Source organism: Phoenix dactylifera, unplaced genomic scaffold (assembly GCF_009389715.1).
Source record: "Phoenix dactylifera cultivar Barhee BC4 unplaced genomic scaffold, palm_55x_up_171113_PBpolish2nd_filt_p 000026F, whole genome shotgun sequence".
Lineage (NCBI taxonomy): Eukaryota > Viridiplantae > Streptophyta > Magnoliopsida > Arecales > Arecaceae > Phoenix > Phoenix dactylifera.
Window position 1 is genome coordinate 1,247,310 of NW_024067667.1, and position 72,089 is coordinate 1,319,398.

At 37.1% G+C, this 72,089-nt stretch overlaps 4 protein-coding genes across 8 annotated transcripts; 3 read left to right on the top strand and 1 right to left on the bottom strand.

The window, feature by feature from the left end:
* Positions 1-7,140: 7,140 nt before the first annotated feature.
* On the top strand, positions 7,141-33,158 carry LOC103702563 (E3 ubiquitin-protein ligase KEG-like). The gene is made up of 16 exons (XM_008785048.4): positions 7,141-7,987; positions 12,179-12,547; positions 12,627-12,857; positions 13,220-13,345; positions 13,450-13,786; positions 13,879-14,036; positions 17,089-17,246; positions 22,893-23,014; positions 23,141-23,275; positions 24,857-24,981; positions 25,239-25,343; positions 25,516-25,749; positions 30,315-30,648; positions 30,763-30,951; positions 31,047-31,352; positions 31,460-33,158. Exons 1-16 carry the CDS (start codon positions 7,173-7,175, stop codon positions 32,711-32,713), a joined length of 4,998 nt encoding a protein of 1,665 aa, XP_008783270.2. The 5' UTR covers positions 7,141-7,172; the 3' UTR covers positions 32,714-33,158.
* Positions 33,159-42,283: 9,125 nt separating this feature from the next.
* LOC103702564 (EEF1A lysine methyltransferase 4) lies at positions 42,284-51,857 on the top strand. 5 transcript variants are annotated; one of them, XM_026802814.2, is made up of 9 exons: positions 42,299-42,614; positions 44,797-44,845; positions 47,156-47,269; positions 47,357-47,425; positions 47,545-47,564; positions 47,651-47,703; positions 47,800-47,830; positions 47,927-48,008; positions 51,451-51,857. In XM_026802814.2, exons 1-9 carry the CDS (start codon positions 42,609-42,611, stop codon positions 51,657-51,659), a joined length of 633 nt encoding a protein of 210 aa, XP_026658615.2. In that variant the 5' UTR covers positions 42,299-42,608; the 3' UTR covers positions 51,660-51,857. The 5 variants fall into 5 exon arrangements, with proteins under 5 accessions (XP_008783273.2, XP_008783272.2, XP_026658615.2 ...); XM_008785051.4 differs by lacking the exon at positions 44,797-44,845 and having other exon boundaries at positions 42,284-42,614; positions 47,165-47,269; XM_008785050.4 differs by lacking the exon at positions 44,797-44,845 and having other exon boundaries at positions 42,285-42,614.
* A 5,720-nt stretch (positions 51,858-57,577) lies between these two features.
* Positions 57,578-62,795, top strand: LOC103702565 (serine carboxypeptidase II-3-like). Its single transcript, XM_008785054.3, has 8 exons — positions 57,578-58,008; positions 58,114-58,221; positions 58,312-58,574; positions 58,660-58,917; positions 59,042-59,160; positions 60,976-61,068; positions 61,180-61,285; positions 62,497-62,795. Exons 1-8 carry the CDS (start codon positions 57,636-57,638, stop codon positions 62,632-62,634), a joined length of 1,458 nt encoding a protein of 485 aa, XP_008783276.2. The 5' UTR covers positions 57,578-57,635; the 3' UTR covers positions 62,635-62,795.
* A 955-nt stretch (positions 62,796-63,750) lies between these two features.
* On the bottom strand, positions 63,751-64,342 carry LOC120104573 (heparan-alpha-glucosaminide N-acetyltransferase-like). Its single transcript, XM_039115912.1, has 3 exons — positions 64,190-64,342; positions 63,922-64,059; positions 63,751-63,840 (listed from the first exon to the last, which is right to left on the bottom strand). The coding sequence occupies exons 1-3, from the start codon at positions 64,337-64,339 to the stop codon at positions 63,751-63,753; spliced, it is 378 nt and encodes a 125-aa protein (XP_038971840.1). The 5' UTR covers positions 64,340-64,342.
* Positions 64,343-72,089: the final 7,747 nt, after the last annotated feature.

The window sequence follows — 72,089 nt, forward strand, 5'->3', positions numbered from 1 at the left end:
AAAATACACATCATAAGCTTTTAAATAACTTCAAATTTGTTCATACTAATGCTGAATCAAAAGATACTGCATTCTAAATAAACCAAACATTGCATTTAAATAGTCTAATGTTATCAGCTTTATACATCAGAATTCAGAAGCAACAAATCCAGGTGCCAAAGTAACAAAACTATTGCAAAACTTTGTCAATCGCTGCATTTGATGTATATAGAAGCAAAGGCCTTGAACTAACGGCCAACTGACAAGCAAGATCACCAGGATAATAACAAAGAACTCAAAATACTCAAATCGAAGGCCCATGCATTCTAAATCTTTCTCCTCTATGACTCCGGTTAGCAAGCTTTTTAGACATTTTAAATAACATAAGCACCCATGCAGCTATAGAAAAGGATAATAGATGAAATTAACTATGCATAAAAATTACAATATTGTTAACAATGTAAACATAATAATAAAAATGATTGTTACTAGCATAATCTAATCATCAGTATTAATAACTACAACAGTTTCACAATCTTCAACCTTGTATTTTGTATGAGAAGGCGGCCCATCTACAAATGAAAAAATTATGAAATTAAAAATTGAAAAGTTTTAAAGCACTAGTACATGATAAAATTTATGAATATTCTAGAAATTGAACCTGCAAGATGAGGCAAGATGTCTTGAAGTCAATCTAGTGTGCATATCAATACCTCAACCGTATTCGGAGATAAACTACTACAAAAATCATCCAAAATCCTACCAGCAGTGCTGAAGGTAGACTCAGATACAGTGGTAGAAGCAAAAATTCCAAAGTATTACGTATCATCCTAGACAATATTGGATATTTTGATTCATTGAATCTCCAATACTCTACAATGTCAAAACTTTGATCTCCTAATGGATGAATCTGCTCCAAAATTGCATCGCTAGTCATTTTTATGAGTATTATTGAATCATATTTTAATGTATTGCCGCATATTAATAATCTTCTAAATAAGTATGAAAATATAATTTCAAAACTTGTAATTTAAGGACTTACTTTAATTACCATGCATCTTCTCTTCTTGCCCCCAATGATCGCCCTTGTCATCACCTCTCAAGCTTCTTCTCCTCTTGCTTCACCAGTGCTACCATAGACTTGGGGTTGGAGAGGCAAGATCTCTATATCAATGATGAGGATAGAAAGGAGGTGAGGTTAGGGCCACAAGATCGACAGATGGAGTAGATCGTTAGGGAACCGATGCCGAAGATGTGGCGGCCAGCATTGAGGGACCGGCATATGATGTAGGTGACCCGCTAGATGTGGCAGACCACTAGAAAGTTGGCAATCATAGGGCGCAGTCCCAAGCTTATAGAGGAATGCTAAGTATGGATTGTTGTAAACCACCATCTCTCCATCATATAACTTATATGATTGCCATGGCTTCATCTTAATATGCTTATCCAAACCCTAAAAGTAGCTTCCAAAGCCCTAATTTCAATTACTATAACAGTCATGCGGCATCGGCCTTCGGTTCTCCCTCGATGTTGGCTGGATGCCTTTCATTGATCCTAATTCTCATGTTCGAGCTTTGAGCCTCCTGAAATGGCTACCTCATTGTAGGCTGATTTGTATTCTCTTGCCTCGATTTTATACTCTTCGTTATCGAGGATGCCCCCAAACCCCCCCCAGTCTTACAGAGATCGGCGAGCATTGCCACTTCTTCATCAGACTAATGCTTGGGAGTTTGCCACTATCCTCTCTTCCACCTCTTGGCCACTGGTAGATCTATGGAGATTATGATGAGAAAGATAATTTAAAGAACTTATCCTAGTTGGGATAAATTATCCCAAGGATAATTTGTAATCTCAGTTAAATTATTCGAACCTCAGTTTACTTATTAGAAATTTTTAAATAATGGCAAAGTTAAAAGTGTCCTTTATGACAGCATCTTAACAGTATCGGGCGCTAGATAGGGCTCGAGACTATAATGAACTGTTTAACTAACTTCAGAACTAGATTGTAACTTTTTAAACTCAAGGGGTACTCAGTGATCCTAAATTGAGAGGTTGTTCTAGTAATTTTTTTTTTTAGAAAATGTCTCTTATAAACATCCAACTATACATACACTCAATTTTAATCATTAACATTAATACAACTATTCTCTTCAAATTCTTTCAAAATTCTCTTGTATGGTGAGATGTTGCTCAAGACCTATGATAAGATGCTACATTTCCAGAAGTTGATCCTAGTGGGATGTTTATATTATTTGATTAAGGCCTGTGAAGATTAGAGGTAGGATGCTGAAGGTTTAACAGGAAGAGGATGTATAACTATATAAAGATATTTGCATTGTAGATCTCAGGCTCAAAAGCTTCATTCCACAAAATTTTCACCATTTTTTTGCTTTTTATCCTTCTCTTCACAACCTCCCAATTTGTAAGTTATGATAATTTTTGGTATAGTAAAATTTGTAGGAGCACAAGATCCTCCTTTTATAATTAGTTTTATTTAGTATGACCAACTATCATAGAGTACTAGCTAGATGTCAAATATTATACTAATATGTAAGCATAAGGTTATGGTCCTACATAACACAAGAAAAGCATGAAATGACACTTTTAACATGTGGCAATTGTTTAGCATGTAAGAATGTGGTGGCAATTTAATAAAAATGAGGTGTAACTTCAGATATCATAACCCTTTAGTATTTATTGTCCTTGAATTTTTCATACTACATAATGCATTTAAGTTATACCAATTGGCTAGTTATGATGATAAAAAGTGATCAAATCTACTTAAACTTTTATATGAATTAGACACAAATTAAAAGAGAATAAAATTGAAATCTTCATCATCCATCAAATTGATGTATCACTTATATGATGGAATAAAATAAAGAGGTCTACTATATCACTTAATAAAATTAATATGTTCTAAAGTGGCATGCTGATCTTGCACTTTTACATTAACAATAATTAAGCAAAGAAGTATGGGGGAGAATTGAAGTGCAATTAAGCTTCCTTCTCTATTTTTTTCAATATTTCATTTCCCTTTTTTCTGGACGCTCCTCCTTCCTTTTCATTCTAGCCAAGGGTTGTCCATCGTCAGGTTTTATTTTTCCTATCGTAAAGTAAGACAACTAGATTTGAGGCATAACTAAAAAAGAAATTAGGTTTGAGGTTAATATTAGTGTCATTTGATTGCTCTGTTTTGGTAATAAAAAAAGCGTGGATAAACCTAAACCATAGGGACCAAGAGAAGAAACCAAGATGAGAGAGAGGAAAGATCAATCCATAGTGTTGGGGAAAGAGGAGAAATCCAAGAGCCTTGTCATTGGATATTTAACACTTCTCAAGTTGCTATTGGCATGTTATTTGGAATTATTATGCTCAAAAAGTCAAATAGCAGGAGTTTTTAATAGTGTATCAGAAACGATGCTATCTAGAAATATCATTATTACTTTTTTTTTGGTATAGTATTTGATAAATAAAAAACTTAAGTCAAATTATGGAAAACTTGTGTCCATGTGATGGAAAGTGGAAGTCTACATAGGCAGGACATTAGAAAAGTCTTACAAAACTTATGCTATTAACAAGAGAAAAAGAGAGAGAACTGAATATTGATTTGCTTTTAGATTCTACATTCTTTAAAGATACTACTACTTTTGTCTAAATTACATGAGACAGCGGACACCCAAGCCTCAGGACAACCAGCTTCTACCGGCAATTTAGCAATTAAGCGACCATTGGTTTCCGAATGGACATGATAGCTTCTTTTATCGGCTGCTTATGCCGTAGGGAATCTCAAGAATGAACCGAACATTGGTTTCGTAGCCCTTATCGCTCCGTAGTGTTCTCTTTGCTCCTGATTGAGAAATCCCTCTTTTTCATCCCGAATATAGTAATATCTATGTAAATATTAGACTTCTTTCTATTTAGTTACATGCCCTTGTATCAAAAGATTATAGTTGCAATGCGATTTGACTTTTAATATTAATGAGTTTTAAATAAAAAGCTACCTCATGGAAGTTGAAACTTCACTTGTAAACTACTCATGGTTGCAACATATTAAAGAGAAAATATGAGCATTACTATATTTCCTTATAAATAGGATTTTAAATATATCTGATAATAATTCCATTTTCTGAAATCTATGATAATTTTTTTTTGCAAGAAAAAGGATCAAAATTCTGATATGCTAACTTTAATGTTTGGAGAAAAGAAAGATACCTCGAAAGTAATGATTATAAATTTCAAAATCCTTGGATAAACTTGTAGTCTTTCCTTCTACATTTTTTTTAAAAAAATTGTCATTTGACACTTGTTTTGGATGTGAATCGATTTTAAAATTTAATCAACAATTGTGCTAGTGGTGATGATTCATACTAGAAAGAAGTAGGTCATGATGATGGTAGCAATGATGACATAATGGTGATGGTGAAGATAGTGATGGTGAAGGGGTCATTAAATTTTTTTCATATTATTATCATCTATTCAAAATCTTATAAAATAAAATATCACTTTCAAAATTCTTACAAATTTTACAAATAGATTTAAAAACTAAAAAATAAAAAAGTTCATCAATCATGTTCTACATCCTATATTTTTGTTTTTATCTTTTAAAATGAAAAACAAAACAAAAGCAATAAAAGACAAAGCCTTATGTTATGAAAGATAATGCAAAGAAAATTATTAATGATATGCATTTATTGTTTAAAATTTATGGACAGATATATACATGACCTAAAAAATTCATTTTTCATTGCAATTCACCTTTCAAGCCACTCTTTCTATCGGATAGTGACTTTTTAAAAAATTTTTCCTATTATCACCAGATGACAGGATAGAACAAAAGATAGTTATAACCTAAATTCATTAACAATTGATAGATATATAATATCATATTTACCTTCTCATTTTCACATTTATATTTTTAAGGTTCTGTTTTTTTATTACAAAAGTTTTGAAGGATTTAGGTTTCTACAAAAGATAATTATAAGTTACATATGCAAGTTTCTTTTTTGTGTGTGTGTCTCATGCAATTCTATTTTTCATGTATTAGGTTAGATATGGTATCAAATAAGCACAATGTATTTAAGAAAAAACATATATTTTTAACATGAAATATAATTAGATAAAACGAATAGCTATTGCCAATACTCATTTGCTACAAATATTTCAAATTTGTGATCAATCCCGCCAATTATTATATATAATAGTATAAATGAGAATGGGCTATTCACTTGACTAGAAATACAATAAGGAGAAGCAAAAAAAACCCTATAACTTATTGCTGGTCATGAAAGCCATGTTTGAAGTGTAATACTGGCATAATATAAAATATGTGAAAAACTTACATAATTTAATGCATAACCTTCTCTTTTTATAATTGGCCTCTAATAAATTATCATGATAGGGGCAATGCAATTTCGTGAATTATTTCTAAAACTTTAATATATGAGATTTTTATTTTTTTGGAGCACTTTTTGTCGTTTATGTTGAGATTTTTTTTTTGTTTGAAACTTTCCAAAACTTATTTGGTTTTGAGAGTAGAAAGATTAATATAGAAAATAAACATTCAACACTATCGAATAATACTTTTACTTCTTTGCATGTGTGCGTTATCAGATAATTGATATGATTTATGAGGACTATTGAAATTCATGAGAAGTTGGTTGAATACAAATATGCCATGTTAGCAAGGTTTTCATCTCGGTTGATATATTCATTTTTTAATTGTATCACCCATTCATTAGTATAATATATATAAGATCTTGACTTATTAACTTGAATGATATGGACTAATTTTCTAAAGTATTTTTCAAAATAATTTTAAAACATAAAAATAAAATTTTTAATTTTTATCACATTAAATAAGTTTAGTTATATAAATATTAAGAATGTAATAGTTAACATTATTTGTATTATATTGTCTCATATATTCATATATCAACCCATATATCTCAGCTGAGATTTCGAAATAACTAATTTTTTTTCAAAATTTCACCACTTATCACATGTGTCGTGATAATAGAGTCTCAATTTATCTCGGAGTTGATCATAGACATCAACAGCCAATGAATCAATGCCATGTTCATGTCGGAGATTGGCAAGATAATTTAGGAAGACCGTATTTTTTATAAAAATATCCTATCACATAATTTTCAAAGTATCACCCAAGAAAAACACAAACAATTGAAATTTTAAGTTAGAAAAAAAATATCAAATTCCATAACTAGATTAATCTAAAAAGTAAAATAACAACAAGTTCCAAAATCAAGTAATACATCAAATTCAATAATTGAAGTAGAATATCAATTAATTTATTAATTTGAGAAATATTAGATCACCTCAACGTAAAAAGGAAGCAGCATAAACTTCAAAAATTTGAATAGAAATCTCAAATCTCATGATCAAATTATTCATTTACTTTTAGAAATATAAGTCACCTCAACATGACAAAGAAATAACATAAACTTCTAAAATTTGACTATAAAAAATCTAATCCCCTAATTAGAGGCAGTTAATTACTTCTATCGTCTTCCCCGGCACCCCGCCGCACGTGTAGCCCAAGGAAGCCGTCTACCCAAGCTACCTCCACAGGGTTGGTACGCTGCGAGCCGGACAACGACAGAAGAAAATGGGCGAAAATATATGGAAAGAATAAGAAAAAAAAGAAGGAAAAGAAAGAACTACCCAAAATATAAATGGGCGCAAGAAAAGGTGGGCGGACGAAAACGGGCTAAAGAAAGAAAAAGAAGCAAAAAAGAAGAAAGGGGGCGAGAAAAGAGAGCAGATTCACAGAGCTCTACCTCTCTCTTATCACTCTTCTCTGCTCTTCTCGGCACCGCCGGTTCTCCCCTTCTTCTTAACCCCCACTTCCATACCTCTCCCCAAACCCTAAATCCCCAAATCTGATCAATTACTACCCCGCCATCAACTCTCCCCCTCTTCCCTTCTCAATCTGCTTACCGGATCTGACCTCCCTTACTTTAACATATTTCGATTTGATGTTTACTGTCTCCAATCCTGAGCACTGGCATCAAATTAGAGTAGAATCGCTGCTTTCTCGAGCTTTTTCGGGCCAGCCTCGATTTTGATCGGAGTTGGAGGGATTAGGTGGGAAGCGGGAGAACGGAGGAGGAGGAGGAGGAGGAGGTGGGGTGGGGTGGGGGTGGGGGGGGGGGTGGGGGGGAAGAAGAGAAGAGATGAAGGTGCCGTGCTGTTCGGTGTGCCACAGCCGGTACGACGAGGAGGAGCGGGTGCCGCTGCTGCTGCACTGCGGGCATGGCTTCTGCAAGGCGTGCCTGTCTCGGATGTTCGCCGCCTCTACCGACACCTCCCTCTCCTGCCCCCGCTGCCGCCACCCCACCGTCGTCGGCAACAGCGTCCACGCCCTCCGCAAGAACTTCCCCATCCTCTCCCTCCTCACATCCTCCCCCTCCTTCGACTGCGACTTCACCGACGACGGCGACGATGATCAAGAAGACGGCGGCGACTTTGACGACGATGACGAGGAGGACTACGTAGGATCGCGCAGCCGGAGAAGGCGGAACCGCTTGTCCCGCCCCTCCGTCTCCGGCTGCTGCTTCGCCAACGGCGGCACCGGTGCTACAAGCTGCGCTGTCGACCTCGTGACCCACCAGGACCTCAAGCTTCTCAAGCGGCTCGGGGAGGGCCGCAGGGCCGGGCACGAGATGTGGTCCGCCGTGCTCTCCAGAAGCTCCTCGTCATCGTCCTCCTCCTCTTCAGCCTCTTCCGCCGCCGGCACTGTCTCTGGGAGGTGCCGGCACCAGATGGCGGTGAAGAAGGTCGCGATCACCGATGATATGGATGTGGTGTGGGTGCAGAGCCAGCTCGAGAGCCTGCGCCGGGCCTCAATGTGGTGCAGGAATGTGTGCACCTTCCATGGGGCAACCAGGATGAATGGGCATCTATGCCTTGTAATGGACAGGTATAATAGCTCTATAAAGTCCGTGATGGAGCAGAACAACGGCCGCCTCACATTGGAGCAGATCCTTAGGTTCGAGTCTTCCCATTTTTCTCTTCTTTCTTTCATGAGGAAAAAAACATGCTTTAAATGAAAATGCTTCCATTATAATCGTTGCCTCTGTTGATACTATGGTATGAATACAACTTGTATGGAATATATTGCTTGCCCTTTCTTCATGCTCCTTGTGTGTGTGAAATCGACACTAGGGACAGAATTAGTTGTGGTAGGATTTTTAAAGCTGTCTATATAGATGCGCTTCTTAAAGTTGTTTCTTTACTTGGTAAAACCTCATTATGTATAGGATGAAATACTTGTCTTGTTGGATCGGAAGGTACAGAACTGAAAATTAAAAGATAGTAATAGACCAGTCTGCAATAGTACAGATACCTATAATAATTGCTGATGCAGCTCCGCATAGAAGTCTACTGAATTTTAGATGTTGAGCCTGCAATCATATAACAAGGGGAAGCAAAAGAAAAGTACTACAGTTTATGATTCATGATAAACTTTGAAAACTTCCAAGTTACTTGTTGTCAGATCTTAAAACCCCTGAAACCATGCTTCACAATTTTAATGACACTCGAGCTTTTCTAACCTTAATCTTAATAAATTTAGGGTGCTTTAAGTTTGAGCCTTATTGAAATTTAAGTAGAACTGAAATCGGATCGGATATGGATCGAATACTAGCATATCCATATCCATATTTGTTTTGTTTGATGAATATAGATACGGATATGGATGTTAGTCGGATGTAAATATTCATATCCATATTTGTTTTAAACGGATATGGATATAAATCAGATACCAAAAGTATGGATATAAATATAGATATAAATCAGATAATTAAACTTTATGACAACATAATCAAAGATATTACTAAGTGGACGATAAATCAAGTTAATAGCATGCTAATGGGGTCATTTATTTTTCTTAAAAATTTATGAGTGCTATATAAAATTAAATAGGATTACAAATGGAATTGGATATTCGGATACAGTTCGGATAGTTGACTATCTATATCCATATCCACTTTCTTCAACGGATATGTATACGGATACAGATATTAGTCGGATGCTCAAATTTCTATTCATATCTGGATAGATTCGGATATGAAAATGGATCCGGACGGATATTATTTGATCCACTTTCACCCCTAAATTTAAGTGATCAAAGGGTAGCCAACTCCTTATAAGAAAGGTGAAAGATGAAAGATGAAGGAAAAGAACTAGCGGTCAAGGGAAGTAGTAGAAGAAAAACACTGCTTGAAATGTTGTATTCATTGATTCACAGTTCTTAAGGGGAAGGACCAACATGGGGATGTCTTATTCTTTGGATCCAAGTACTTGAGTAGAAGCAGTGAACAATAAGAAGAAGAAAGCCAAGGAGTAGTAGCAATCTCTGTAGATCAGTAAAGTCAGGTAACTTTCTTTGAGCTTTACAATCTGTTTTATAAAGTTTTGGTTCCTTGAATCAAAAAGAAATGAAGAAAAGGAGGCTTCATCATGAATGGGAGAGAGAAAGAAAGAGGTGCCAGTTGGAGAGATAAGAGAGAAAGAGAAGAAAGGGTGGATGGGGATGGAGAATGGGGTGTGAAAGAGAGAGGGTATTGAAGAGGTTTACGAGCCAAGGAGGAGAGCAAAGAGTGGAGCCGAATGGAGATTTGCCACATTAAACCCTTCAAAGCTGTGGCTTAGCAACCCATAGATTCCCTCTTACTAGTCATTTGTGTATCTGATCTTGACATGAAGATCACTTGTCTTGATTCTTTTAGATGTGCCACATCACTTAATTGTTATGCAATAGGCATGTACAACTTAAGTGGATGTGGATACCTGTCACACCGCTGGTGAAAAATAGAATATTTAGATAAACAAAATTCCTATCAACCCAAAAAAATGTGTCAAAAAGCTGAAACCAAACTGAATCCGATAAAACAGCATGCCAAAATTGGAAAGTGGCTCCATATAAAGTAAATAAAGGACTGAGGTGAGCTACACTGCATCAATTCTTCTCTTCAATTTCCTGTTAAATTGGAAACTGTACACCTCACATTTTACTTCTTTATGAAGCATTCAGAAGGCCAAATTAGGTCCAACAGGTTGGTGTCACTAATTCTGTCTCTGTTTCATAGCTGTCCAGTCATATTATCTGTTTCTTTTGGTTTCTATTGGTTCACATCACAATGCCAGACCAAATATGACCAATGTTTTCATGATACAATAATGGCCAATTGTTTTCTTTAGCTAAATGTTTATATGTGGTTTGCTGGAATTTTGTGGACTTACCTGAGGTTTGAGAGAGATTCTATAAAGCAGTTTTGGTTCAAGGGTCTTTCTACTGCAGAAGATGGCTCTTTTGCGATCGTTAAGAATATAGCATGTATATTGTTTGAGAATGGATGTGAAATGGATTCAAGAAAATCTGTAAGTTTGATAAGAATTTTAATTAGAGTATGAAATGATAACTAGATGGGCATATCACAATTTACTGAAAGAACATATGAATTTTCACCTAGATTTGAAGATGCTATTACTGCATGAGTTGAACCTTTGAGAGAAGGGGAGAAAATGTTGTAAAATTTTATTGATATTTGTATTCAATGTTGCTCCCATTATCATAAATTAAACTATGACATCTTCAGATGCCAATATATATAGGACTCCTAATCTGACACAAATTAAAGAATTCTAATGGCTTACTTTAATCTTTTATGGCTGATTAAAAAGCCAGCCAACATGTTACCTGATCAAAATGCCAGATAACAAGTTAAAATTCCAATTAACGACTACGATTATAAAAAAGCTTATAATTATCATCAGATCTGTAAGAAAATTATAATAAAAATTGCAAATTTCCCCTGGACTTCCTAGTGAACTTGAGGTGCCCCAAACTAATCTTTGACAATCAGGTTGCTGGATTGCTATGCAAAGAAGCTATGTATTTAGATGGATGTGGTGTGTTCATCCATAATCATCCACGTGGAACGATCCATCAGCTGAGGAATAGTCCTTTTGTTGCATTGCATCACTGCTGCCACTGTGTATAAATTTTGTCTATTATGTAGTGAAACAATATGGGGCTTTATGAACCTTTTCTTTTTGAGAGGAACACTTGTCACTTGTTCTTTCTTTTTTGAGATAAAAAGATAACAAATGATCTGCTATATTGATACTACCAATGGAGATTTTAAAAAGATTCAATCTTGCTCTAATGTAACATTGAACTTTTTAAAATTTGATTTAAGTGAAATTGAATTATTGAATACTCTAAAGGTCCAAACGAAATCATTAGAGATCTTAACAAGCAGTTGGAGCTTATAAGTTCTAATATAATTAAAAGAACATGGAATTTGTAGTTATTGCTTTCTCCTGATTTTGAAGCACTTCTTGAGATCCATGCTCACATGCACTGATATGTGACTTCTTATTTTTAGTCATGATTTTGATCATAGTATTGAATATGTGGACACCCATTATATACTCTAATAATGGTATCTGCTCACCTGATCGGGAATTGGACTTTGAATGTGACCATTGACCTCCAAACTTGAAATATCTGAAGTATTTTCCTGAGGAATACATCAGGAGAATTCTTCTGCTGTATCTCATTTGATCTGTCAAGCTTGGTACATCCAAGTTTGATTTCCAAGCTTGTTCATCAAGGCCAATACTTATATGCCATTCAAAACAAAGTATTAGTTTTAGGTACTGAATTTGCTACCAGGTTGTGCTGAAGTAGCATTTTTTTTTTTATAGATATACATATTCCGACACAAGCTTTGCCTTGTATCACTATATGCTGCATCCCTTATATTGGAAGTTTCATATTTGTTAAATATTTAGCTTTTTCATATTTAAAGAACAGGAAATAAATTTTCTTCATGTATGCTTGTCATTTTCTTACTCTATTTGATTCACCCACTGTATGCTGCATTTGGTTGGAGGAAAAATGGTCATACAAAAGAATATTCTGAAAAGATATCAAAATAAATCCTCCACATTTGTCATTATAAAAGAATGTCACTTGTGTCTTGTCACACCATAACATTAAAAAAATGAAGAATGATTAGTTTATTTTGTACCCTTTCTCCTTTGTGGCCACTTGGAATAGAAAAGAAAGATAATGCCAAGCCTGTCATACTGTTATGAAAAGTGCATCTTCTTTTTTGTTGGAAGACGTTGAGGATATTCAAGCTTGACATATCTGATTCTGTTATTGCAGGTATGGAGCAGATATTGCTCGTGGAGTGGCAGAACTTCATGCAGCCGGTATTGTTTGTATGAGTCTAAAGCCATCCAATCTTCTTTTGGATGGAAATGGCCGTGCAGTGGTCTCTGATTATGGGCTTTCAGCAATTCTTAAGAAACCTTCATGTCGAAAAGCTGGATCTTCTCCTGAGGAATGCTCTTCAAGTGTGCATATGTGTATGGATTGTACAATGTTGAGCCCACATTATACAGCTCCAGAGGTATGGGAGCCATTAAAGAAGCCATTAAATCTATTTTGGGATGATGCAATTGGCGTATCTTTGGAGTCAGATGCATGGAGTTTTGGATGTACGCTTGTTGAGATGTGCACTGGTTCGGTTCCGTAAGTGGTCCAGCCCGTTCCTTTGTGCTTGTTGATAATTCTTCACAATAAATGATATGATAATACTGTTTCTATGCAGATGGGCCAGATTAAGTGCAGAGGAAATTTACCGAGCTGTTTTCAGGGCTCGTAGGCTGCCTCCTCAATATGCAAGTGTAGTAGGTGTTGGTATTCCTAGGGAATTGTGGAAGATGATTGGTGATTGCTTACAGTTCAAAGCTTCAAAGAGACCAACTTTCCAGGCAATGCTAGCAATATTTCTTCGGCATCTGCAAGAAATACCTAGGAGCCCTCCTGCAAGTCCGGATAAGTAATTTCATTGCACTTTTGATGTAAAAGCCTTATCTATATGCACACCTGTTCCTATCACCAATTAGTCAACCAGTTTTCTTTTTATGATTCCAAAATACTCATCAGAGGGGAAGCATTAAACAGAAAAAGATCTTGTTACGAAAAGGAAACAAGGTCCAGTAAATGAGATTTATTTAAGCATCTCAGGGAGAATGTTGTACTTTTGTTTTTTTATAAATTTCAGGTCCATTGGGTGGTCTGATGTGCTTGAATTCTTTTCTTTCTCCTTATAGTTGAGTTTATTCTGTTTGGCATGAGTTTGTAAACATTCTCTTTCCTGTATATTTATTGAAACTTTCATGGCTTATTTGTTTCATGCAGTGATTTCACAAAGGTTTCTTCAACGAATGCCGCAGAACCATTCCCAACATCTGTTCTTGAGGTTTTTCAGGATAATTCAAATGTTTTACATCGACTGGTATCTGAAGGCAATATTATCGGTGTTAGGTTAGTCTGAGTATCAAAACTTTCCACCCCTATAATGGCTTTTTGGCACTGACCCGATTCTTATGTATTTGAATACTTAGTCATTGTCTCTTTGTTTATGGCAGGGATCTGCTTGCAAAGGCTGCATCAGAGAGAAAAAGCAACTCAATTTGTTCTCTTTTAGAAGCACAGGATGCTGAAGGCCATACTGCTTTGCATTTAGCGTGTAGGCGAGGCTCTGTAGAACTAGTAGAAACTATATTGGCATACAAAGAGGCTGATGTGGATATCTTAGATAAAGATGGTGACCCCCCTATTGTGTTTGCTCTAGCTGCTGGCTCTCCAGAATGTGTTCGTGCTCTCGTCAATAGATCTGCTAATGTTAGTTCTAGGCTGAGAGGGGGCGGGGGTCCATTTGTCACTCATGTTTGTGCTTTCCATGGCCAGCCTGAATGCATGCAGGTAGGGCAACATATATGACTTACGTTTTGTGTTATATTTTTTTTTCTTCTATCGATTTCATGTCTTCTTATATGTGTTTTAAATGATCACAGGAATTACTGTTAGCAGGTGCTGATCCCAATGCGGTGGATGGTGAAGGTGAATCTGTGCTTCATACAGCCATAGCTAAAAGATATACTGAGTGTGCTATTGTTATTTTGGAAAATGGAGGCTGCAGATCAATGAGTTTTTGTAATGCACAAAGAAAAACGTAAGATCCTCTATTGCTTTGCTTGTGGAAAGTCTTTATGGAGTTTGATTAGCAGAACAGTTTGTAGTAGATTTGTTGCAAAAGAATCAAGTTAATAGGTTGGATTAGAAATATCATGATTTAATGTGATTCTAGGTATGTTTTGCTATAGACTTATTGAGAGATCCATATTAGATAACACGGTTATTGGTTATTGAATGAAACAAAGTATTTCCTTTTGGTGGTTTGTATATCTCATATTTCTCTGTATTTCTTCTATGTTGTTCTTGTATCTTCTTCTGTCTTCTTTTTGTTTGAAGAGTTCACAAATCATACGACATGTACATTTGCAAGGTGTTAAGAGTCTTTGGTTGTAACATCCCATAATGAATTCTTAAACTTTACTGCTAATTTATCCAAAGAAAATCATGAATATATAGAAACCTCACAATCATTTTCATCATTACTTTATAATTGGGATCTTTTGAACTATTTAACTAAAAACTAAAGCACCACATCCTGTCTGTGTTGGGCTAGGGTGAAAAAGGGTGAATACATATGCAAATCCTCAATCCATTTGAAACTCTACAGAGGTGCATGACTGGTACTCTAAGCGTTTGGAAAGCCTATGGAAATCCTTTTTATTTTTAAAATAGATCTTAGTACTACTAATTACCTTTTAGAGATAGTCATGGTTTAATTTTTCAATACACATGATTTTTGATTCATCTAACAAGTCTTACTGATGCAAAACAAATATGATAGAATTTGTCCATATAAAGAGATGAAAGATGGCATAGGAATGCTCATCAGTTTGATCTATACTATAGGTATGATATGTACCATGCAAAAGGGGTTATCAGCATGGTACAGGGTCAAGTATCTCTGGCATCTATGTTAGTAGGTTAAGCTGTGCAGTGCAAATTAGACTATGTCATAACATATTTTAAAGCACTAATGCAGATCGATATGTAGTGATACAAGCTTGTACCTTGCTTTCTAGTTTTAAATCCATGTCTGACCATCTCAAAATGGTTTAAACCATTTTCACCCTTTTTTTGGGTAAGGAGATTTGCAAGGGATTTTTTCTATTTCTTTTCTTTTCATATTTAAAATTTATGCTCAATCTAGGAATTAGAGTCAGAAAGTTGTTCACTACAAATCAAATCAAATGTTAGAGAATGAGACAATCTATAATGTATTGTCTTCTTGTAGTACTACAAGTATTTGTTCTTCCCATAATACAAGAATTTGGTATATGTGCTTCCCACAAACTTGGCAGTCTGACAGTATGTGTGAGGTATCTTCTGTAAGCTGTTAACAAGTAAACGTGAGTTCATTATCCTCGTTTTTTATCATGAAATCATGTGTACATGTGCTGTTACTATGTATACATCATGTAGCATTGGCTTGTATGACAAGTTATCTAAAAACTTGCAATGCATCTGTTAAACATCAATCAATAGTTATAGCTAGGACAATTTACGATCATAGGTTTGGGAAAAAATACATCCACGTTGAAAACACGTGTATGCACTGGTAGAAAGCAGTTAAACTTGTGTATACTTAAGGAAAAAAAAAAAGAGAACACAGCAGTGGTATCTTGTGTGCTGGTTGTAAATCTTTCTCATAGACTAGCATATGTTTCTGTGCCACGCATTACCAACTCTTTTGGCATAGCCCAGCATGTATGTGTAATATTCCAACCTTGAACTAAGCAGGCATGATAAACTATGTATCTTGGCTTTCAATATCAACATGTTAAGATGGGAGGAGAGCTAGAATAAGATTTATTGGTTCAAGATAGGATAAAAGATTGAGAGAGCAGCATTTATGTATGAGAGGAGCTAAGAGAGTTATAAAGAGAGAAGAAGAGAAAAGAATAAGAAAGAAGAAAAGAAGGGGAACAGAAATAGAGGGAATGGAGGGAGAGAAATAAAGGAGAGGGAGGGAGAAAGATAGTTTTTTTTCATTAAGACAGTCTTCTTAAGTAGTGAGGAAAGTTTGGCTACTGGCTATTGGGTTTCCTGAGGTTGGCAGATTGCTGAAACAGGAATCTGGTTCATGTGTCACAAAACATTTGGTTGCTAGCACAAAACACAATTATGAAATGGGCTCAAAAAATATTGTAGTTAGAATTTAGCCACCATGGCCTCTAAGAGTTGCTCAGATTGTCATTCTGTGCACCTCTTAACACATGCACTGAAATTTTTAAGATATTCACAGATGGGAATTCATGAATAAACATGGCAGGGCCCTAAAATGGTGACAAACTTTTATACCTAGGCTAATGAATACAAAATAACTGTAAATATAATATTCTAGTTTAGCAAAAACTTTAAAAAAATGTCAAGAAAGCCTGTCTGCTCCAAAATGTGGTTCGGTAAGAACTAAATTTGGGGGATCTTCTCCCCCTTGCCAACAACAAAAAAATGGAAGAAAATTGGAACATATAACTAGAATTCATTAAATATTCATGAAATATATACAAATTATCAAGAAGCAACAAATGTTGTCTCTTTTCTATTCAGTCATGAGAAACTACGGGAGAACTCTCAACAGAATATATTGCCTGTCAGAATGATATTCACAAGCTAACAATGATTGTTTTTCATTAATCCAGGGATAATGCCTTCTATGGAACTTCTGCACCAACTTGCCTGATTTTTCAGAAGAAATATCATTAAAATAAAGTTTATACTCTGCTATCATGTTGATACCAAAAAAATTTTAACCAGCTGACAGTTGTACATTGAACCATAATGACACTATTGCTCTGAAATAGTTACTTTCTGTCAGCTGTTTCAATTCACTTTCAAGGACTAGTATAATAACTTGTCCGACATCTATTCCATCAAGGTAGATTGTTACTTTGAGCTTTGGAATTTGGTGGTGATGTTTGATGATATTCCTAATGAATTTTGTATTTAGGTGTTCCTAATTAATTTTTATAATTAAGTGTGCTTTAGTTGCTTATTTTATTTTATTTTGTGCTTTAGTGTTCATGTGGCATTAAAATTTTGTCTAACATTTCGAAATGGTGAAGCTTTAACTTTATATGTATGGTGCATAGGCCTCTACATTTGTGCGTTGAGACATGGAATATGGCTGTGGTGAAGAGATGGGTGGAGGTTGCATCACAAGAAGTGATAGATGAAGCAATTGACATACCAGGTCCAAATGGAACAGCATTGTGCATGGCCGCAGCTTTAAAAAAAGATCATGAAATCGGTAATGTGCATTGTTAGAATCCTTTAATGTTTTATTTATTGAATTGCTGAACATCATACATTCATAAATAGGTTGATCTCCTCTTATCTAAGATGTTGAGTAGATTTTATATGTAGACTTACAGAGCATCATACATCTATAAATGTTGGAACTTAATTATCATGTGAGGTTGCTGTTGAAGACCTAAGGCATTAAGTGAAAAACTTGTATAGTTTGGAGTCAAAAGGGAAGTTGGCCTGATAACCTAATTTAATACCATAAAATGGGAGATTAAGAAGACCAGAAAATAATTTTAGAGGATAATTCTTTTGTGAAATCTAAAATAATAAGACAAAGTGGAGTGCTCGATGTTGATATTAGAATTAGCTTCTTTCAAGTGAATAAATAATTTAAGATAATCAGATTACATAAATCAATATGTTGATGACACTTTTTTTTCATAATTCTAAAAGCGTTATCACAGAAATACTGTGTCTTAAACTTACTCCACTCGATCTGTAAATATAGTAATATCATCTGGAAATCCACAATCTCAGTAGTTGAAATCTTCTATCTACCACTGTACTCTTGCTTCCAAATCTTTCTTTCACTCCCACTATAAATTTAGATGCTTCTGATCCCATCTGTAACCTAGTGAAGTAGTAACCGACAGTACTATTATTAGCTATTAAGACCATCCTATTGATATAACCATTATTATTTATCTCATCATCTAAATCTGTGCAACAGTTGTTTTTTTTTATGGCAATAAACACCAGAACTACTTATAAAGAAGAAAAGCCACTGGATAGGTAATCTAAAAGTTTCTATAATATTTAATATGGTTGTCTTTCGTCTTAGACTCTTAGATTCTTGTACTTGGTGCCACGCTTGGTGAGGGATCTTGCTTCCTTTCCTGCTTTACTTTCTGGTGCTTCCCCACCCTTTAGTTGACTAGCTCCAATATTGCTCTGACTAGGTATTGCCTTGTTTTCTTTCCTAAATATTACCATTCCTCCTATCAATTGAGTTTTCTTTTCTATAGTGTAATTACCCAATTTACTTATAAACATAATTTTTTGACAACAAAAAATTAGATCTCAACTATTTTTTATTTTTTAATGAGATGATTCTCAAGTGTTTTTCAGGCATTACCACGACTTCCTTGTCCTTTTTCTTTTCCTTTCTTATTTTACTTTTTTTTTTTTATCAACACTAGTTTCTTGCACTTGCATCTGAATATGCTTTACAATTTAGGATACTTAGACTATAAATACAACTGCCTCCTAATTGCTTCTCCATTTTCACTATTTTGGGACCATGAAAGCTCTCTTAGTAATGGATACTAAGATAAAGTGAAAAGTCCCTGTACTAGAGGATTTCCAATAAAACTGTTTTAAAGGCCAACTTTTCAACAATTCTTTCATTTGAATTTTTTTTCTCCATATTTTACAAAATAAAACATGGTTTACATCAAGAATTTATGTATCAATCTATATCAACAACACCAAATTAGACAGGTACTTAGGATGCCTTTACACCACTACAAAAGAACAAAAAAGAAATAGTGCCCCTTGCTGTACTGACACCACTTACTGTACTGTGCATTGGTGTGGTATTGTACATACAAATATTGTACTGAACCAGCACCTGACTGGTACGAGCACTAGTGCTGAATTTGTAAAGTTTAGATAATGTTGAGTGGCAATGTAATACTGTGGCCTGACACTGTTTACGGAACCACAACTTATTTTGGAATATTATGTGGCTGAAAGAACTAAAATCCTAAATTATGAATAATCTTAATTCATATGGACTCCTTGAGTATGAGGGATTGGTTCTAAAATCATTTTGGTCCAATATCAATGTAACAGTTGTCCAAGATAAATGGAAATGAAGTAGATGGAGAACAATAGAACTTTCAAAGAAAAATAGGGTCGCAAATCGGGAAGAGGAGGCTCAAAGAAGAAGAAGAAAGTCATTTCATATTATTAAGGACTTTAACCTTACACAATACCATGGCGCCTGCATATTCCAAGGTGATAGAATTTTAAAAGTTCCAAAATACCCCTCGATGTTGGTTGATCCCTAGAGATAATGGAGAACGAGGAAGAGGAAGGTGGAAGGAAAGTCCGGACCTCCAAGAGAGGTGAGGCATTCTTTTGTCCGTTTCTCTGTTCTCACTGTTGATTTCTATTGGTGGGTCCTACTAGAGAGCTCCATGACTTGCTCCTTGTGTGATGTGGTAACTAAATCTGAGTTGCCACATCATAATAATAATCTAAACTTGGCATGACATCATCTGATCTCCACAGAATGATTAGATTATGCACTGAAGAAGAAATAAAGGCTGAAAGATTGAATTAAAAACTAATAATCTGAATCTAGATCTTTAAGAAGCTGTGTTATTGCTGTGTTATGTTAGCCATGGCTTACAGCAGCAATCACAATGACTTGAGCTAAGTCAAAAACAATATTTGTTATTACCTTTTATGTATTATTTACAAATTTAATATAAACTTTACCAAGTACAATTTATCTTTTGTGTTGCTGATTGTTTACATTGGCGGTAGGTATGTCAAAATATTAGTGTATTAAATTAATACAGAATTATTGTAATAAAAAAGAAATTTGAATGTCTTTCTTTATGTTAAAGATAATGTCAAAACCAGATGAGGTTATACAGATCCACAGGTCTATGCCTTTGAACGGAAGACCTTTTGGTGGGGTTTATGTATCATGTGTTTTCCCCATGCTGTTAAATACGTGGCATATGCTGTGTGCTGTGCCTCCTGACAGGCACACTGTTGGAATGGTGCCTATTGCATTGGCATGTTTTGTTACAAATGGACATAGGCATTTTGGGGCCCTTTTAGCTGCTTTAGATTTCTTTCTATTTTCTTGCATTAGAAAAGTAATTTAAAGATGCATTTAATGTCATATAATCATCAATAAAGGCATGTAAGTAAGCTGAATATTGTGCATTGTGGCATTTAAGCTAATATGCATTGTAAAACTGCATTAGCATTATTTAATGATAATCCTTGATAAAATAGACTATGATTATTCATAAGATTTTGGATGAAACAAGCGATGGGTGCATGTTGAAACACATTGTGTTGATTACATCACATAATTAAAATGGTTTGGGGACTAAGTTGTAGGACTTCTTATGTCTGACCTTTAGCTCTTGGCATTGTTTTGTTGGGTGTAATAAAATATATGGGCTATTATGGTTTAAGAAATAGTTCCTTTGCACGAGTAAGAAACCGATGTATTTCCACGGGTCGCCCTCGTTCCGTAGTTGAGTTCTTTTACATAGGAAAGAAATGAATAGATAGATGGTGTGAAAATGGGTCGTATTTTTATATGGGATTGGATTTTTCGCCAGACTTTTTTTTTATTGAATTTGAAATTTAGACAATTTTTATTAAACTTAAATGGGGTGGTTTCTTATTTACATCTAATATTTAAAGTAGATATTTGCTTGAATGATATTCATGTAATGAAGGTTTGTTTCTAGTTGTCTGCTGAGGCATAGTCTTATTTGATCCTACACATACCTCCAAGATCCTCGAAGGGGAAGTGGGTGTTGGGGTTTGAGGTTCTTTAAGTTGGTACAAGAATTAAAGCTCATACAATAAGTTTATGGATTTAAATGCTCTTTTTATATTGTTCAATTTGTGCTATGTAAAAGCCTTTTTCTTGACATTGCTCATGTTTGGTTGCGATATACATGATTTCACTTACTAATACATTGAACAACTATATTTGTGCATGGCCGATTGGGGTACTATTAGTTTACATTCGAAGGTTGTCTAGATGAAATAATTGACTACTAACATTTGTCTAACACATGAACAGTAAGAACATTAACATATTGTTAAACAAAGACCATCTTTTTCACAAAGAAATGTGGCCCCTCACTTCAATGCCACATGGAGTACCTATTGGGCTTGTAGACATTTCGGTCAACTATTAAGTTCACATTGTGTAGCTGGTAGGGGTAGTCCTGATTTAAACTATTATTTAGGATGAAATTTGTGTTTAATCTAGAGCCCGCAATTTCTTCAATGTTAAGTCTTGATTCATACTCTACTGTTTATTTCTTAAATTATAAATTAAGAGGGCAGGGTAGGTATTACCTAGTTGCACGATATGTTCTAACTTCTAATGAAGGATTTTCTAGCAATCTATGCTCAAAGTTGCTAAATCCTAGCTGTAAAAACTGCCAGTTGCTGTATTTCCCAACAGATGGTGGAAATACAAGAAAAGGCTTTTAAAGGAGTCTTGCTTGTTATCGAGCAGTTTGGACTGATCCACCCTTTCCTGTGTGATCTGGGTAGTTCAGGTCTGGTTCATGAAAATTGGGGTGTCTAGCAGCTAAGGTTTGTAATCTCGGTAGTGGGTGCCGCATCGGTACATTACAGGTTCAGTACAATATGGTCTATACGGTACACATCCCATGTTGAGATGACTCTCAATCCATTTTTCTTACTTTTTATCATGGTACCATCCGAAATTAGATGGTATAGGCTTGTATGCTAAGATACATACCTTGGTTTCGGGCGGGATAGGGTGGTTCCACTTGGTTCAGACCGGCTCAACCCATACTGAACCAAACCCCTCGATACTGTACCGTGCACCGTATCGGTACTGGATGGTATGCGTCGGTAGGGCCGACCTTGCTAGCAACAGCTCATGCTGCCCTTTATGAATTGGAGTTCTCTAAATATAAAATGATGGGTTCCAATAAAATGCAGAATGGTTTCAGTTCGAGATAATATATAGACTATTACACTTCTTTGGATCGTAATGATGGAAAGCAAAAGGCTATATCTACATATACATGGAGTAATAGGATAAAGGAATGGTTGTGGTGCAAATTTAGAAAAGTGAATGCCAGAATCTTTTAGCAGCTTGTGCCACAACTCCCTCATTTTTCTGTAGTATGTATTAGTTTTTTTGTAGAGCCATAAATTCTACCATAAGAAGATCCATACAATTAACGTTTTGAACCACAAGTGTTTTGATGAAAGCTATTCTTTATGCATGTTCATTCTAGCTTCTCATATTGTGTCTCTTGGAAATTGTCTGTAGTTCTGTGAATGTGGATATTATAGAACAAGGTCCATAATCTTGGTACTGATAACGTACAGGTATGTTATCGATATGGCTAGTACGATATAGTATGTACCCCATATTGAGACAGCTCAAATCCCTTTTTCTCATTTTTTATCACATTGCCATCCAAAATTGGGTGGCACTGATCAGTACAGTATGGTACACCCCAGTTTCGAGAAGTTTTCGGCAGTTCAGACCGATACAGACCGGTTTGACTCATACCGAACTGAACCCAATACTGCACCAATACTTTGCTGGTATTTATGGTATGTTGGTATGGGTCAGTACTACATACTTTATGGAATTTGACTTGACTAAAAGATTTATGGTTCTTCTAGAAATGCAAGAGAAAGGACATTTTCAAATGCATGAAGAGGCTGGCTTGTTGTTTTCTTTACAATGCCCTTTATAGAAATGAGAGCCCCTTTCATGGATATCTACAACATGCAAATGGATTTGCTTAGCTTAACATTATCTTATGGCAAAAGTGTTGCTTTTGTTCAGCTGCTCTCTTTATTGTTAAACTTGACTCTATTTTGACAGAGGGCCGAGAATTGGTAAGGATATTACTTGCTGCAGGTGCAGATCCAACAGCTCAAGATGAAGTGAATTTCCGAACAGCTCTGCATACAGCTGCAATGATTAATGATGCAGAGTTAGTGAACGTAAGTCTAGATCGATTAGAATTAAGTAAATTACTTATTAGTTTAATATAAACTTTAGGTGTGGATTTATTTTTTCTCCTGAGTTCAGTTTGGTATATAATATCTTTTATTGCTTTTCATGATTAGATTATTCTGAAAGCTGGAGTTGATGTCAATGTTAGAAATGCACAAAATACGATACCTCTGCATGTTGCATTGAACAGAGGTGCAAACGCATGTGTTGGTTTGCTGTTGTCTGCTGGAGGAGACTGTAATTTGCAGGTATGGTCTTTTTTGTGGAAACATTGAATTTAATTACTTAATATTTGACAAGTTTTGGACAATATACTATATATATATATATGCCTATATGTATATATATATATATGGACTGTTATTTCTAGGATATACCCATTTCTTTCTTACAATCTTTGTACCTGTGTAATTCAGTTCTGTGTGAACATCTATGATAACATAATTATAAATGCATATTTGCATTACTTTGTGGCTTCATGTTCATCTGACAAGGGTGCAGACTTCTAAAAGTTGCAGAATAGGCAATGCTCTTCATAATTTTGCTGTCCTGTTGAACTTTTGACAATTTTGATGGTTTTATTAATGAATTCTGTCTCTTACTTAGATGTTGATAAAGCCGTACTTAGCGATCCCACTTGCAGGTTGATTTATGTGACAAGCAAGGGGACTCTGAAAAATGAATATCTTTCCACTAGTAATGATTATCTTTCCCTCTGTCATTGGGGTGGGTTTTTTCTTTTTTCGCTGGTTTGGTTGGGGGGGGGGGACCTCATTACACCACTTGAGGGTAAGTCGGTCTATTTATATTTAAGTACAGATCATTTTTCACTATATCTAGGTATTTTTTTAGTGATTTAGATAATTATGCAGTGAACTATCAAGATTGATATTTATTTATTTAATTTTTATGGCTAAACTTTTTGATCATGTGTGTTCCATATGCCAAAATCTATCAACCATATCAGACTTGACTTTAATTTCAAAATCTTTACTCCGTGACTGTTATGGAGTCAAATTGTCACTTCTTGAAATGCCACCACATTATGCTATCATGAGAGGGTAATTTGGTAAATTAAATGATAAGTACATTCCCCTTGTTAATAGTTGCACTTGTGGGTGATTATATTGCACCAGACAATGTTTGAGCAAATATGAGAGATGCAATTATCAAAAAGGGTTTGCATTTGCTGATCATTTGAGGTTCATTTCATAAGCCTATTGATAATTTGGATGTGCATTACATGTGCCTGTTTGAGAATTCAAGCATAAATGTGCTTCTATGTGTTTATGCACGTGTATGTCATAGATTGAAACTTGAATATTCAAATCCTCAATAATGCAAAATGCATGATTAACCATTTAAATTAAGAATCCACAATATCATAATTTGCAATATAAATGTCTAATAGACAAAAAGCAAATGTTTCGTTGGCTTTAGATGTAAAATCTTGGTTCTTTTGTGTTTTAAGATGTGTAGCTCATAATCAGTAATGCACTTTTTAATTTATGGTCCACTATACATATTGCATGTTATCATAATGTTGTATTCCTTTATTTTCTTCTTTTGCTTCTAATCGTTAAATTGTTAATTGGCATCTATGTTAAAACAGCGATGTTCAAATTTGAAGGGTTTATTCGTATATTAATCCTTCATCTTGCCTTTTGTAGGCATTCTGGTGGAACTTTTTTTATAGAGTAATTATATAAATTGAATCTTCAGTTAGTATTTTACATGATCTTGTCCAGTTGCATAATGTCCTTTTTCTGTGAGAGACGCTCTATTAACTTCTAGCCTCATAATTTTATGGCTTTGCTTACTTGATACAGGATGACGATGGTGATAATGCTTTTCATATAGCAGCTGATGCGGCAAAGATGATACGTGAAAATCTTAATTGGATTGTTGTTATGTTGCAACATCCATCTCCTGCTGTTGAAGTGCGAAACCACAGGCAAGTGCTTATCCACTGAAAATGCTGATTCTTTATTATTTCATGGTTATATCCAATTAGTTCTCTGAATGGTGACATGGTTCAATGATCTACTTATCTGTTAGATTCTTGCTTGTTAAAATTTGGATCTTTACATGGTTTAATAGTTCAGTTGTCATGGTCTACAAATTGTTTTAAAACTTCATTCTCAACTTTCAATAACTGTTTCAAGTGGAAGTAGAAAAAGAATAAACTCATATTATTTTAATTTGTGACAGGGGCTGGACATTGCGTGATTTCCTTGAGACCCTTCCTCGAGAATGGATTTCAGAAGACCTGATGGAAGCACTTGCAGACAAGGGAGTTCATCTGTCTCCAACCATGTATGCAAAATGATCCTCATCTTCAGTGTCCTTTTTTTTTCTATTTCGTTTTACTATCATGTCTTTTAATACTTTGGTAAAATTTATTTCAATATTTCTTATCATTTTCTCTGGGCTGCACTTAAGCAAAATATATGCAATCGATCATGCTCTGATCAAATGTTGCAATTAGATATGAAGTTGGAGACTGGGTGAAATTCAAAAGAAGCGTCATAAATCCAGCACAGGGTTGGCAAGGTGCAAGCCACAAGGGTGTAGGCTTTGTCCAGGCAATTATGGACAACAACAACCTTCTTGTGTCATTTTGCTCTGGAGAGGCTCGTGTTCTGGCAAGTGAAGTCATAAAATTGGTTCCTTTGAACAGGGGACAACACGTACAGCTAAAAAGTGATGTTAAAGAACCAAGGTATGTCTCTGAATGCTGTATGCATAGTTTGTAATCTACTTCTCTCAGAGATACCATTCAATTCTGTATTATTGTAATTGTTGATTATTCAGTCTCACTTTATGCTATTGACACAAATTTATGTCATCGCATTATTGTTTGAAACTTTAGTTTTTCTTACTCCAAAATATTCCCAAGTAAAATTTACACTTTTGTATCATATGTTACGGGAAGTAGTTTCCCAACAGTCAGTGCCCTTCAATTGGGTAATTAGCTTTCTTAAAACTAGTTTGGCCATCATATCTCTATCATGAAATGCAAATTCTCAGAATCTGTTAGTGCAATTCCATCTCCTCTTACCCATCACAAAATAAAGAATACATGTAGCAAAAGAAGTAAGGGCATGGAACCTTGATAGCCCCATGGCATGAAGGAGAAAGGAGTCAAATGACATTAGGAAGGCTCTGAGTTTCAGATTTTTGTTCAAAAAAAATCAAGAAAAAATTCAAAAGGAGTTTAAAATAGAAGAAAAGAGCAGTTATTACACAAAACTATAGGATATGATATTGTGATAGATTATTTATATGTACATCTTGATAATTTTAGGCTGATGTCAATATTTCAGGTAAGTAAAACTCATTTGAGTATGCTAGTATTTTGTACCATAAACATACACACACATACATAAATCATAGATGCATACATACACATATGTACCTTATATTTTCTTCTTGAACAAATTATTATATTTAGCAAATTTGAAGTTTTTTAGTGTATATGTGTATACACATATATATGTATTAGATGAAAGATAAATTGGAATAAATGGAATAAATGAAATAGTTGATTAGGTGAAGTACCATGTACAATTTAGACTCATCTTTGTGCAAGGTTGACAACTACTGGACCAACATTATATTACATAGCTGTATGTTGCATGGTTAGCAGGCCACATGTAAGAGATTAACCTAGTGGAGCCTAGGAGATTGAGTTGGATGTGTATTAAAACTTAAGCACAATAAAGGGATAGTTTAGGTAGCTGTATGGTTAGTAGGATGCAACGTTACTAGATTTGATAAAACAAGAATTTCAAATCAGATATTTCATAAGATAAACATATAAAAAAAATGCAAAATTGAAATATGTGTGATACCGAGGAACCTTTTTCCCTCGCTATGGTCTTAAATCATATCTTGTTAGAAACCATGTCCTCATCTCCTGTTCCTACATTTTTGTGCCAAAAACATCCCAACACACCTGACCTCCTCCTCCAAATCCGTCCTTCCTTTTCTCTTCCTCTTGTCCTTCCAGCCCTTTACTCCTCATCTTCCCTGCACTCCTTTACAACCTCATCCAGACCCCTCTCATTGCTGTCCTCCTTCACTTCACCCTCCATCATCTTATCATTGTTTTGCTTCCTTCCTACTTGTTATGCTTTTGTCTCAAATCGCCCAAACCCTTCTCCTAGCAAACAATAACTTAAATTAAAATAAGAATTAAAAACAACAGTTATAAAACCTATTCATAAAAAAAAAGGTTTTATGGTTTTCATAAACTCAACAACCAAACATTGGCTTAAGGTACTACAAATTGAGCACCAACTGCATACAGCAAAGATGAATCCAAGAAAAGTGGGCTTTTTTCTTTATACTCTAGTTGGATTGTGAGAAAAGAGGATTATATAAATAAAATACCTTGGATGTATTCAATAGAATTAGTTGGAACCGAAGATACTCTCATTTGGGAAACTGTCTAGTTGGATTAGATATAGAGCACTGATCGAGGAGGACATGTAAAGCTAACCTTACATAAATGAGAATTCTTCTTTGTGACTGCGATCATGCACTTGCATACATATGTACGATAAAATCTTTGACAGAAGATTTAATAATTTCAAAGAACAATGTGTCATTCATATTAAAGAGTTAAATTGTTGATATTGATATATAGCTCAAAAATGGTTGTGAATTTTATCTTTTATAGATTTCTAACCTATGCATTAGGTGCGTGCAAAAATGAGTGATATATGTTGTACTGGTGTGCTAAAATGTATAATAGGTTGTTTATTTTGAGAATCCACTTTGATGATCACGATATCAGCATCTTAAGCATTGATCGAAAACAAATAGATTTCAATGCTTTGATCATAGCAAAACATCATCATATCATTAAAGCCATTTATTTTCACTGAAGTAGGTCAGAGACCACCATCACATGTCACTTTTGGTTATTTTTAGTTTTGGAAATCACGATCAATAGTGTGAATCTACAGTTTGGTGGGTCTATCATTAATTTTTATTTGTTAAATATTTTATAAAATAAACATATCTAATTCTTTCTCTATTGACATACATGCATGCATATGTATGTTATGACTTTTGCATGCACCTACGTGCTTGTGTGCATCTCTCTCTCCCTCCTTCCCTCCCTCCTTCCCTCTCTCTATATATATGTATACACATGTATACATATATATACTTATATGAGATGTGTGTGTATATGTCTGTGTGCATGTATAGTAGAGTGCTAATATATGGGTGCCCATATAATAGCTCAAATAAGGTCAATGCTAACTGAATGACTAGGGACCCAATATTGATATCTGAGTTACTAGATGTCATCTATTATCTCCAAACCTTTTTTTTAATCAGAAAATCATATGATTTGGAGGCCTCTAGCCTATGTATCATTTATGTATCCAATGGTAAAAAATGGATAGTTCAAATATCATGAACAATACATATATTTTACCACTGGATGCATAAGTTAGGGATCTTTAAACCGCATGTTTTTGTTTTAAATGGTAATGTAGTTTAGAACTAATAGATCACATCTAAGGGCTTGGATAATTGGTACTGGGCCCCTGGTCATCTGTTTAAGACCAACCTTATTTGGGTTGTTGTGTGGGCATCCACATATTAGCTCTACTCTATACATATTCATTATATATATATATATATATATATATATATGCAGACACATACATACATCCATGCATGTACATGTGTACGTATACACACATATATAACGATAGCTAATTAGTTCATAGGGAATAACTAGTTTTGTTGTTTGGTGATATCTGTCATTTGTTGGATGCAATGAATGCACTTTTTCTGCATTGATCATTTGACTGTTTCATCTTTTCATACATTAGTTGTACCTGTCAAATGACAAAATAACTCTATGCAAGTAGAACCATCTGGTGTGATATATTGGGGATATTTTTGTCATTTATAGTGCAAACAACCGAGGTGGTTGTTCCCTGAAAATAAAATAGCCTTTCTTTATATATATGCTAATATATGTGCATATGTGTGTGTGTGTATAAAGAGTGATAGACTTTGCTTCTCTTAAGAGGAGAGGGTAACTACTCTCGACTCCAAAATCAATAATGGAGCTTGCAAATCGAAGATCCACACCGTTGATCATGATCTATGTCCCTAAAAGTGCCTAGAAATCAAAAATTGAGTATTTTGATTATCTCTAACCTATGTAACATTTGGACTCAAATATTGATGTTTCCGTTGTGCTAAAATATATGATGAAGTATTTAAATTAAGAATCCACCGTATTGATCATTTTTTTCCATGTGTTGAAACATATATAGATTGAAAATCAATTTTTAATGCTTGGATCATATCAAACGTGGTCTCATATCATTTTAACTGTTCAATTTTTTGTGTCCATGTGATGGATATGTGAGAAATAGTCAAAACACGTGATTTTTAGTTTTTAGGCATTTTTAGTGGTAGAGATTAAGGTTAACACTATAGATCTTCAATTTGATGCCCCATTGTTGATTTTCGAGTTTAGAGTAGTTACTCTCTCCTCTCAATAGGAACAAACTCCATCTCTCGTACACACACATGCACGAGCACACACACAGGAAGGTTTTCTAACTCTTTTCACCACCCATTTTGTCCTTTCTTTATCCTCTCTCTGATATGGCATCCCCTTTTTGCACTCCGTATTCTCCTAGCCCTTTTACCCTTATGTTTCCTCTATGCGTTTTCTAGATACCCCTTGTTCTTCTCCCTTTAACACTGCTGCCCCTGTCCTCTTGTCATTTTTTGAAGCATGGCCTTTTGATTTGTTGTGTTCTATTACACAGGTGCACCAAAATTAATACTTCAGTTTCATGGAGACAAAGGGATATTATTTTAATAAAATATCTCAATGTCCATAGGTAGCGGTTAACATTTTGTTTGTTTTTATCATCATCCTCTGGTCATGCCACGCAATTGACTAAAAAGACTATGTTTTTTTTTTTTTTTGAAAAAAAATTGGGTATTACACTTGATATAAATGTTGCCAGTTTGAGTAGAGTCCAGCTAACTCTTAACTAGGACCCAGATTTGATGTATGTTTTTATGCACATATAGGTATGTTCCTTTGTATGTATGTATAGGCATGATCATGTAATTTCACCGAGGGGCATTTAATTATTTTCCGATGTGCATGTCTAATTATTAATACACAGTAGTGATAGAATTGCTTTTGAAATTACACTCCACTAAAATTTGCTCAATTATAGATTTGTATTTCTAGATTGCACCTGATGTAACAGCTTATTGTTCTTTTATCAGGTATGGATGGCGTGGTCAATCGCGAGATAGCATAGGAACAGTTCTCTGTGTTGATGATGATGGGATACTACGGGTTGGTTTTCCTGGAGCATCTAGGGGTTGGAGAGCTGATCCTGCAGAGATGGAAAGAGTTGAAGAATTTAGGGTTGGTGACTGGGTCCGAGTTCGCCCTGCACTGACAGCTGCTATACATGGTATGGAAGCTGTAACTCCTGGAAGCATTGGGATAGTGCATTCCATCAGACCAGATAGTAGCCTTCTGCTGGGCCTTTGCTACTTGCCCAATCCATGGCATTGTGAACCTGAAGAAGTCGAACCTGTTGAACCATTTAGGGTAATGAGATGCATAACTTATAATTTATGTTTTTCTTTTCGTTGCTTTCAGTATATTCTGGTATTAATCTCTTGACTTTGCTTCTACTTGTGATTATATCCGTAATCTTTCTAGATTGGTGATCAAGTATGTGTAAAGAGATCTGTTGCAGAGCCTAAGTATGGTTGGGGTGGTGAGACACATCACAGTGTAGGAAAAATTATAGATATAGAGTGTGATGGTCTCCTTGTAGTTGACATTCCAGATCGATCAACTACATGGCAAGCTGATCCTTCTGATATGGAAAAGGTCGAAAATTTTAAGGTATGGTCCTCTTACCATTTTTTAGTGCCGCTATGTTATTTTCTTATCTCATATCTGAATTTCTAAGTTTTCTTCTTCCTAATGCTGGTGCGTAGGTGGGTGACTGGGTTAGAGTCAAAGCTTTTGTACCATCTCCAAAATATGGATGGGAAGATGTCACACGAAATAGTATTGGAATAATCCATAGTCTAGAAGATGGCAGTGATATGGGTGTTGCCTTCTGCTTTAGGAGCAAGCCTTTTGCTTGTTCAGTGGCAGACATGGAGAAGGTGCAGCCATTTGAAGTAGGTCAAAAAATTCATGTGATGCCATCTATATCTCAGCCGCGACTTGGATGGTCAAACGAGTCTGCTGCAACTATTGGGACAATATCACGAATAGACATGGATGGAACTTTGAATGTTAGTTACATGTCTTTGCTAGTTTGCTATATTATGAATGTTAGGTTTTTCCAAGCATGCTCATTGGGTCTCTGCTTACCAAAACTCAACTGATTTTCTGTCTGTAGGTTAGGGTGGCCGGCAGAAGTAGTTTGTGGAAAGTTGCTCCAGGTGATGTTGAGAGACTTTCAGGCTTTGAAGTTGGAGACTGGGTGCGTCTGAAGCCAAGTCTCGGGGCTAGACCCACATATGACTGGAACAGCATTGGAAGAGAAAGTATAGCTGTGGTACACAGCATACAAGACTCTGGATACTTGGAGTTGGCTGGCTGTTTTAGGAAAGGAAAATGGGTAACTCATTATATGGATGTGGAGAAGGTTCCGTGTTTGAAAGTTGGTCAGCATGTTCGGTTTCGCACTGGACTACTTGAGCCAAGATGGGGATGGAGAGATGCTCGGCCTGATTCTAGAGGTATCATAACTGGTGTGCATGCCGATGGAGAAGTGCGAGTGGCCTTTTTTGGCATGCCGGGGTTATGGAGAGGAGACCCCGCAGACTTTGAGGAGGAGGAAATGTTTGAGGTTGGGGAATGGGTGCAGCTCAGGGAGCATGCGAACAGCTGGAAGTCCCTGAAACCTGGAAGCATTGGTATTGTTCATGGAATTGGGTACGAAGGCAATGCATGGGATGGAACTGTGCATGTTGCATTTTGCGGTGAGCAGGAAAGGTGGGTGGGACCAACTAACCAGCTTGAAAGAGTAGATAGGCTTGTTGCGGGACAGCAGGTTAGGATAAAGAAATCTGTGAAGCAACCCAGATTTGGGTGGTCAAATCACAGTCATGCAAGCATAGGAACAATATCATCTATAGACGCAGATGGAAAGCTAAGAATATATACACCAGCAGGATCCAAGGCATGGATGATAGACCCTGCAGAAGTGGACAGAGTGGGGGAAGAAGAAGAAGTGCGTGTTGGAGACTGGGTAAAGGTGAGAGAAACTGTTACGACACCAACATACCAGTGGGGTGATGTAAGCCATGTCAGCATCGGGGTAGTGCACAAGATAGAGGATGGGGAACTTCGGGTTGCCTTTTGTTTCAACGAAAGACTATGGGTGTGCAAAGAGTGGGAGGTGGAAAAGGTTCGAGCATTCAAGGTGGGTGACAAGGTAAGGATAAGACCAGGCCTAATAATGCCGAGGTGGGGATGGGGCATGGAGACATTTGCAAGTAAAGGTGAGGTGATGGGAGTGGATGCTAACGGGAAGCTACGGATCAAGTTCAAGTGGAGGGATGGAAGGTTGTGGATAGGGGATCCGGCTGATATTGTTCTTGATGAAGGTTCAGACACAACCAACACCATCGATGAGTGCTACTCATAGGGATTCAGCAATTCTTTAACTCTTATTTGTTTAGCTGTCACAAGTAATTCAGCTGCTGTATTCTCGACCTTGGTCTTGTTTTCAAGGTTCCTGGCACATCTATCAGCTCATGGCCACCAAGACATTGTTTGTGGCTATGAGGAGAAGAAAGCTGGTTTTTCTTCATGAAGGTTTAGGGGTCGAGTGTGTCGGCTGGTCTGTATTCACATAGTTATCCATGAGAGTTTATTACCATTTGACTATATCATACTAATGTACAGGTTATTAGACCTGGGTGTTAAATTGAAATGCTCCCTTGTATTTCGTTTTTCAAAAATCCTGTGGTGGTATATAGTTTTCTTTAGATGTCAGTTTTTCATTCATTACTTTTGATTGTAAACATGGTGTATATTGTAGCTTTGTATCAGTCTTTTTTTTTATATTTAATTCTGGTTATATTGGGATACTTGCGAGTTGTGATATGAATTGCTGTTTTCTATGCGCAATAAAGGATGGTACTAGATAGTTTGCCGACGGTAGTCTCCAATGCGTCCTGTGCTGTTGAATGGATATAACTGAGTGGTTTTCTTCCTCTTCCAAAATACTCATTGGACGAGTTGGCACGTGGTGAGGGATTGCTTCAATTTTTGTTCGAGGGGAAGGGTTGCGGGGTTGGGGTGGGGGATGGGAACTTTAGTATGAGGTGGAGGCTTTTTTTTCTTGCCGACGATCATCTAGTGGTTAGGTTTAAGTTGGAGGACTGAGACACTGCCTTCTTCAGTGGCCCTTGGATAGTCGTGGGCCAGTCGTTGGTGGAGTCGTGGGTTCCTAACTTCGTCCTCCGGCTTGGATGTCGTTAAATCGGAGGTGGTGTGGCTGAGGCTGCTGAAGCTCCTGATGGAGTATGGGAACAAGGCTACGATTTTGCAGATCGCTTCATCCATGGGTTAAAGAAGCTTTACCGACCAGCTGAAGAAGCTGGGGTTCGCTAGGGTTAAGGTGGCCATCGATGCCACCTAGCCGTTGATGTCGGAGATTCAAATCAAGGGGAGGACTAGGATTTTATGGCAGGCATTTACGTATGAGGACTAGGGTTTTCTTCTACCAAGGTGGGCGAATTGGGCATGCGGATGATGATTGCAAATTTCCTGCATCGGAGCTAGTGGTGGAGGTGGGGGATTTGCAAGAGCGGTCGAGGTCTCTAGCTCTGATGTTGGTGGAGGCAGGTAGAGGCTAGGGGGATGGTGGCGAGCATGATACTAGCTTGGATGAGCAGGGCTGGTTTCCCGTATTTGGTCCTTGCTTGGCGATGGCGAGGATCCGGCCTTTTGAGGGCAGTGAAGGAGGCGCTGAGGATGAGAAAGACGACCGAGTCAACCATGAGTCGTCAGGGTCGGGTTCCTCCTCACGGCCGAGTGTCCCCTAATCATCCAAGTTTGCCTGGCTCGCCGCTAGACTTGGATGGGTGGCAGAAGCCGGCGAAGGTTGCACATCGATGATTGCCCTCGAAGGACCGAGCGACTGGAGGTGGCGGACCCGGGTGAAGCGATGGCTCATACGGAGCTCGAGACTGAGTCAGGCTTTGACCAGTTGAGAGAGCTCGTTGACTTGGCCGAGGAGACAGGCAAGGTTGAGCCGAGGGACAAATCGTGTGGCCCAGAAATCACGATGCTGGACATAAGACGTGGCCACTCTAACGTTAAGCGGCCTAGGAGCCCAGCGATTGAGAGGGTCGGTGTGGGCCAGCATGTGGGCAAGTTAGGTCGGCCAAGTGCTTCGAAGCGAGCTAGCCCAGCTAGAGATCTTGGTGTGACCCAGGAGGTTGACCCAGGAGGTTAAGCTCGCATGGGACTACGGGCGGTGCTCAGGTGGGAGCGGGATTCAAGCTGCAGCTCGTCCCTCGCTTCGACCTTGGTCGTAAGGGAGGACCTGATGGTAGGGCTGGCAGTCCCGACACCTCTTAGCACTCCACCAGTGAGGGTAGGGGAAACTTCTTTGGCACCAGGGGCTTCTTAAGGGTTGCCCCCTCCTTTGGATGGTGAACCCACAGCCCTAGCAGTGGTGGAGCATGTTCTGCAACTGGCGGCTGTGGAAGAGCTGGCCGACGGGGGGTGCGGCTGGTGAGGTAGGGATTGTTAGGGGGCAATGGGACTAGTCCTCCTCAATTGAACTAGGGGAGCATGTGGTGGCAGTTAGGAGGGTGAGGGCTGCCTTGGATTTGGGTGAGAAGGTTGATGGCTCTAATAGTGGGCTAGCCCAACAATGGAAGCCTGGAATGGGGACTCTATGCAGTGAAGAGTAGGGTCCTCCTATGCTCTACATGGTAGAATGTAGATCCTTGTGTGGAATTGCACGAGGGTTGGCAAGCCCCCTTTTACCTCTTCATTTAGAAGACTGGTTCAGGTGCATGACCCAAAAATTTATTTTGTGTGAGACGCATCTTTTGTGTGTGAGATGTGTCTTTTTGGAGACAGCCTCCTTTGGACCCAGTGTCGGTTCCTAGTGACCTGAGGTTCTTATGTCATTGAATCCCAGTGCTTGGCGCAAGGGGGGAGGGGTATTATTATTGTGTGGAAGCGGGGCATAGCCACTATGGATGTCTTCTATAACTGCCCCCAATAAGTTATAATGATAATTTCGAAGCCTAATGAACCTCCTTAGATTTTGTCGGATGTATATGCTAGCACTGACTACAAATTGAGGAGGGCCCTATGGGGCGAGGTGACTAACCTTTTTGGGCAGGGTATCCCAATCTTGGTTGTTGGTGACTTCAATTGTATGTAGGGGCCCACAGAGGAGAGGAGGCAAGGTCTACACTGACAAAGTTGAGAGAAGAAAGTTTCGTGACTTCATGGGGACCAATGGGTTGGTGTATCTCGATATCTCCGAGCCAAGGTTTACTTGGTGCAACAACTATTCTGATAGTGCCAAAGTATGGGAGAGGATTGACACGGCTCTAGCCATGGTGAGATGGATTCAGCACTTTCTCACCTATCAGGTTCGTTACCTTCTTCGGATCGCTTCAGATCACTGCTCGATCTTGATTAGCATTGTCACAAGCACTAGTCATCACAACCTTTTTCGCTTTGAAAATTTGTGGTTGTCTTACCTGCAGTCTTAGGACATCGTCCATGGGGCTTGGGGGGTTCTGGTGCAGGAGGGGGGATGCTATGCGTAGGGTGACTCGCAAATTGGAGCTCACCAAGTAGAGGTTGTAGCGATGGAATTGGAATGTTGTCGGTGACAGTTTTATGCGCATGGATGAGATGAAAACATTTATTACCGACTTTTAGGGGAGAGAGGATAGCAGTGGTGATTTGTCGGAAGAAGAGTTAGCTGATCCTCGAGGGAAGCTGGCTATGCACCATTCTCTTTTGCAGCAGCATGAGGTGTTCTAGTGGCAGAAGTCTAAGGTGCAGTGCATCAAGGAGGAGGATAGGAATACCAGATTCTTCCACCATTGTACCATCATCAGGAGACAAAGAAATTTAGTTCGATCTTTGAGAGATGATACTGGGCAGAGAGTGGAGGAGGAAAGTGAGATCAGACAGGTGATGTTCGATTTCTTCAGATCTAGGTAGACCGAGGGTCGCGATCGGGAGATGGCCTTCCAATTTTTGCCCCCAAATGTAGGGTCGGGCTGGTGGAGAACATCGGACCCATCGAGCCTGTCTCGGAGACCAATGTGTGGGGAGCTTTCTGGGCCTTAGCGAAGGATAAAGCCTCGGGTCTAGATGAGTTTTCCTCATTCTTCTTTAGAAGATACTGGAACATCATTTGGAGGGAGGTGGTGGAGGTAGTCTAGCTTTTCTTTAGCATGGCTGCAATGCCAGATGTCTGGAAGGAGACTTCATTACCCTAATCCCGAAGTGCCAGGATGCGGAGCCTAGCCACTTCAGACCTATCAGCCTTTGCACTACCCTTTATAAGGTAGTGGCGAAGATCATGGTGGGTAGGATTAAGCTGTTGTTGCCTAGACTCATCAGTCTAGAGTAGGAAGCCTTTGTGAGGGGTCAGAGCATTACAGATAATATTTTGATTTCTCGAGAGTTGATGTTTGATCTGCAGTGTGCCCCATATCGATGGAACTCATGGTAGTGAAGCTCGACATTGAGAGAGCTTATGAGAGAGTTTGTTGGATTTTCTTTGATATGCTTGAGAGCTTCGATTTTCATGAGGTTTGGATCGGCAGGATTTTGGGCTGTGTGTGGATTCCATCCATCTCCATCCTGATCAGCGGCTCACTGACACCGTTCTTTTGCTCTACGATCGGGTTGCATCAAGATTGTTCTCTATTTCCTTATCTGTTTATTATTTGTACTGACGTGTTATCTCGAGCCTTGAGGATGGTGTGCCAGGACCAGGCATGCCTACATGCCTACCCCGGGAGCCTGGCTGATCTCCCATCTATTTTTTATAGATGTTTGGCTCTTGTTGGCCTCGGCAGTTACGAGGAACACGGTGGTTATTAGATGCATTTTGGAGGATTTCTACGCAGTCTTAGGTCAAAGGATGAATCTACTCAAGTCTGTCATTTGTTTCAGCCCAAATATCAAGCTATGGGTGATGCAAGCCATTAGGGAGCTCCTTAGAATGAAAGAGCAGGAGGGGTTGTGGAGCTACCTGGGTGTCCCTATTATCGGCAGGAGATTATGGACGATGGAGTGCCTTGGTCTGATGCATGACATCTAGGAGTAGATGGAGCATTGGAGAGCCTCTTTCCTATCCATGATCGGCTGACCCTCATAAGATCGGTTATGAGCTCCATGTCGGTCTATCTCATGTCCAATACTGTCGTAACGTGGTCTGTGTTGTTAAGGATCGAGCAGATGTTCTATAGCTTCCCATGGAGCTTATATGGTGGCAAGCATGGTGTGCACTTGATTACCTAGGGAGTGGTCTACTAGTCGGTATTGGAGGGAGGGATGAGTGTCCAGTATCTTCTGAGGAGGAGAGAGGTGCTGGTTGCTAGGCATGCTACGAGGTTGGTTTATGAGCCCTAGTACTTGTAGAGTCTAGTGATGAGGGCTAGGTACGACCCATGGCCCACTGACGGGTAGATCCAGAGGGAACGAAGGAGCTCTTTTATGCAGAGGGAGATCTGCACACATGCTACTAGAGTCTTGGCTAACACGAGATGGATCATTGAGGATGGGTGAAGTGTGGATGTGATGGGTGACCCCTAGTTGGACGTCCTCTCGCTGAGGCTTTAGTTGACCATGGTTAATGTTGAGGCCGTGGGAGGACTGCGGGTCTGTGATCTTCTCTCCCTAATGAGAGAGGATGGAATTTATAGCCAGATTGGCTATCTCTTTTATGAGCACCTAGTAGAGAGAGTGCAATCGTTGGCGGTTCCAAGGTGTGACGCTCTGGATGTGAGGGTCCGGAGCATTTCCTACAGCCTGAGAGTCAGAGTGAGGGATCTCTATGACCTCTTCAAGAGTGACAGTTAGAGTTTGGATTGTGTTGTGATCTAGAGGTTTGATCTTCACTTGAGAGTTGCCTTATTCCTATGGAAGGTGACATGTGGACGTCTCCCAACTAGGGCTGTCCTGAGTAGGAGCGGGTTGAGCATCTCGCCGACCTGCCTTAGGTGCAGGGTGGCGGAGTCTATGAACCACGTCCCGTTTTTAGTGTGATCGAGAAGTGTGGGTGTGGAGACTCTTCGATACTCCACCGAAGGTACTCTGCAAGATGACCTCAGTTGGCTCTTTCATCTAGGTGCTGAGAAGGTGGTTGGGCACACCTCACTCCCGACATGGGGCGATTATGACTATATATGTTGCACATCATATTTGGTTGGCTAGAAATTTTTGGATATTCGGGGAGGGCAATCTGATGCGAAGGCTTGTTTTGGAGAAGGCGCATGTGTAGGCTACGAAGATCATCCATTTAGGTCCATCTGGAGGTTCATTGATAGCTCGAGGCACCTGAAACTCTACTTCTACTCTTGTAGCATCTCAGACAGTGTATATCACTTGGGAGCGCCCACCCTCAAGTTTTCTTAAGGTTAACTTTGCTAGCTGTGTATTGGATGGTGGCAGGAGAGGTGGTGCGGGCTTTGTGATTAGATGCTTAGACTATAGAGTAGTAGCAGCTAGAGGAAGCTCGATCTTTAACATCTCCATCCCTAGAGTGGAGCTGAGGGTAGCCTAGGCTAGAGTTAGTCATGCTCGACGTGTGTTGAGGGGCCAATGCCTATTAGAGAGAGACTCGGCCACTATGGTTGGCTAGATTTAGAGGTGCCCTAGGAAAGTTGGGGGTCACCACCCCGTGGATGGTGTATATCACCTGAGAGCTCCCACCCTCAAATTTTCTTAAGATTAACTTCGGTAGATGTGTATTGGATGGTGGCAGGAGAGTGGGGCGAGAAATGTCTATAGGGAGGCGAATGGAGCAATGGACTAGGTGGCTTTTTTTGTGGCAAATCATTCTGCTGGGGTTCTTTAGACCTGTGAGGTGGAGTGTGCGCTTCAAGACCTGTTATATTTTGACTTTTTTTTGATGTATTCATATTAGAATTGTGTAAATCGTCTGTTGTAGCAAAAAAAATATACCCGGTGGACCTATACGCGGTGATGATGTCCTTACACCTCTAGAACTACGGTTGTTTCAAGTCTTTTGCTAGTTTGTGAAATTAGAAATTGTGCAGTCTGCCTGGTAAGGATGGAAAAAACACTCAATTTGCCCAATTGCTTAGCAGTTACCTCCAACAGTCTCAACCTCGATTAGAGATGTGCACAAGTGGGGTTCAGTTGATTTGAAGATAAATTCAAAACCAAATAAATTCATTCGATTTTCTAAAATCGAATAGATTCAATTCGATTTTCTGAAATCGAAATCTAACTGACTATCTACAAAAGCTGTTTGGAACTGAACCCAAAAATTTAGTCCGGTTTAGTTTGGTTTACTAGATTGTTTAATATGTTGGGTTAAATGGGCTCGGCTAAGTTTAAACATAAAAAATTGATATTTGGTGGACTAGATTAAGTCTAAATATAAAAGAATTATTTTGTATATAAGAAAAAATATAAATTAAAATATATATACACATGGATAGGGCCGAGTTGGCTCAAATCGGTTTGAATATGTGTGTGTGTATATATATATGGATCGAGTTGGTTTGAATTGGTTTTTCTAAAAACTCAAATCAAAATCGAACTAAATTATTTCAATTCAAGACTTTCTCAAACCAACACTAGACCCAAAAAAATGATATAAACTAAAAACCAAAAAGATCGATTTGGATTGGGATCATGATTTAGCTAGTTTTTTGCACACCCTTAAAATGGATTCTCACCCTTTTTCTTATTTTGCTCGTCGGAATTTTACATTCCTCCGCATGGTGGAAATATTTTACAAGTCTCTATTTTAAAAAAAAGAAAAAACTAAATTAATCCAGCCTTTTCTAATCCATATCTCAAACCTCTCTCTCTCTCTCTCCCCCATCCTAATCTATCCCTTCTTTACCATAGTGATTCCTTAATTAATTATATTTACCATAGTTTAACTTTTTTCTATCTTCAATTCACAGATTTGATTCTGACTGGCTGGTGCACATTATTACCATTTTAGTCGATCGTATGTAAAGGACTTATAAATAATGCTGCTTATATTTTGTGATTTGGATTCAAAATTTATCTGGCTAGAAATGTAATTGAATTGGTTGGGAATCTTTGGCTGGCAAAGGCTTTCAGGATCTGGCGCTTGGGACTCCACCCGAGGGTAGCCCTATTTCTCTAGAAGGTGGTCTGGGACTGTCTTTTGACGAGGGCAGTACTTAGTGAGTGAGGACTGAGAATTCTTTCGGTATGTGGGGATTATGGTGTGGACGAGACGGTGGACCATGCCTTGTTTCAGTGTATATGGGCAGGGGCGACTTGGCGACTGGCAAGGATCCCACGGAAGGTTCGGGGATGGAGGGACTAGTTTTTACAGGCCATGCGCCGATGTTCGGAGTCCCCACTGCTTTGCCGGGAGGTGGACCAAGCGATTTGCACGTCCTATCAGATTTAGCTGGCTAGAAACGCTCGTACCTTTAGCGAACACAGTATGTTGTCGAGACTTATGGTGGAGAATGTTCTTGTGCAGGCGGCAGAGCTCAGTCATATCATACATGTCGAAGGGACCTTGACAGCTCGGGACATCTGGAATTCTCATTTTGCTTTGGCAGCATCCCATACGGTGTTTTTACCTAGGAGCCTCCACCCCTGGGTTTCCTCAATGTCAACTTCGATGGGTCTGTCTTGGACGGAGATATGTGGGGCGGTGCAGGTTTCGTTATTCGGGACCCATCTTCCAGGGTCGTGGCTGCAGGGGGCAGTCAACTCTTCGACATTTTAGTTCCGAGTGCGGAGCTGAGGGCCGCTTAGGCGGGCCTCCGTCATGCCCGGTATGTTTTACGGGCTAGTTCCATTATCCTAGAGGAGGACTCGGCCACGATTATCAGCTAGATCCGAGGGGGCCCAAGAGGTAATGGTTGCATCCATCCTTTGCTCCGAAACATCTAGGCATTGGTGAGAGACGGAGGGGCTTTCCAGGCCAAGTATGTTTTTCGTGAAGCCAATGGAAGTTGCGGACTGGATGGTTGATTATGTAGCCAGTCATTCTAGTAGTACCTTATGGGCTATAGATGAGGAGCTGCCCGTGGCACTCCGTGGTATTTTGTTTTTTGATTTTATTGGGTGTATCTGTACTCGTCAGTATGATCCATCCGCCTTAGCAAAAAAAAAAAGAAAAGAGGCTTCCCAGAAAAGCAAGTGAGGCAGGTGAAAAGCAGGTAAACTCATTCAACTTAAAAATGCTTCAAAATTGTGCTAAATTATGATTAAGGATTCAAATCATTTATCATGGTTTTGCATAGAGACTCGATCTCTGATATGGTTAGTTTTCAAAAAAATTGGTAACCTAGGCGGGTCAAAAGCAAGTGGCCTATTTTCAGAAAAATTGGTAACCGAGGCGAGTCAAACTCAATGACTTGGGCAGGTCAAAAGCTGGTTTTCTGATGAACAGGTGAAAAGCCGATTCATCTATGCAGCTCATCACTCGGGAGGCTTCATTTGGATAGACCACCAACTAGTGCCAGAGTCTTTATGTAGTATTTTGCTTTCTAATTTTGTTGATCGCATTCACATCTGTCACATATGAGCCGCCGTTGTACAAAAAAAAAAGGAAAAAAAAAAGGCCGATTCACAAATTGTGGTCGTGCTGGGGTTCAAACTATCGAGGAAACCTCCCGACCACCAAATAATAATCCAATTTTCTCTTTGGTGTCAATTTAAATAAAATAATATACGCTTCATTTATGCACTTGAAATAGAATTTTTTGGTTAATAGAACGCCCTCAAATATTTTATTCTCTTCTATGGGCCCTCAAATATTTTATCCATCCTGGTCGTTGGATCAAGAGCATTTCGCCAAGTGCCCCAAATTGTTCCCCTGTGCGGCCGAACGACCGGCCCAATTCAACCCGGGTTGGAGGGCGAAATTCCGTGGCGAAAGCGTAAAGTAATAAAAGAAGACCGCCGATGGCGACGGGGCGTGGCGGCTGGTGGCCCTGGACTTGGACGCAAGTTTTATACTTATCCCTCCTTGCCTTGTTTTGGGAAGGAAGGCTAATAAAGTCAGAATAAAGGTGGAATAGAGTAGATTATACTTATCCCTCCTTGCCTTGGGTCCTGGGAAGGAAGGCGGCGGCGAGGCGTAGGGCGAGGATAGGAGGAGGAGGAGAATAGGATGTACCGGGACGTGTCGCTGTGCAACACGTACAACTACGGGGACGCGCTGTATTGGGACGCTCGCTACGTGGAGGAAGGGGGCGCGTCCTTCGATTGGTACCAGCGATACTCCGCCCTCCGCCCCTTCGTCCGCAAATTCGTCCCCACCTCGTCCCGCGTCCTCATGGTCGGCTGCGGCAATGCCGGTACCATGCTTCTTCTTCTTGCCATCAAAATCCATCCCTAAATTCGATAAATTGAAATGTTTGCTGGCTGCTGCTGCTGCTATGTGTATGTTAATAATGTAATTGTTGGATACTGATAAGGAATGATGACGTTAGCTTGATAAAGAATAGGGTATGAGCATGGGTGAAATCGGCTGCATACTTCTTTTTTTTTTGGTTTTTTTAGGGGAGACATGGTAGATGGTGAGGTGTGTTTGATTTCTGGCACCTTATTTTCCGTAACATGTTTGTTGTCGTTGCTATTTGATTTCCCCCCCTCTTGTTGGATGCAAGGAAGCTTCTTGCAAGGTATTGTGCTTATTGCTGATCTTATGCGGAATGTTAACCCTAGAATTTTTGAAAAACTGAGTACTAATTTTACAGTTTGATTGCTAGAGGATATGTTCGTTCCATAAACATTTGGAAAAGATGGAGTTGTTGTTGCTATCCATGGAAAAGAAAAAAAAGAGGGAAATTGATTATTTTACAATGGAACACTCATTGAGATTCTACCTGCATATGGGTGGCTTCTTTGGAGCTTGATTTAGTGGGGGGATTATATGGGCTTTGCTTTGGCTGCTTGCAATATTAGTGACTAGAATCTTCTTAAGGGAAAAATAAAGAACAACCCCTACCCTGTGCTTGCAATATTTGCTCTGCCTCTGTGGCCTTTAATTGCTTGGCCTTGCTTTCTTTGGGCAAGTGCTATAGCAGAATCTTCTGTTATGGTCCCACAGGTCCTACCATGTGCTTGTCCTTCCAAGTCTTCAGCTCATTCCTTCTCCCTAGTGCATGCTACCTAGCCTTTTGCAACTTTTCTTCCTAACCTCAATAGCGATGTAAGAGATAATAAATCATAAAAAAATGAACTCAAATTCTAAGTAAAATACACATAAGGAATGCAATTACAGATTTTTAGTGCAAAACATGACTAATTACTTGCTATTATCTTGGATATTATAACATTATTAAAACTCATAATATACCTTATGACTACAAACTGTGTTTCTAAATTGCCCGGACAATTTTCTTTTGAAAGGATTTGTTTAATCTATAAGTTTCAATCCGGATCCCACATAGCTTTGACTTATATACACATGTGAGCTTGTAGGGAAGGAAAAGAAAAAAGCTTAACCTTTTCTTGTACCACTTCAACTATACTTTAGAGGTACCTTCAGGTTAGTGATGATTTTGACAACATCCGCAATCACACTTTAGAAAAATGGTAACTTTGAGATCTTACAATCTTATGTGCAGCTGATACTGAAAAGAATTCAGATCTTATTATCTGATCGAGATGGAAGGCTTAGTGACCCTTAAATAATTGAGATATCAGGATATGCAAGCCATGATGAGTGATAAATCAAATAGTGGCCAATATAGTATAAAGAAAATTGAGCATTGTTTAATTACTGATTTTAATATCTTGTTTGTCACTTGTTAGAAAAGCAAGAACTAAACTAGTCAAAGGATATTGAAATTTCTCAATCAATATATTTATATTGTGTTAGTCGATTTCTTTTGACATCTCAGTTACATCAATAAAGAAATAGAAGATTGACATTGTTTGTGCGTGCGTGCATGTTTATGAATGCACGCATGCATGTGTTGTGTGTGTTAGTGCATGTTTGTGTCCGTGCTTACATGCATACGTGCATGCATATCAGTTACATCAAAGAAATATAGGGTTGATTCTGTGTGTGTACATATAAATTTTGTCGATATAAAAATATAGGACTGATATTGTTTGCGTACATGTGTGCATGCATTTTAGTTTAATCAATAAAGAAATATAGAACCAAGGTTTTAAAAATTGGTACTTGGTTTTCTATTGGATTGGTACAAAATCAAATCAGCCCATGCCGATACACAATATAGGTTTGCATCTTGGTACAATATCAGGTTTGTTTTTTCAGCTTTTTTGGTGTTATTATATCTAATAAGGCTATTTCTCCCTTTTTATTTTGTATTTTAGTGTTTTTGATGTATTTCATTGATGTGTGATACCAGGGTATCTGGCTCATGTGCACAATATAGGCACATACTACAATTTTTCTATCCCTAAATTCCATATATTTTATTTTTTTATTCATATTGTAATCCAATTATAATAGTAATTCATAAAAATAAAATATATATCAAAAAAAAAATCACTATGTTGTAGGGCTGTCCACTCTGCAGTATATTGGAAATTCATGCCAAACAAAAAAACGGTATGGCCTTCTAATTTTTCCACGTCTTGTCACTTGTTAACCATCAAAAGAAAGGGATGGGAAGAGGCTCTTCAAATTAGGGATGCTTTGGCATGCATGCTGCTGGAAAGGGCTCCATGCCTCACCCTCCACTTCCCTTATCTTCCATCCACCCTCACTTTCTCTGTCTCCGTCCCTCCCTCCCTCTCTTTCTCACTCTCTTTCTCAGACTCTTTGGCTATTGACTCAAAAGAGAAATAGGGCTTTTGTAACAATCTAGGTAAGGTATGCTGTGCTGATACTTGGATCCATAGTCGGACAACCTATAAGGCATTGTACCATTATGTTCTAGACTTGTTCCGGCACAATTAGAGCCTATAAGGGAGGGGGAAGGAAAGAGAGGAAAAGAGAGAGTGAGAGAGGGAGGGAGAGAGAGGCCGAGAGAGGGAGGGGGATAGAGAGGCCGAGAGAGGAAGAGAGAGGGCTTTTGAAAAGTCCTCTCTCTCTTGGTTGCATGATAACAGGGGCAGAGCCCTTGTTTCGAAAAGAAATAGGGGCTTCGACCTCTTTTTTTGAATTTTTTAAAGTGAAGTTGGCACTATTTTTTAAGTGAATTTTTTGGTGCCGACTTCACTTAAAAAATTCAAAAAGAAGGGTCGAAGGCCCTATTTTGTTTTGAAATAGGAGGCACAAAAGCCCTCTCTCCCTCCCTTTCCCTCTCCCTTCATTCCTTCGTTCCTCCCTTTCCGTCTCCCTTCCTCTCTCTCTCTCCCTCTCTTTTCCTCTCTATCCTTCTTCCTTGTTCCTGTTTCACCATATTTCTCGAACCAAGGGGTAGAATCATGCTGGTCTGTCTTCGGTATGGCTTGGTATGCCCCAAACTGGAGAAATTCGGGGTGATACAACATTCCGTGGATCCAGGTTCTTATCAAGAAGTCTAGTCCGAAGATGTTGTTTGAGTTTTTTAGCTTTGTGTAAGTACCCAAGATTTTTTTGGTGCATAATCGATGTAGTACTAATGACATAGCTTGCACAGGTCCTCACATACTTCCCTAAGTTCCAGCATCCTCACTAGGTTAAAGATCCAGATCCAATCAAATCCAACTAGAAACACCATGATCGGCCTATGGTCAAGTCCAAATAGGCTGTGCTGTAGTGTCACCTAGTCTACATGAGCCAGAGGCCCCATTGGTTTTAATATTATTTGTAATGATCTAGGATTTCATCTGAAAAGGCTAGCTAGAAGTTGTTATTTGAGTTCTTTGACCCTGTATAACTACTCAAGATCTTTCTATCACATAATTGATGTGGGATTAAAAGTATGCCCATGCAGATCCTCACAACGTCTCATGAGATATCCTCAAAAAAGGAGAAAGAACAACCTGCATGGTTCTATGCTCCCCGCCCCCCATATTTTTTTTAATTGTCATCCCATTTTGGATGGCCTTCATATTGATTGAGTTAGTTTCCGTACTGGTCGGTACTGACCCATTTTGACTTGGATGCGTGTTCGTGCATTTTACTAGCCAAAGCAATCTTGGTAGTTACCGAGTGATGTCAACCAATTTTGGTAGGGACATCTTGTTTTTATCAATTTCGATAACCTGGGGGCCATCACGGTACTTATTTGGCTAGAAAGGTACGATACTAGGGGTACCATCTCATTTTGGTCTTTAAAACCATCATAGGACTTACATTTTTTGTGTGCGCATTTGCGTGTGTGCTTGTGTTTGTGCACATGTGTGTGTTGTGTGTGGGTGTGTGCGCACATGTGTTCGCGTGTTCTGTGCTTGTGTGCATGTGTGTTTGCACATCAGTTACATCAATAAGGAAATATGGGATTGATATTTTGTGTGCCTATATGTATGTGGGCATGCACATTTGTTGATTGGTGACTACTTGATATTCAAGATATCTTTGTCTGAGCTAAGATCGCATAAAACCATGAATGAAGCCATGCTTTCACATTCATTATTTTCCAGTTGGGCTGTTATCAGTGCACCTACTTAAAGCAAATGTCCCAAAGAATCATTAATTACTTGATGGTTTTTAAAGCATGGAACGATATCTATTTTTCTTGGATTGTATTTGCATGATATCCTGGTTAAATTTATGAACATTGATATGTTTAATGTTGCACTTCACAATGCAACATTATCAATTTTAAACATTGTCATAGCAAGTTCTGTATTCTATTAAAAGTCTTCCTGCCTAACATGCTATCAAATACAACTAGGATGATTCTCAGGGTTTGTTAATATTTTGAAATTTTACTGAACTTTCTATTTTGCTTACAGTATATTTATTTAGTTGTGATAATCTGCTCAATAGTTATGTCAGAGGACATGGTGAAGGATGGATATGTAGACATAATGAACATTGACATTTCTTCTGTTGTAGTAGAGATGATGAGAAAAAAATATGCGCATGTTCCGCAGCTGAAGTGTATCCTACTTAGCAGTTCATTGTCAAATTGATGGTATTAGGAAACCAAAAAGAACCTGCAATTTTGGTATCCTTATGTATTGATAGACATGCAAATGGATGTAAGGGATATGAACTTCTTTCAGGATGAATCATTTGATTGTGTCATTGATAAAGGTACTTATTTCTGCCCCCTTTTTTATTGTTTTGCATTTTTTGAAAATTTCATGCTAATATATGCCACCTTTCAATTTTTATTGCTCAAATCATGCATTGTCATGGTGACTTTTGTCTAGGAACTCTGGATTCTCTGATGGTAAGTTCTATATTTTTTGTGTGTTGTTACAACCAGCTTTGTTAATAAGCATGTTCTAATCATCTAGCATTGCTTTTGAGTGCTAGTGTGGCACCGATGCTCCACTCAGTGTCTCTCAAATGCTAGAAGAAGTGAACAGGTTTAGATACTACAGCACTGAAAATTTTATTGAATTAAGTTACTTAATCAGTACAATTTTTAAACTTTTTAACAATTGATATTTTTTGATATGTAGGCTTCTTAGACCTGGAGGGATCTATATGTTGGTATATCCTGAGTACATATCACTCTTGCTATTTATACTGTTGGATATATTTGATATTCCAAAAGTTCAGAAAAATGTGATTCATTCTTCACGGCAGATAACATATGGTGATCCATCAGTACGCATTCCCCATTTGAACCAAGCTGGATGTAATTGGAAAATTGTACTATACATCATACGTGAGTGTAGAAATCTGCTCTCACCCTCCCTGATTCTGATTTGTGTTTATGATTTAATGGCAAAGATGTGGTGCTTTTACTTATATCTCGTTTTAGTATTATGTTTTTTGTTTTCTCCCGTTACGAATTGTTCTTAAGAAAGCCATTGTATGAAGAATGTTGTCAAAGTATTGTGCTGATATCTTTACTTGCTTTTTCACAAACCTTTTCTTGACATTCAGATCATGATCACTCCTTTCATTAAACATATAGTGATGTTCCATTTTTAAAACTAATCCTCAAGCTGAATCTGAATGAAACATGCTTTACTGGTGATCTACATTTAAAATTTTTGGACCAGATTCCAAGTTGGAATTTGGTTTACATGTTTTCCTGCTGTTTAACACTCAATTTTCTTCGTTGTCTTCATCTTCTTTAGTCACGTTGCATGTCATAACATTTCAGAGAAAGAATATAATATAATAGTGTGGTGGTTATCAGGTGCCACTATTACAGGGTGGATTCCATCTTTTTGGTTCTTTTGCTATTCAACACTTGTTATATTCTATTTAAAATATTTCTATACTACGAATTGCGATAGGAAGGACTCCATCTTTTTGGTGTTTATGCACTAATCTCTCTTCTAATATTTTTGTTATTGCTGTATTTTTTTGGTAAATTTTGTTATTGCTTTATCAAGATATTTACCTTGATGCATATGTTGCATGGATGAAACTATAATACAGAATCAAAAAACTGTTACTATTATTATAGATCTCATCAAGATTTGCGACAGCTTTGGTTCAAAATTTTACCATTGTAGGCTAAAATATTTGTTGTTTGTTGGGTATTGCAAGTATAATAGTTGCATAATTGTTGAACTGTTAGATTCAAGAGTGGATTTTATTATGAATGCAAGGAATGCAATATTAGAATTGGAAGGTTGGAAGGTGCCTTGAGATGATGCTGCAACGGTTGTTTGTGTGACAGGCTTGACTATGTATGCTTCATAACTAAGTGCATGATACCCATCTATCAAATTTATTAAATTTTTGTTTGTTCCATTACTATAATTGTGTTACTACTAGGTTGTCCCCAATATAGACCAATTATCATTTTTCCATTAGTTATCACAGAAATACAATCACAACATAAATAACTACTAAATATAGACAAAGCATTCGTTTATTATGTTGCAAGAAACACTGACAGGAAAAAAATTCAGGTCTTCTATTGATTTGTGGTTATATGGAGTCTAATTCATTTTTTAACCATCATTACTAACATTTAAATATGCTATAGCCGGTCCTTTAGGGTCATCTTATTAAACTTTCTTCTAGCATAAATGCTGAGTTATTGCCATATTAGATTTTATAGGCATGTCTCTTTGTTGAGTTCGCTTCAGTCTTATAGCAGACAGTCAAATCTTTCTTTTAGTCTTCTGAAAATAGATTGAAGGCAGAGAAATGGCTTGCATTGGGACATGTGCTCCATTGTTAATTTGCTGTAACTTGTTATTTTAATCATTATTGTTTCCAACATTCTCACACATTCCATGCATTTAGACCTTCCTTGCTTTCAGCAACTAATGCAGTGTCATTTGCAAATAATATATACTAGAGTTAGTGCATCCTTTTGTTTTTTAGAACGAGGATAGGAGAAATCTCACTCGAAATCCGGATGATGGTGGGACTACAACCCAGGTCCTTGGTACCAACCCCTGATGATATTAGCAACTACAATAGTAGCATCCTCTTATTATAACATGGTAAAGTGGTAGCTCTAAACATGTAAATGGTAACTTTGGTCAAGGACAATTGTCATTGGAAAGTCTTTGATCTCTACAAAGTACATTGTCGTGGCCTCAATTTTGTCTTTAGTATTGTCAATATACCCACTTGATCTACTTTTTACGAAGTGTCCTTCCACTATATAATCTCTTTCTGTAATCCATTCTAGAATTTGCGCTGTGGTTAGTTCTAAATGTTTGAATTTTTCACTTAATTTTAGAGTTAGAAAATCATCTTATACAGTTAAATTTGATGTCATGGGTTCAGATTATTCCTTTGAAATCCTTATTACTTGTCATAGTCTTTATCCTGCTTGTGACTTCTGTAGCCTCATTGTAGTTCAGAAATATGGTCCCACAGTAATTTGTGTGACTAAGAGTATTCGCTTTCTTTATCAATATGCTTTATGTCAATTCATCTAGGATTGTCATTTGTTTCCGTAGTTCGTTAAATAAATCTGTTAACCAAGGCACCTTAATTTTAACAATTACTTTTTTGTATGCAAGTTGGCTACTTTAGTCATACGACTTTTAATTCTTTTAAAATGATCTAATTTGCCACCACATTTTTCTAGTGCCATCTATTTTAAGTGTTGAAGGATTGTCCATCGTTGTGTAATCTCATTATACTCGACAAACTTCTCTGTCGTTTTTGTTCTAATGCTGAATGATTACAGCCAAGTCCCTGAGCTATTCTGAATCATACTTAGGGGCCATCTAACATTTTTTTTTTTTTGGGTCCACATTTCCCACGTATTCCTAAGATAACTCCACAGAAATAATGCTTCTAACTCACACAGCTAAATTGTAATGTGTATTTAGCTCAACTATTGCAAGTAATCCATAAATAGGATGCAACAAATTTGAGGTTTTACGTTGACAGTCCCCAAAGTGATTTTCTTTTGCTTGATGTTGTCCTGCGAGCGGCATTTCTAATACAAAACTGCAACCTTTTGTTATTGGTATATACATGTCTTAGAATCTGGGTTATATACCAATGAAATTCTGGGACACCATTTCACTGATATGCTTACATCAATGGATAGTGTCACAGAGTGAAAGATGACAGCCATAAAAGGTATAGAAAATGAAAATCTTTGGTTTTGGTTGTTTAGGGCTATGCTTAGTATCCAGTTTCACCTAAACCCGAGACATCTATGGTAGCATGTTTCTTTGCATTATTGTGAAGCCTAACCTATGCAGTTAATGTTTCTGTCCCTAATTGTCGGATTTAAGTTTCGCTTTCCAGTACACTGTGGTAGATGCCATGTTTCAGAGATTTGACCACTACTGCCGCTGATATGTCCGCAGTTTTCACTGTAATCTCTTCACTTTTAAAGTTAATGAAATTTGAGCCTCGTCACTTCAAAAACTTTCAAAGCATATCATGTGTGATCGATATTTTTTATGTTTTGCTTTTCGCCAACATTGTCATATTATTACTGCAGATAGGTTTAGAACATGTGGTTTCTTTGTATATATATGCTATTCTGTAGTGTTTTTATAGAAGAGACAACTAATAATTATCCAAATTGATGTCGGCACCTGTTTAGTTGACTCATCTTTTTTCTCAGCACAAAAACAGCCAAGAATGACATTTTTCAGTTTTCTTCATTAAATTTTGTGCTTCACAAATTGTGAGTGTCAATGACGAGTGTTCTTACTCTTTTCCAGCCAGACCTGGATTTGAAAGCCGTGTAGGCTGCAGTTCAGCAAAGTCTATCATGGAGCCTGTTCCACTTACAGAGAGGGGTCTGCTTCCAGCAGGTTTTGTTCTCGAAGATCCAGACTCCCACTACATTTATGTTTGCAAGAAGATGCATGGATCATTCGGAGGTGCTCCCCAGATTCCCAATCAAGTGGGAGCAACTATTGCACAATGAATAGAGGGTACCATTTAAACGTTCATACATTCTGTCATTCTAAATTATAGTGGCCCAATCCACAATGTACCAATGAGATATTAGAATGTCACTTTAGAAGGTATGTGCTTCATACTCGTAATTAAATTCATTAGTGATGCTGGAACAGTGATATCGTTGAGAATGATATCAGCCTTTTTAATGTTGTGTTATTGTTATGTTTAATCTTCAGTTTGTCTTTGTTCTGCAAAAATGCCTCTTAAACAAAAATTATATCACAAAGGCTTAACGATGTTATAGAAACCGGCTTCGAAGGGTTTATCCTTTTAAAAGAAGTTAGCTACTAAGAGTTCTTAGTTCACACATACTATAGCTGCATTTTGAGGATTAACATGATCATGATCTTTTTGCTTTTCCGACACTTAAAACTTTTTGAATATTGGGTGTTAAGGTTTACAGGTGTTAGAAAAAAAAAAGTTCAAAATTGAAAAAATATAAGATGAAAAGGAGAGACATAAACTGGAATTTTGTAATTAAAATAGTAAATTTCAACTTCACGACTTAGGCATTTTCTGAGTTCTATTGCACTACTAAAGATCGATTTAGGAATATAGGGCATTCAGATACACTATATTTTTTCAGTTTTTGCCACCTTTCAGATTACTCTCAGGCTTTTGGAACTTTGGCAGTGATGCAAGACACTTCAGATTGCTGCTTGCTTGTGAATGTTGCGAACATAACTGTATCGCATTTGCATTGTGGAATGGATATGTGATTCTATTATTCCCTTTCTAAGAACTGTTAACCATCATGCCGGCGAAGTCGTGGAAAATAGTGGATTTGGGTCAAATATAATTGGAAAACTGATTCTGGATGATTCAGGCTGCCTCGACTTGAATCCTGTCCATGTTAGCCAGTTTCAAGATTTAAATCTAAATCCAACTGCTGGAATATGCTTGCTCGAATTTTGTTGCTTGCAATAAATCTTTTGGGTTTCTTTAGCACCCAAAAGATAAATGAGTGAAGGAGGAGGAAGAAAGTGGGTGAGAGTGGATTGAGGGGTAGGTCCCTCTATTTGTAAAGGGGCCTGCGTAGCCTAGGATTGACACAAGTTTTTATGTGATCTATGAAAAATATTATATTTAGGGGCAAACAAATTGTCCCAAATGGAGTAATAAGATTGTTGGATCGGACTATTTCCTTGTAACAGTGATATTGTATTGGATTCATGTGTAACTGTATTCCTGTGTCGTTTGGCAGCCAAACTTTCCAATAACTAAATTATTTCGAAACGACTAAAAGAGAGAAGAAAAATATGTCTAGGCCCTGTTTGGTATTGTTTTCTTTTGCTGTGTCTTTTTTTTAAAACAAAAGTTAGAAATATGGAATCTGATACACAAAACGTGTTGGTTATTTTGTTTTTATTTCTTATTCTTTTAAAAAATTATTATTTCTAAAAAAAAATGAAAGTAAAAATTTTTATTTTTATTTTTTTTAAATCATCTCCTCCGCCCAACTTTTCAACCTTGGCACTGTTCTTCAAGCCTCCTTGAAGGACTTTGCCGCCCTCCTCCTTACCGCCATTCGTGTCTCTGGTGACTTCCTCCGCCGCCTAGCTGCTGTTCTCAGTCCCTCGCTACCTCTTTCGTCCATCTGTTTGTTCATTTCTGATGTTCATGTTCTGCCTTCGTCCATCCATTTTTTTATTTTTGGTGTATGTTCATTCATATTCGATGTCCATCTTATGTCGTAGTCGGTCCTTTCATTCATTCTTTTAGGAGTGGTGGTGTCCATTTGTCTCTGACATCCACTGGTTTGATCAAGCACGCTCCTATTTGAGCAGCTCCTATTGCGTTGTCCCCAATTGATCTGTTCTCCTCCACTCTCCACCCTCTCAATGCTTGTTTGGTTCCATGCTTTCGACTTTCACCATGGCCTTTTACTTTTGTTATTTAAAAAAGAAAGAGAAAGAGAGGGGAACCAAACATATTTTTATTGTAAAGAATCTGCAAAAAAAGAAAAATGAATTCAGATTTTCTGTTTCTATTTTTTTTTAGAAAATAGAAAAGTAAGGTGGGCAAATGTCTCTACCTTGAGAGAAGTTTTATAACCCGACTATCTTTGCAATCATCATATTATTTTGTAAGTATACTTGAAGGATGAATTTATGAAACTTTTAGGAATATTTTGTAACTATCTTTGCAAGCATTGGTATAATGAATATCTCGACTTTATCTCATATCAAAAAATAATGACATCGAGGATTGGTATAGCTCACTAGTTAGAATTGAGCAAGAGGGGGAAGAGGAAAAAACATTCAATTGCTTTCCAAATTCAATTCTATATGAGATCAGTAGGGGAACAAAGAATGGAATCTTAATTCTTAGATTATTTAAATTGATAGATTGAGATTTTAGCAATATCCCATGAGTTGTAATTTTTCAATCGCGTATCACAAATATTTCATGCTAAGAAAAATGAAATTAAATGCTCACAAAATTTTGGAAAAAAAGATTCATCTCATGGATTAAAATATGATTGTATTAGGGCACCACTGATAATAAAAAGTGGGCTAAATGGGACATGAATTGTCGGATATTCATACTTTAATGAGAGAACTAATATAATCTATGGTACTCCTAAAAGACAAATAATCTAGGCTACAGTCATCCTTAGATTTTGGTCATCCTCTTGGAGTTATCGAAGTTATCCCTTTGCTTATTAACCACTTAATTTTATATTAATTAATTCATTAAACTCGCAAATATAATATTTCGATTATGAATTGCATTTTAACTTTATTATTTTGAAACTGCCATCATTTCAAATTTTAGTTGTAATGGGTTCTTTCTTTTAAATTCTCAATCTCTTTTTTCGTACACCACTTCTAATTTAATAAGTAACTTATGTCATTCTCTAATCAATGTCCTCGAGGAGATTACAAAAAAAAAAAAAAAAAAAACTAATACCCACATCCCCGTCTATCCCTCTCCTCCTTGCTTTCTCTTCCCTCAACCTCTCCTTAATTGCCGTCTTTTCTTCTTCTACATCTGTCTATATAAAGGACCTCTTTCGGTTCTTTGGTATGTCCTCTTGCTTTATTGAAATTCAAGAGAAAAATTCCCTTGGCTCCATCAGATTCCCATGGGTGACTATTTTTCTATAAGATATGATATGGAACGAAGGATTTTTCCCCTGCATGCCATGTGAAATATAGTACTACATAATATGTGTACCGCTAGGTTTAACTTAGTGGTTGACACCTCCATCCTGAAAATAATCTTAAGTTTAATCCCCCATGCTGTGCATGTAGCTTGGAGCTCAATATTCTAGACCTAATAATGAGATTCTTTAAATAATTTAAAAAGTTCTTTACTCATGGAAAATTTTATTTTTGATTCTATAACAATAGAACAAAACAATCATATGTTTCTAAAATTTTTGGCAAACGTTTAGAATAATTTATAATTTTTGAATAATTTTGTTTATTGAACATGATGTTTCTTGCTTTTTCTTATTTTTTTGGCTACTGCGCTTGTCTCAAAGATTCTATTTTCTCAAAATTTCATCCAAATTATTTCCAACTTACCTTTAGCTATGACGTCCATTATTCCCTATTTGTCAATATAATTGCAAGGATGGGAATACAAGATTGAGGAGGTCAAATTAACATGAATAGTAGTTGAAAGGCAGGAAAAATAATAGAATGCTAGTTTAGATATTTGGTATTCCCCTACTGTATAGCATTGACAGCAAACATGTTCAAAATGAAAAAGGAAAAAGCTTATCTCTTTTTTATTTTTTAAAAGTAAATAGATTCCTTATTTATAAAATATAATGCATCAAAATCAGGCTTCCGTATACATTCTTAATAATACATAAGAAACTCCAGAAAAAAGTCGATAATGATGCTGCAACAGTAACTTGTGTATATTTATTGTTAATACTTCCCTTATACTTCAATAAAACCAGGGTGGGCTCCCCTCCCTTTCCAAATAAATAAATATATAAATAAATAAAAAATAAAAAAAATGGACTTGGTTGCGTTAAGAGGAAAAAGCAGTATAGCTTTTGCAATCAAATCAGCAGCTCTATTTCGCTCCCTCCAAATATATGAGATCCTATAATTAACGAAGAAAGCCAAAATACACTCTCACAACTTTATTAGCAAATGGTGACCTTCCATGTTGGATCATATTTTCTGGCAACCTAATCAACCACTATGTATAATTCAAACAACAATCTGATGTTATGCCCATTCAATTGAATTGCGATTAATATGCCATTACAAACCAAGTAGTTCAACAAATCAAGGAGAAGCTGTCTTAAAAGGGGAAAAAGGATATGCTTGAAGAGAGTGCACATGAAGAAGCAAAACTAGATGCCTGCTCTCCTCCAAGTGGTTTTAATTAAAGGAAAAAAATAATTAAATCATTCATACATCTGGTTGAGTTCTAGCTTACTCTTGCTAGATTTATATCTTTACTATTATCATATGAAGCAAATATTTTGAGCTTTTGTCGATCATCAGTTCCACGTTCAGAAATCCCATAAGATGACGTGAAAAAGGAAGAGGCTAGTGGGTTGATGAGGTCTCATATACGAACAACAACTCAATAAGGTGCACCATCATCTGGAGAGTTCAAGAAGACATTTAAGAGAAAAATGAGCCTTACACTCATTCACATTGGTTCATCCTGCTATGCCCCGTGACTTTCTCATAAAGGTCACATTGACAACAGACAGGGATGAGAACTAAAAAAAGAAAAAAGAAAAAGGAAAAAATAGAAAAAAAGGAAAGAGAAAGGGAAAGAGATATATATCATGCAGATAAAAAGACAAATAAAAGATCAAACGAGAGGAAATGAACAACCTCAATCTCAATGTCTCCCGTTTTAGTCAATTAATGACAACGTACCATCCATATTTCCAATTTGCATCCTATATGCGTGATGCCGATTTATATAACAAAGTTTGAAAGAAGTATACTTATACAAAATTTATAGTTTTGCTCTTATCTCATTTCATTTACTAATGAATTGCTAATGTGGCTTGCCAACCTTTCTATATTTCTTGAAGATGTTCCTATCTGGATTGCTGATTTCCCTGCTGATCTGCTGTATTGGGCATTTGCTAATATGGTGGGGGTCTTACTTGCTAGATTGCAACGGGGTTCCCCCTATTATACTTAAAAAAAAAGAGAAAAAAAAAAAGAAATGCGAGATGACTTGCTATGGTTTTGTTACAAGATTTTTCTTATTTCTTTTAAATTTGCCAAGCTAGTTGTCTCAAATGGAAAAGATCCATTGCTCAAAGCAGTACACCGACACGTAAAGGCAAAAAGGTTTCGTGTCACAACAAACAATGACATTATCCTCTAGAAACAAACAAACGAACAAACAAGCAAACAAAAAACAAAGTTTAGCAGAGAGCGAGCTACAAAATGGCCAAATTCCTTGTATCTTCATAAAAAGGCAAAAGGTTTTTGTCCTAACATCTTTTCGAAGAGGCAAAAAGCTCCGGATATCACAGTAAACAATGATATCATCCTTTACAAATGAACAAAATGGTGATCATCTTTAAATTGGCAGTAATCTGCAAGCACATAAGCTCTATCAGAACAACTACGATGGCGTTTATTTTGCTGAGGTATAATGGCATTTACCAATATTGTCTTTTTTCTCAATAAAACGACTTCAACCGCTTGACTAAGAACAAATGTTGTTTTTTTTAATAAAGAGAGGCCATTACAACCGCTTGACCAAGAGTACCTTTTCTTACGATTGCAGGCTATGGCAACGTGGTCTCCATGAAACTTTACCAAAAGCTTTAGAAACGACAAAGAGAGGCTGCATCATTACTCCTCGTAGTACAATATTCAAGACAAATTTAATCTGTTCATAAGATCAACTATATAAACACACTAAGTTCCTGCACCCTAGACGAGAACAGATACAGGAGACCCAAAGAGAGTGAGAGCAGTAGAGAAGAGAAATAATGAGGAGAGTGTTTTTGTGCTTGCTGCTATGCTTCCTAGTAGGCATAGAAGCAAGTGCTACTACTGGGCAGGGAGATGCCCTCAACAAGCTCGTCTTTGATGCTTTCAGATTGGAAAGAAAAGCAGTTGGAAGTTCTTCTTCTTTTGCCGCCCCTCGCATCTCCAATCTACGATCAAGAAACTACTCTCAACAAGGATTGAAAGAGAACGACAGGATCGAATATTTGCCCGGCCAGCCTGATGGTGTAGACTTTGATGAGTATGCTGGCTATGTCACCGTCGACCAAAAAGCTGGAAGAGCCCTCTTCTACTACTTCGTTCAGGCTGTTGGCGATTCTTCTTCCAAGCCTCTACTTCTCTGGCTCAATGGAGGTGACATATATTACCTGTAGACCAATTGTATTAGTTATATTTCACATCAAGGATTATGATCATCCAAATCTCTGACTCTATTATTTCTTTCATGTTGTAATTAAGGACCGGGCTGCTCGTCCCTTGGGTATGGAGCGATGCAGGAGCTAGGACCATTCCGTGTCATGAGCGACGGCAAAACACTGTTTAGAAACCCATTTGCATGGAATAGAGGTGAAATTACATGCATGCAGATGCTCCAATTCTCTTAGGTTCATTTGTAGTGTAATGATATATAAACTGGTAGGTGATCATGTGTTGCAGTGGCTAATGTGCTGTTCTTGGAGAGCCCGGCTGGTGTAGGCTTCTCCTACTCCAACACCACCTCCGACTACAGCAAGGGAGGCGACCGCAGAACAGCCGAGGACAACTATGTGTTCCTGGTGAACTGGATGGAGAGATTCCCAGAGTATAAAGGCAGAGATTTCTATATAGCTGGGGAGAGCTATGCAGGCCACTTCGTACCCCAACTTGCCACGATTATTCTCCAACAAAAAAATGCTGTCATCAACCTTAAAGGAATCATGGTATCTAACTACAGCTCCAGCTTCTTATAGTCTCTTATCGTAAGAGATTGTCATCTTTGATGCTGATGGTACTGGCTTTTGCAAGGTTGGCAACGCGGTGATCAACGACGCAACTGACAGTAGGGGGATGTTCGACTACTTATGGACGCATGCATTGATCTCAGATGAGACCATTGATGCGATCCACAAGTACTGCAACTTCTCGCCCAACACCACCAACCAGGAATATCGGTGTGGACATGCGATGTCAGTGGCCAGGGAGGTCTCCAGAACGCTTAATATCTACAACATCTATGCTCCTCTTTGCTCAGGCGGTATCACCAATACCCCGAAGAGGCTCTCGGTTCGTTAACCCGGACTAATTCAGCTTCTCCTTATCTCATCTCACACTCCCTATTATTTTTTCTTCTTCTTCTTCAGTTTAATATTAGGATTTCTGAAGGGATTTTACTTTGTGGGAGATGCAGATCAGGAACTTTGATCCATGCAGTGAAAACTACGTTTACGTGTATCTGAACAGTGCTGAAGTACAACAAAAGCTTCATGCTAATGTTACCAAGCTCAACTATACCTGGTCGGGTTGCAGGTATATATATATATATATATATGCTCCCACATCTTGTCCAAATATGTTAATCGACAAGAATAATTAAAGAAACTTAATTTAATAGTATTCTAAGATTATCATCTAATCATAAGTAGCAGCACATGCTATATCTAGTGTCGCGACACTAAATTAATATGAGTGCAGATGAATAATCCTGAAAAATCAGGGTTACGCTTGTCAGTAGGCCTATCACTCAAGCATGTGGACCTTCACCCCGTTATACAGGTCTTCACCCTGACCTTTTCCAAGGATTATTTGCATGCTTTCATCTTGGTTTAGCAATTTTCTTGATCATTGTGACAATAGACAGAGACCTAGGTTAGAGGCTGTAATTGCCCACTGTAATCAGCCAACGCAATCATTCCCAAGTATTGGATGCTTCTCCATAGATCAACGAGGCATGCAACAACGACTGGAACACAGTTTAGCTTCTAGATACTTATGAAAATGGGCACGGTTTCATACATGTCCAAAGTCAAGCTCGAGCAGCAAATTATTCAGCTATATATATATATATATAAGCTAACTTATGACTTTTAGTCATATTTTTTAATTATGACCAAGGATTGTTTCAAGCTCGACTATGACAATATTGAAGTTAAGTCAAGTTGATTTCGAGCATTGTTTTTTGTTTTTTTTGTTTTTTTGATCTATTCAAATTCGAGCTTAGATTTTAAGTCTTGATTGTTCTCAAGTCGAGTTTCGAGCTCAAGTATTTTGAATCGAGACGAGCTCGAGCCTCTAGCCACTCAACTTAGTTCGGCCCCTTCTCAACGCTAGGATATTTGGCAAACTAGAAGGTGCTCCTTGCATTCAAGCTATTCATATTTGTAGAGAGAGCAACCAATCAGTTGCTTGGTTATAGCCAAGCACGGGTCCATTAGAGATCCTTTCTCAAGCTTGCTCTCCCTTGATGTAGAAAAGAAAAGCCATAGACACATAATATCATTAAACACATACCGTAAGGGATGTGGAGAACAGCTAAAGCATGCCATCTTAGGACTTGTCAAATTTGATGATATATATGCAGGTTTTATACAGAACAATTAAGCAGTCATTTTTAAAACTCATTTTGTAAATCTATTTTAATAAAACTTATTGACAAACAGTCTCTTGGTGTTTCCATTTTAGGAAAGTCCATTAAGCTAGTACGTACTAGGAAAATGCATGTGAAGATTGGATTGTAGGAGTTGAGCTTGGGGATCGAGAAGCAACATCAAAGTTCCCATTGTCGTACTAGAGATGAGCGATATGAGTGGTGAAGTGTCTTATCTGCATATATTATTTTCACTTGTTACGGTCCTTATTTTCTTATTCCTTCCATTTATCTCGTTAATATCGTTTGAAGAGTTACACTAATCTCATGAAATAAAAGAGTTATGTTAATCGCAATTTCCTTTTACTCTAGTAAAAAGAAAATACGAGTCGAGTTTGTAAGAAGTCAAAACACAAGTTGATTAATGATGCATAATTAGAAATGAAAATTGCCCTTTTTTTTATTTGAGGATCATTCAAAATGAAATTGCCTTTTAAATCAGTGTTCTAAGTACAAGGTTATAGTCAAACTTAACAGGGATGAACTTATAACATGAACTCCATTTGGGAGATAATTAGATTTTTCATAGAGATATCACTTAATATTTGTTAAAAACTTGTTAATTTGTATTCCATCATAGTAAGTTAGTCTACATGCTAATATAAATGTAAATTTAACAATATGCAAGTAAACATGATGAAATTTAATTATATTTAATTTTTATTAAATATTTTTTAACATAAAATATTGTGGTGCAGCCAAGTGATCCAACAATGGTCAGATAGCCCCTCGACAATCTTACCACTTATCAAAGAACTCATAGATAGGAATATACGAGTTTGGATATACAGGTAATTTCATTATTTATTATTAAGCAACATTCTTAGCCTCTCTTAATGTTTCAAAGATTTTTGTAAAGGGGTGAGAATAAGTTTGTAATTAGTTGAACTAACTAAATGCAGTGGAGATATAGATGGAAGAGTTCCTGTTACTTCAACAAGATATTCTATCAATCAACTAATGCTCCTAGTGAAGACACAATGGTATCCATGGTATATCGGAAGCAAGGTAAATCTCGCACCTATTGTTAGTATGAAGTCTGCATTTTTTCGTAACCTGTTTTTCAAAACCACATGTATAAGCTCTAAAGACACATCTAACATAGCTTTTCATTATATATTTTTCTAACAAAATTTAACATCCTTTTAAAGTTTTAATTTGAGAACTGCAATTCTATAATCAGCAAAATAATCGACATATCAAAGTCATAAAAGTAGTAAATGCATAACTATGTGAAATTATCTTTACAAATTATTATGACCATTTCCAAAAAATTGAGTTCCATTTTCATATCAAGCGTCTTGTTCTTCAATTATTACTTATTCATCCTCTTCATTCTCATCTATTTTCTCAAAATAAAATTAACAAGGACAAGAGAAAAGTAGCATTTAAAGCCCAACAAAAAGGATCTGTAATTATAATCATTTGAATTTATTATACTAGATATGTAACTTAGGCAAGTTGGGTCAGTTTGAGGGCAAACTCCAACCAACACAATCTACGTATCTTCTATCCCTAATCGACTCTAACCTTTGCTCCATTACATTGCATGTGATTCTTCATATGTCGATTATTGTTTTATATACAATATATCAAGAACTTGTAATAGTTGTCTATGTTCTTTAACCACTTAACTTACAATTAGCTTGCATCCATTCTATCAAAAAGTATGGCAGCCTATTGGCCAAATTCAAATTAATTTTATCTTTAATGTCACCTATTTCTACATTAGCTTCTTCATTACTAGCCCAATTTCCAATTTCACGTCATAAACTACCTTCCAACTCATTGGAATAAATCATCGAAAATAAGTAGAGTAACAAAAAAATAAAATAATTATTAGGACCACTGAGCATCAGGCATAGATTTTAGTACTTACTAAGGTTCCACCAAAAGATTGAAGTTATTAGTTAAGCATCCATCATCAATTTAACCCTATTCTCTACACTATACAAGATTTTGTTATGAAAAAATGATATTCAAATAGACTATAAGAAACTTGTGTAATGTTATATTCATATTGACTACGACATCTTTATCTTCCCCTCCTGGCATCTCAAGGTGGAAGTTTAAATCATATCTAGTTTATCAACTGATCATTTGCAGCTATTCAAAACATCTACCTTCTTTAATTTATTTGAGATTTGGAGATCATTTATTATTTAGCATAAAAAACTTATCTTATGCAACTATATTTAACCTTTTTGTTTGGTGAACAGGTTGGTGGATATAGTGTGAGTTATCATGGTAATTTGACATTTGCAACTGTTAGAGGAGCAGGACATGAAGTTCCAAGTTACCAAGCACAACAAGCACTTCAACTTGTAACATTTTTCCTCAAAGGGCATATTCCCTAAAGCTAGTTTTGTATATAGTAAAATATTGTAAACTTGAAAGCACCTTATTTACAAGTCTAGTTCCACTACATCATTAATTAGTAACATTTTCAATCATGTACTTGTTATCATTTCAAAAATAAATCTATGGTGCATAGCTAGAATATAGCTAATTGCTTGCCCCCTCTTTATATATATGTGTGTGTGTGTCTATATATATATACACATACATCTATACACACACACACACACACACACACACACACACATATATATATATATATATATATATATATATATATATATATCTATACATATATATATACACACACACAGACACACACTACAGGAATATTCATTTTTCCCGGCGCTTTTTGGAACCTTTACCGACGCTTATTAGCGTCGGCTAAAGTTCCGGCCACGCTAATCGAAGCGTCGCAAAAACGTCGACGATACTTGCGTGGGAAAAATTTTTTCCGACGCTTTTGGAAAGCGTCGTAATATGTTAGTTTTTAGCGACAGATTTTAGCGACGCTTAAAAGCGTCGCTAAAATAATCAAAGCCGACGCTTATAAGCGTCGGCGTTAGCCAATATTTTTTTTAAAAAAATATTTTTCTCACTGGGTGGACCTGGGGAATGGTGGGGAGACGAGTGAACTCCAGAAGGAGATACCGGAAGCAAGTACCTGGCAGGATTCTCTCATCCATGGCCTATGATCAATCGAAACCAAGAAATCACCCAAAAATAAGACGAAAATGAGGACTCCTCCTCCTCTTCTTCATCTTCGCCTCCCCTGGCCTATGCACGGAGGGGCGAGAGACCCAAACACCAGAAAGAGGGCTTCGGGTTTTCTTTCCTCCAGTACGCCCCAGATCTCCTCCTTTTCCTCCTTTGCCTGGAGTCAAGTTTCTCAAAATAGACAGAAAAATAAATAAACAAGGAGAGGAGAGGAGATCTGAACACCTGGAGCCACGGCCCGCCCCTTCCCGGCCACCGCCTGTCCCCGATGGCGTGACACCGGCGCTCCGGCCCCCCTGCATATCCGCTTACTCCTGTCACCCCTGCAACAAAAATAAAGAAGGGGGAGGCGGCGGATCTACTCTTCGGAAATATAACAACCATTCAAAGACAAACTTTCACCCACCTTGCAAGATGATGCCCCAAAACAGCAGCTTGAGCGTCCTGACCACCACTCTCCTCACAGCAAGAAGTCGGTTCGGTATCCTCTGCACCCAAAACAGAAAAGAGTTTTAAGATTACCTCCACACCGGCGGCAATGGAAATGATTCGAAAAAGAAACCCCAGACCTTGAGAGAGAGGGGAATGGCCATCCCCACGATGAAGAGAAAGAAGGGCATCACGAAATCGGCGAGGTTGCAGCCATTCCACGGTGCATGTCCGATCACCGGCCACTCGCCCCCCGCTCCGTCCACCAAGATCATCATCTGCGGAAAATACCAGATCAGAAGGCTGTGCGTCAACCAGAAAGGAATGAAAGGATTCTATACCGTCCGATTTTTTTCGTAGGATTATCTTCGAATTCGGGAAGCGGGAGGGGTGAAGGAGAGGGAGTACCGCGACGGTGAGGCCTCGGAAAATGTCGAGCGAGGCGACGCGCTTCGCCCGGCGGGGCTTCTCGGCCTCGCCGGCGGCGGCGAGGAGGCGGTCGGGGTCCTCGTCAGCGGCGGGGTGGGATCGACGGAGGAGATCTTGGCCGGTGGCCATTTCTTGTTTTAAGGATTGATGTCGGCGCCGGAGGGAGGAGGAGAGGAGAGTGGCTCAGATCCAAGAGAAGGGGGAGGGAAGAGAAGGATTAACGTCGGCGCCGAAGGGAAGAGGAGAGGAGATGATATAAGAGCTAGGGCATTGGGAGGAGTTTTGAGGTATAGAGATGGTTTTGGCCTCCGACGACGCTTATAAGCGTCGTCGTAGATCCCAATTTTCCACAACGCTTAAAAGCGTCGTCAATTGCAAAGCTATACCGACGCTTTTTAGAAGCGTCGGCAGAATTTTGCGCGGGACCAACATTTCCCGACGCTTTTCCCTAGCGTCGGGAAAAAAGCGTCGGGAAATATTACTTTTCCTGTAGTGACAGAGAGACACACACACACACATATATATCATAGGTACAACACCTATTAACGATTTGCATATTAAAGGCTTAGTTGTTTTATTTATGCATGAAAGTTGCCTACAGAAAATGATCTTTCTTATGCAAGGCAATAAAGATGATATTGGGACCAGTTCAATATTATATTAATTAATAAATATAAATTGAACATAAACATTATAGATCAAAAAGCAAAAAAGGTGATACAAATGTACAATAAAATATGAAGGGAAAACAAAGAATTCAAAAATAGTCACCTTCTGCCCTGGCGTTTCTTCTCTTGTACATTGTGTAGTCAAAGCAATGAAGAACGAAAATTTTCCTTGAGATACTTTTTGAGATTTGCAACCTCTTTTGAAATTGGCTTCTTGGTAGCATGTAGGCAACTCATCATCTCTTCTACAATTGTCTACAATGGCTTTCTTTTTTTCTCTCATCTCTCATATTCTCAAGTATTCAAGTCTAAGTGCTTCCGACTCCCATCCTGGAGTGGAGCCAAGATTTGTTTTGGAGGGTATCAAAATGCTAAAATTTAATAGTAAAAACTAAAAATTTGATTCATGCATCATATTAATCTATAAAGCAATTCAAGGAACTAATTATATGTGTTACAAGTTAAATCCACATAATTGGTAAGTTTCAATTTTTCTTTTTTAATTAGTAAAGGTTCATAGGATTGAAATTCTAGATGATGCTCTTTTATTTATTATGATGAAAAGGGTAATACTTTCCATTTTTCGTTTTTAATATGATTGGAATCGAATCAAGGGAAATATTGTTTCAACGGATGAAGCATAGGAAAGCACTAATTATCAAATTTTTGTAACCAAAACATTAGAGAAAATTACACCCTTCAAACATTACGATACAAAAAAAGCAAAATGCATATCAACATGAATTCTTAGAAGTTCTATAAACATGTATATGTAATAAATACTCTAACAAATAAATTCTTTAAAAAGATTAACAAAAAAGATCTGTATTTTAAAGCAAAAAATTCTAGAAACATGCTGGTCTATTTCTTCTCATTACCTCGAAACCAAAATCTCTCTCTCACTCACTCACTCTCGCTCTCTCACACACACATATGAATATTAATAGATTTTAATTTCATTATTTTTTGGAAATATTTTTATGATTTTTGGATGGGATTAAATGCATGACATAGTATTTATTTTAGGTTTTTGATGAGATTAGAGACTTCACAATAATATATATATATATACATATATATATATATATATATGTATGTATGTATGTATGTATGTATGTATGTATGTATGTATGTATGTATGTATAATTTTTTTTCTAAATATGATTGATATATTACTGTATAATAAAACAAAAAATTAGATACAGAGGGTCGAAATACACTAAGGAAGCTTTCTCGTTGAAGGTGCCGAGGCCTCCACCAATTCCAATTGGATCTACCTTATAATTCCCATCATGTTTATATGGAGATGGAGTGGAAAGTGAGCCTTATAAGCTCTGTAATTATGACTTTGGACCTCACCCAAAAGGGCTAAGTTCTAACACACATCCAAATCCCATCACACAAACTAGACATGTAATACAACTGCGAGGTCTTGAAAGGCTAGTCCAAATGCAAGCCTCAATCTTACCACAGAAGTGACATGGCGGAACATCTCATAAAGGATGAACCCACGATGTAATCCGACATCCCAAAAAGGCTTATCCTAATGCATGCCTCAATCTCACCAAGCGTCACGGCCACACATCCCATAGAGCATGATCCCGTGACAAACATGCAAGGTCTCTCATTAAAAGAGTCGAAATAGATTAGACATGTCATTATCTAAATGTGGTTCATTTAGTGACTGATTTGAGCCGAATTAACCCATTGACGGTCCAAACGCATTTCGCTCGGGATAGGAGTTATTTCCTTTGATAATTATAATATCTGGTGGTGTTATTTCTAGACTTTCCGAATTGTACAAGAGTTCTACAGTGTCACTTCCAAGTTCTTTTGTTTTAATATTTTCATCGTATGCTAGGATGCGCAGATTAAATTTTGATCCAAGCAGTGAAGTTGCTCGTTATCTTGTACTTGAAAGTTCCATATTTTCTTCTTCAATTTAATTCAACAACCCACGATGCTACCAAAGCTACAACACTAATTCATTCGTCTTGCTTTATCCATTATCCTGTGTCTTTCTACTTACTTTTGATAACATGTTGACGAAAAATACAATTTAATTAGTGAGATGCCGGAACTCTCTTCTTCCGTGATTTTGCTTCCAACCATCTTTCTCTCTTTGAGAACTTGCGAGTAAAACGACCAGAGGCCTATCAAATTGGTCTCAAAGATTGCTGATTGAGACTCTATTTTTGATCTGGCAGTTGCTGGACTTCGTCTGCCAGTGGATTTTGAATGGGTTCCAAGCGAAACGTAACTCAAAGAAGATGAAATGGAGACGTCATAAATTCATACCTCTACTTCCAATAAGGAACTCTCGAGCTTGGGGCCCAGCCAAGTCCATGTCTTATTGCCCCCTACGTGGGTTTCACCCACCCGCGTCTGCATTTTCTCAGGCAAACTTGTATGTAGCCACGTCGTTAGTATTATACAACAATACAGAACTTGTGGTACGCGGTATTGGAAAACCAGCACTACCAGCTTAAAGTCCAAGACTTCCACAAGAATTTACCCCCCTTCTTCTTCTTTTGACTACTAGGACGACTTGGACCATACAAAAGTTTTGAATTCTATATACATTACTTGCTTAGTCTTGTAAACGTGCGAAGACTCAAAGTCTACCCAGTGATGGTTGAATGTGAAGAAAGCTAATACTATATCTTTTTATAATATATATTATTAATCTAATATTTTAATATATATATATATATATATATATATATATATATAAGCTTATGATATTTAACTATAGTTTTTTATTATGACCAAGGCTCGAATTCAAGCCAGACTATGGCGATATTGAAGTCAAGTTGAGTTGATATGGAGTATTGATTCTTTTTACTTCGATCTAGTTGAGTTTGAGCTTAGATATTGTATAAGGCTCGATTGATTTCAAGTTAAGCTTTGAGCTCGAGCCTCTAACTACTCGACTTAGTTCTGTTCGATTGCACCCCTATCTACCCCTTCTTAAGGCTAGGATTTTTGGCGAACAAAAAGGTGCACCTTACATTCAAAGCTATTCATATTTATAGAGAGAGAAACCAATTAGTAGCTTGGTTATATCCAAGCATGGGTCCATTAGAGATGCAGTATATGTTTGGTCTGATTCTATTCCACATGAATAGTTTATATACATAGATAGCATAGCTACTTTTTTCTTTTTTCTTGAGCTTGCTCCCTCTTGATGTAGAAAAGAAAAGCCATCGACACTTAATTTCATGTAATACATGCCGTAAGGGATGTGGAGATCAGCCAAAGCATGCCATGTCAGGACGTCAAAAAGAAGAAAACTGAAAACTAGTTATAGCATCCTCTAGGCCTCACATTCACCCACCCCACCTGAATTTGGTTTATTGATTTCCTTGACCCAACCAACCAATTGTTGGTAATGGAATCCATGCAAGACTACTTCGTCCATTTAAAGCCTATTTGGGTTGTCTTTGAGTTTTTTAAACAAATAATCACAAATACGTCTCTTTATAAAATAGGGTTTTTATAGATGTTTTGCAAATTTCATCTTTCAGATTTTATGACTTGTCAATTTTGATAATGCAGGCCGGTTTTATACAGAACAATCAAACAACCATTGTTAAAACTCGTTTTGTAAATCTATTTAATAAAACTTATTGACAAACTGTATCTTGGTGTTTCTATTCTAGCCAAGTCCATCATGCTAGTATGTATTAGGAAAATGCATGTGAAGATGGGATTGCAGGAGTCGAGCTTAGGGATTGAGAAGCAGCATCAGAGCTCCCATTGTAGTACTAGAGATGAGCGAGATGAGTGATTAAGTGTCTTATGTGCATATATTATTCTCTCTTGTTGAAGTTCTTATATTCTCATTCCTTCCATTTATCTCTCTGATATTGTTTAAAGAGTTATGTTAATCTCATGAAAAAACAAAAGAATTATGTTCATCATAATTGCCTTTTGCTCCAGTAAAAAGAAAATACAAATCGAGTTTTTAAGAAATATTCAAAACTCAGGTTGATTAATGATGCATATTTAGAAATGGAAATTGCAATGTTTTTTGTTTGAGGATTGTACAAAATGAAATTGCCTTTTAAATCAGTGTTCTTATAAAAAGTTATTGTCAAACCTATCATGGCCAAACTTATAACATGAACTCCATTTGGGAGATAATTAGACTTTTTTTGTAGAGATAGCACTTAATATTTGTTAAAAACTTGTTAATTAATTTGTTTTCCATCATAGTAAGTCAGTCTACATGCTAACATAAATGTAAATTTAATGATATGCAAGTAAACATGATAAAATTTAATTATACTTAATTCTCATTAAATACTTTTTAACATAAAAGATTGTGGTATAGCCAAGTTATACAGCATTGGTTAGATAGCCCTTCGACAATCTTACCGCTTATCAAAAAATTCATAGCTAGTAATAAACGAGTTTGGATATGCTGGTAATTTTATTATATTATTATTAAGCAACATTCTTAGCCTCTCTTAATGTTTCAGATATTTTTGTAAAAGGGGTGAGTATAAGTTTGTAATTTGTTAAACTAACTAAATGCAGTGGAGATATGAATGAAAGAGTACCTATTACTACAACAAGATATTCTATCAATCAACTAATACTCATAGTGATGACATAATGACATCCATGGTATATCGGAAGTAAGGTAAACCTAGCACCTATTGTTAGTATGAAGTCTGCATTTTTTCATAACCCCTTTCTCAAAACCACATATGCAAGGTCAAAAGAAAAGAAATAAAGGGTGATTAGGGTAGGATTTAATATATATCTCCATAAAATAATTCATAGTAATTAAAATTTAAATAGTAAAACTTGTTATATCTAAAAGCACATCTAGCATAGCTTTTCATTATATATTTTTCTAGCAAAGTTTAACAACCTTTTAAAGTTTTAATTTGAGAATTACAATTCTAAAGTTAGCAAAATAATAGATGTATCAAAATCATAAAAATAGTAAATGCATAACTATGTGAAATTAGCTTTACGAATCATTATGATCATTTCCAACAAATTGAGTTCACCCTAAAGCTAGTTTTGTATAGAGTAAAATACTATAAACTCGAAAGCACCTTATTTACCAGTCTAGTTCCACTACATCGTTAATTAGTAATATTTTCAATCATGTACTTGTTATTATTTCAGAAATATATATATGGCACATAGTTAGAATATAGTTAATTCCTCACCCCTTATATATATATGTATGACACTCTTTCCCAGATATCTCACTCATTAATGATACGTATATTAAAGGCTTAGTTGTTTTATTTATGCATGAAAAATGATAGCAGAAAATGATCTTTCTTATGTAAAGCAATAAAGATGGTATTGGGAGCAGTTCAATATTATAGATTGACAAATTTAAGTTGAACATAAACAGTGCAGATAAGAAAGCAAAATAGGTGATACAAATGTACAATAAAATATGAAGGGAAAACAAAGAATTCAGAAACATTGACGTCCTGCCCTAGTGCTTCTTCTCTTATAAGTTTTGTAGTCAAAGCAATGAAGTACGAGAACTTTTCTAAAGATGCTTTTTGAGATTAGCAACCTCTCTCGAAATTGGCTTCTTGGAAGCATGTAGGCACCTCATCATCTCTTCTACAAATGTCTACATTGACTTGCTTTTTTTTTTTTCTCCCATCTGTCACATTTGTAAGTATTCAATTCTAAGTGCTTCTGACTCTTATCCAGGGGTAGAGCTAAGATTTATTTCAAAGTATATCAAAATGATAAAACTTTAATAGTAAAAACAAAAATTTTGATTCGTGCATCATATTAATCTATAAAGCAACTAAAGGAAGTAATTATATGTATTACAAGTTAAATCCACAGAATTGGTAAGTTTCAATTTTTCTTTTTTAATTAGTAAAGGGTCATGAGGTTTGAAATTCTATATTTTGCTCTCTTATTTATTATGACAAAAAGTGTAAAATTTCCTGTTTTTCTTCTTTAATATGATTGGGAAAAGATTCAAGGGGAAATTTTTTTACAATAGATGAAGCATAGGACGGCACTAATTATCAATTTTTTGTAACCAAGACATTAGCATATGAAAGGGTCTACAAGTATTGAAAATTACACCCTTCAAGCATTACGATAAAAATAAGCAATAAGCATATCAACATGAATTCTTAGAAGTCCTATAAACATGTATATGTAATAAATACTCTAACAAATAAATTCTTAAAAGAGATTAATAAAAAAGATTTGTATTTTACAAAAGAAAATCTAGAAACACACTGGTCTATTTCTTCTCATGACCTTAAAATCAAAATCTCTCTCACTCTCACACACATATATGCATACCTCCATTGTTTGTTCCAATCCAAAATAAGGAAGGCAAATTATTATAGTGCTGTTGCATTGGAAAGAAATATTAAAAGATTTAATTTCGTTATTTTTGGAAAGACTTTCACGATTTTTGGAAGGATTATACACATGATATAATATTTATTTTAGGATTTTGATAAGATTAGAGACTTCACAATAGCATATATATATATATATATATATATATATATATATATATATATATATATATATGTATATGTATATGTATGCGCGAGCGCATGCATATATATATGATTTTTTTCCTAAATATGATTGAAATGTTACTGTATAATGAAACAAAAAATTAGATACAGAGGGTCGAAATACACTATGGAAGTTTTCTTCTAGGAGGTGTCGTGGCATCCACCAATCTCAACTCGGTCTGCTTTGCTCCCATCGCCTTTGTATGGAGACGGATTGGAAAGTAAGCCTTATAAGCTCTGTAATAACTCTAGGCCTCACGTAAAAGGGCTAAGTTCTAACACATCCAAATCCCGTCACACAAGCTACACATGTAATATAACTACACATCTCATAGGACATGATTTCATGACAAGGCATGCGAGGTCTCAAAAGGCTAGTCCTAATACAAGCTTCAATCTCACCACATTAAATTTTGATCCAAACACTGAATTTGCTCATTATCTTGTACTTGAAAGTTCCACTTTTTCTTTTTCCATTTAATTCAACAACCCGTGATGCTACCAAAGCTACATCTCTAATTCATCTATCTTGCTATATCCATTATCTGTCTGCTTCTTATGCAGCACACTTGCAATATGCCAACAAGTTCGTAAAGAATATAATTGTATCGAGACACTATTTTTCGAATCTCGCACATGGTGGACTTGGTCTACCAGTGAATTTTGAATAGG

Bases quoted from the DNA above. Each gene is read 5' to 3' on its own strand.
- LOC103702563 (XM_008785048.4), top strand. From the start codon at position 7,173: ATGAAGGTGCCGTGCTGTTCGGTGTGCCACAGCCGGTACGACGAGGAG. The intron at 12,548-12,626 runs GTAAGTGGTCCA...GTTTCTATGCAG, and splicing joins ATGTGCACTGGTTCGGTTCC to ATGGGCCAGATTAAGTGCAG. The intron at 17,247-22,892 runs GTAATGTGCATT...CTATTTTGACAG, and splicing joins AAAAAAAGATCATGAAATCG to AGGGCCGAGAATTGGTAAGG.
- LOC103702564 (XM_008785050.4), top strand. From the start codon at position 42,428: ATGTACCGGGACGTGTCGCTGTGCAACACGTACAACTACGGGGACGCG. The intron at 47,704-47,799 runs GTTTAGATACTA...TTTGATATGTAG, and splicing joins ATGCTAGAAGAAGTGAACAG to GCTTCTTAGACCTGGAGGGA. The intron at 47,831-47,926 runs GTATATCCTGAG...TCTTCACGGCAG, and splicing joins CTGGAGGGATCTATATGTTG to ATAACATATGGTGATCCATC.
- LOC103702565 (XM_008785054.3), top strand. From the start codon at position 57,636: ATGAGGAGAGTGTTTTTGTGCTTGCTGCTATGCTTCCTAGTAGGCATA. The intron at 58,009-58,113 runs GTGACATATATT...GTTGTAATTAAG, and splicing joins ACTTCTCTGGCTCAATGGAG to GACCGGGCTGCTCGTCCCTT. The intron at 58,918-59,041 runs GTTCGTTAACCC...TGGGAGATGCAG, and splicing joins ATACCCCGAAGAGGCTCTCG to ATCAGGAACTTTGATCCATG.
- LOC120104573 (XM_039115912.1), bottom strand. From the start codon at position 64,339: ATGGCCACCGGCCAAGATCTCCTCCGTCGATCCCACCCCGCCGCTGAC. The intron at 64,060-64,189 runs GTACTCCCTCTC...TATTTTCCGCAG, and splicing joins TCCGAGGCCTCACCGTCGCG to ATGATGATCTTGGTGGACGG. The intron at 63,841-63,921 runs GTCTGGGGTTTC...TTTTGGGTGCAG, and splicing joins CCATTCCCCTCTCTCTCAAG to AGGATACCGAACCGACTTCT.